Genomic DNA, 72,089 nt, shown 5'->3' with positions numbered 1-72,089 from the left:
AAGTGTAAAATTTTAATTCATATTTTAAGGGCGCATACAATAGTTTTGCACTGGGACATAGTCATATGTCCAATGCATGAGGATAACACTATGCCAAAAAAGATAACATTGCAAACTGTGTTCATTCCATTGGAACGAATGCATCCTTCACTCCTTGAAGATTTCTTACAAGTTGGAAGTCCTTGGGAGTTACAGTGATGTGCTTCGCATGTATTGCACAACGTTGAGCATCAGTCATCAAGCCAACTAAAAAGGCCTTTGCAGCACACTGTAGAGCATGAAGACATTCTTTTATGAAGCGATCAGGTCTATCTTGACCTTATACCAAAAACCACCTCCTGCTTTCTGTGCGGTAGAGGTCTTGCATAATCTCGCGAACAAGTCTCGAGAAGCTCGCCTTCGGAATGATGAGATCAAAAGAGTGGTGATACCTTCTAATTTCTCTCAAGGCCACTGTACCTGGCTTCCACTTGCGTTTCTTGTGGGGATGCTGAGGAGGACCCTTGTGAGGGCGACTTGAGGAAGGTGGATTAGGTTGAGAAGGGGGTGCATCTAAGCTAGTAGATGCTCCAAGGGGCTAAACACGATATGGGGCTCTAAGCGGAAGCTTATTTGCAACTGCCTTAGACCTAGCCATCTTTCCTACACAAGAGATGTGAGAACTCAATGAATAAGATAGAAAGTGAAACCCTCTTTTATATAACCCTAAACTGTGAGACTCATTCACATAGGTGCACACTCTCTCTTTCTCTCTTAAACTATGAATTGCATTCACACTGACTCACATTGGTCATCTTACTATCTTAGCTCTTTTCGAACCCATTTGCTGCCTTGTCGAAGCCTTGTTTCTAGCCACTTGGCATGGTTTTCTTTGGCACTTGAGGCTTCATAACACACTCTTTTAGTGACACGAAGTGATTCCATCATGTCTGCAGCCGATTCATCAGCACTTTCATTTCCTCTCTTTTGCGAGAGTTTAGCTTCATCCGCTACTATAATCCTATACCACCAACATAGCAATTGGATCATTGGATTGCTACCATTCACCCCTCCACCATGATCAGTTTTTCTTTGGTATACACCACGCACTATCCAATGTGAATTTTCCATCCCTTGTTTGGACCAAATTCCAATGCTTCCCTTTTCTGCAAAGTATGGCCCATGTGCCTCAAGGATATGCTAAAAGACACATATCACACATGAGTAAAACTATGCTCAATAGTTTATACAATTCATACAATTTTAAAATATTAACTTAGTATGCACCATGTAATGTGTGATAGAGCTTTTGCCCCATGCTTCCACCATGTTTTCGTAGAAGCTATGCACGGCATTGATAAATTCTTGCTTATATTCATTGTTAAACACCATCTTACGAAGTAAGGGAGCCAATTTGTTAAGACTTATCCAAACCTTAGCTTTGGCCAATCTTGTTTTTCCTCCATTACTGCGATCGGGAACTGCAAAATGTAACTTTTTCCACCCATCGTAGTCGTGCGACCTACGAACCATGACATTCCCTTCCTCATTGATGGGTACTGAGAGAAACTTCCTAGCCTTTGCTCCTCCAAAGCAAGGCTTTTTTGGCAAGTTACCAGAATTTCCTGATCTCTTCTCATCTTTTTCAATTGTCACTTGATGCTTGTGTAGCCCAATTTCTAATAGCACTCGCTCCACATTCCTACACGTTGCAATGGCTTCTTTTTCTAGTTGCATCCTATAAGCAAAGAAAATGTACTCATATATAAGTTTCTCCATGATTCTGACAAAAGTATGCAATGAACAAATGTGAATACGATCCAAGGGAATGTTGAAGATGGGCTTCCAAGTGGGATCTTCTCTATTGAGCGTCGGTCCAGCACTTGTCACCTTTCGCCAATTCTTCTTTCTGTCCTTTCCTTCCACCCTCTCTGTCAAGCAATATAGGCATGGATTCTTTGTATTTGCACCATTGGAGATTCCACACATGCATTTTAAAGTTTTCAAGTCTTCTGCAAGATGCCATTCAACCAAGTATTGACCATACCCTTCAACTGAGAGCATCTCACCATGTTCTTGACGATCGATGATGCTTGGAATGCTTGTGTGCATAAAGAATAGCTGCAACACCTCAAATGTTTCCTTAGGAACTTCAAATGCAGCGAGCCACCACACATGGCACTCACATTGAACACTAAAGTTCACTGGGTTGTTCTTGTCGAATTGTAAAGCTCTATTCATCAGAGTTACACTAACTCTTTCAAGCTTTACTCCTTTGACGACCTCACTTTCATCTAATTTTATAACAAACTACAATTTACCATTACATTTCTCAACAGACATATTGTAGTACATTACCATTGCTGACTACACCTTGTTCAAATCTAAATAGTAATTATTAAGTTTGGCGAACTTCACCTCATATGCATTTTTGGTCCCAACCTTTAGTATTTCCACACATTGAACATGCATGGGACCTCCTATCAACTCCAAAACCTTTGTATTAAGTTGCGGTCAGGCCTCTATTAACTTTGAAGGTTGAGGAAGAGGCATGATTCTATTTCTCTTCAGCACACGGCCAAACCCAGCCTTCACACCTTAGAATATCTTTGAGTAAGTCGTTGTGCTAATGCCGGCCCTGTCACAAATAGATTGTGCATCCACAGCTGAGAACTCATTTGACACATCTTTTAATGTGCACTCAATCACCTTTTCCTTCACAGCCTTAAACTTACAATTTCTCAAAGCGTTTTCCAGTGTACTTGCCTTTAGCGATCTACTAATACACGATCCAACCTCACCCTCACCTAGGTTCTCTTTCTAAGCTACCTTACATGATTTGATACGTTGCTTCCACTGGCCACTATTCACAATTCACTCATTGATTGGCTTCTTCTTTCATTTGTGCTCCTGTATTAGCTTGCTGTTGATCTTTCTCAAGTCTTCTAATTGTGCCTTTGCCTCCTCATATGAGATACCAATGTCATGGATAGTGTCCTGCATTGAAATAATTTGATTGTTTTGTTGAATTACAATGTCATTCAGTTGTACCACTTGTTCTATGAGCTGTTGTATATGAAGTTGATGTGTAGCGATCACATCATGGCAATTTTTTATGGTTGCCTGGCAAGTTGTAAATACTTTGAATGCCTGATCATTGAGCCGCCTAGTATAACCAAGTAACCCATTTTCACCCTCGCACACATACTTTGGAAAATTTGTGATTCTTAAGGAAGTTGGAGGTCTATTGTTTAAGGGGTCAATTGGGTAGATTTCCCCATCAACCCACAAATCCACATGTTTCAATCCCATTTGCCTGTAACTCTGCAAAACCTGATGGTTGACACTGGTATACTAGGTTCTTTTGAATAATGGAACATATTCAATCTCTGCCTCAATATGCAGCTCCTTTCCTGTATTCATTTTACTATTAATAGAAACGAGGAGCCTACTTGGTTGTCACAAGAGGTAGAGTGGAGATACACAGAGAGGCACACAAAGGTGCCAAGGGAAAGGAGGGTGTAAGTAATTCACTATGTTAATGAAGGTTGCATAAACAAAGAGAAGAGGTCACAATAGAGCCATGAGAGAGTATAGATATGGGGGGAAATAGTAGGGATGTCCAAGACTTTTCGTATTTTAGATCTTTCTATTTTGCCTCCAAAAACATGGTTTGTTTTTTGACCAAAAGCTAGGATATAAAAAATCCCCAAAATATCTTAAAAGAAACTTTCGAAATTTTATTTTTCTTGTTCTCAATTTAAAAAACAATTACCTTGTATCTACTAATCATTTTGCATTGAAAACAAAGCACCACACTCCCGTAACTAACTCCTTTTTTAATATAAAATTTGGTTGAAAAAGACTTCTTCAATGAGAAGAGAGAAGGAATCTGAGTATATCTTTGTAGATAATATAAAAAAGGCAAAATGAGATTGCAAAAGTGGAGAGAGAGGAGGATTATTTTACTATTCTTCTCTCCTCTTTTCCTTGTTTTAAGGAGAGAGGGGGGGCAAAACTTGGAAACCATGAAGTGGTTGTTGAGAGGATTGTAATGTGGTTTCTATACTACTTTCAATCCCAAATGGGGTTCAAAGTGCAATCTAATGGCTTCAAAAGTGCTTGTATAGAATTGAATGTCTCAATTGGATAGTTAGATACCTTAGGTTCATTAGTTTTCAACAAAACAAATGTCCAAGGCTTGTAAGTATGTTCACATAATCAAGTGTCCCAAGTTTCAAGATAGACAAATAGTGTGAATACAGGCCCTAACCCTAATTTTCTTTGCAACTCAAGCTATCTTCTCTCTAAAGTGTATTTTTTAAAAATAGCTTTGGCTTAGCCTTGCCTAGACCCATTGTGCCTATAGAATCCCACGATTACTAATATATCTTGTTGCACCAAACACGCATGTGCAAAGGCTGCTTATGCTTTTTTCAAGTGTTTTAATTTCAAGCTTCATAAGAAAATAATATAAATATCTAAAACATGATAGAAATAAACAATGCATTTTGAAATTTTGTTTTTTGTCTGTGAGAAATGGACCATTGACTAGTCATTTGCAATTGACCATAGTTCCCAATGTCATAGAAATATTTTTTCCCCAACATGTGTAAGAGTTAGTCAAGGAGGTGTATATATAAATAGAGTCATTATTAAAAAGTTCTTATCTACCATACATTTAAAAAGGTATTTGAGACATGTCATGTGGTAGCAAGACAATGTTTTTACGATAAAGTGTTTCTTAAAAGGAGAAAGTTGAAGTATAAAAGACCTCTCAACAAGCTATCTAAGTTATTAATATCATTAGTTTGATAGGATATCTAGGTTATTAATATCATTAGTTTGATTGCGTTGATTGTAGTTACACAATGCTCTCAATAGAGTAGTCCTTGTTATTCCTACACAAATGCATACCATGATTTAAGCATGTATCAAAGCTCTATCTGATGCTTACCATGATGTAGAGAGCTTGTTAGATATGCATGGAGAGGACTTATCAATTAGCTCATCAATAGTATATATGAATAAAGGTAATTTATCTATGTCACATGGTAGTGAGACAATGTTTTTAAGCTAGATTTTTTCTAAAATAAGAATAGTTGAATTATTAAAAGAACCTCACAAGCATCAAATTATCTAGGCTATTAACATTATTGGTTTGATCAGCTTGGTTGTAGTGATGTAGTGCTCTTGATAGAACACTCTTTGTTACATGCCATTAAGGATTTTTGCATGTTGTGTCATCAAAGCTCTCCGAATGCTTCCCAAACATTAAGCATCCATCCTCATCTTATTGTAAATGGCCCTTTTTAAGAAAAGTGGTGGGAGTTACATGTGACATCATGAGAGAGGGAGTTTTATTACCAATGTGAAGCATTAGCCTAGGTGTAGAGCGCCTGGTGATTTATGAGAGATTGAGAGTGTAAGTTTTTGCCCATATTGCTTTTGATACTACATTTTTTTATACATTTTCCTTGCACTCTTTTATTTTTGAAAGTAATCTGCATTTGCTTTTCTTTAACAAGTTTTCCATCACTTTTCTATGTATGTTTCTGATTAATCGCCAATCCTTCTTCCATTCCATCCCTTCTATTCACCCCCTCCTCTACACAGCAAGTTTTTGCCCCCCCCCCCCCCCCCTCCCAAAAAAATATATATATTTGTTTGAGTGTATCCAAGAGTGGTGCCTTCTTTGTATGCAAATGTAATATGAACTAGCATATAGAGTGTGGAGAGATGAGGATGATGATTTGGAAGGATAAGGATCCATGTTGGCAAGTCAAACTAGACCAAATACAATGTGCTTATTTGCCTATATGAAGAGGCACAAGCAATGCAATAGGAATGAGGCTTTTTCCTTAAAATGAATGAATCGCTCACCTTTCTTCCTTAATCTTTTCATGTGGTATCAAAGCCACTCAACTCTCTCTTTCCTGTCTCCCCCTCTTCATCCTTCTCTCTCTTTTCCTTTGGGTTTTTGGCATTTGTACTGGCAAGTCGATGGTTCAATTGAGAAATTGTTTCCTTTCATTCTTGTCCAACGTTTCATCGAAGTAGAATGCAACAAACATGAGCCATGCATCACTATGAACAACTATGAAAGATAGCAATTCCTTTTGCTGCAAGCTATTGTTTTGTGTGCCTTGGCTGATCTAGAGGGTAGTGGCATCCTTAAGACTTGGGCAAAATCGACGTCATTTGAGAAAGGCAAGTGAAGGAGAAAATTAACATGTTATTACATGTTGGTTTGATCAAGCTAGTGAATGAAATGGCATGGTTTTCTCCAAATGTTGTTGTCAAGAAGAATAATGGCAAGATCATGATTTGTGTGGACTACAAGAAGTTGGATGCAATAGTATAACTCTATAGATGGATTTTTTGGACCTTATTAGATTCTTATGGCATTAAGACATAGATAAAACAACTTTTATCATAGAATGGGGTGCTTTCTTTAGTACAATTGTGAATTTTGGATTGAAGAATGGTACTTTTGAATTATAGGAGAAAGTAAAAAAGCTTTTGACCCTTACTTGACTAGCTTCATGTGGATCTTAATTGATAATTTTGTTTATTTGGGAAGACTACAAAGCATTTGTGTCATTTCATGTTGCTCTTTGAGAGTGTAGGCAACTAGAATTCCTTTGAATCCATTTTAAATAGTGTCCCCCAAAATATGATTTCTTATAGGATTTCTCGTTAGAGGAAGAAATGGCAACTAATCCGTAATATTAGTGCTATTCAAAAGGTTCATCCACTAAAGAATATCTAGGAAGTAATGAGGTTTATTAGTTAAATAAAATGGAATGGAAAGTATTTGAGATACCTTTCTAATATTCGTATTCCTTTGATCACACTCACAAATAAAGACATGCATTTTTTCTAGTGGAAGAATTAGAAGAAAGCAATTAAGGTAAGCAAAAGTGGTGTTTAAGAATAGTGCATTCAATGTTCTGTATGAAACTTTCCTAAAACCCATTTTATCACCCAAGAACAATCACTTTAAAATCCCATCACACTTTATGATATGCTTTTTCAAGATCAAAGGTGGCCAAAAAATGTTTGGAATTGTAATTAAAAGCCAAACACCCTTTTATGTTTGTATGGATGCTTTTGATGTGGTTGGAGGTGCAATCTCAATGCAAGACAAAGTGAAGGGCTAGTTTAGGCCTATGTATTATGCTAGTACAAGAGTTAGCTCAATGGAAAAGAATTACTCGATTACTAAAAGGCATGCCTTGGGATTCATGAATGATTTTTGCAATGTAGAAGTTTTGTCAATATTTGTGGTCTTAATCAAATGTGATTTCATAAGGTTCTTTTCATTTGTGATTAATAAGACTAGAATTACTAGAAGTTTAGCTCAATGGCTCCTATTCCTATAAAAATATGCTTATATAGTGGATCATACTGTAGGGAAAGACCGTGACCTAGTGGATCCTATGGATCTAGAAACCTTCTCTAATAGAGGATAATGCTCTAGCAAAGGCCATGATCTAGTGGGTTTTCTATTTATATCGAAGGCAGATGATGATCTAGTGGATTTTGTATTCATATTGAAGGCAAATGATGATATAATGGGAATTCATGACCGACTACCAAATGCCACTTTATTCAAAAGTGAAAATTTTAAATCCTAATTCCTATCATGATCAATTGCTCCATTTTCCCAGTTTGGTGATGATGCTTGAATCCATGTCCTCAGATCACTACTACAAGTTGCATTTGGACAACAAGCCCTTTTAGGTTATCATGCAGCAGTTGTATAAGTAGTGACCCAAGCATACCACAAAGGTGTGTACTTGAAGAGGAGCAATGTGTTTTTCATAATGATGTGCACACAAATTTGTCAAGACGTCGTTTTTCTAGTGACATTATTGGAAAGAAAATTTTCCAAAGTTGTAGTTTCCAACAATCCTCAAAGATGCCCATTGGTATTCAAGACTTGCTTAGTTTGCTTGAAGGTGAGTCATTTGGAATCAAGGAGTAGATGCCCAATCCTCTTCTTTCACCATTGGAGCCTTTTCAAAAGTGAGGGATTGACTTTTTTGGTATGATCTAGCCTCCAACATGACAATATGGTACATGTATATTTTGGTTTATAGAGAGGATATTGTTGCGAAGTTTTTCTAAACTAGTGTCATGATAAGACATGATTGTCCTATTGAGTTGGTGAGTAATCAAGCCAAGAATTTCCTTAATTAGGTGATCATTGAGTTGACTAGTAGAGATATGATTCTTCATACGAAGTCTACTCGTTATATGATTTGCAAGAAACTAGGCAAGAAAATAGCTCTAATAAGATTTTAATGCAAATATTGGAAATATAATGGATGAGAAGGGAAAAGATTGGAATGCAGAGCTTAATTCAACATTGTAGGCATTTAAGATGGCTTAAGAGATCACTATGTACACAAAACCATTCAAATTTGTATACGGCCCAGTAGCTGAAGGCTAAAATGACAGTTGAGATGCAAGTATTTACTCAACATAAAACTAGCACCAAAGTTGAAGGAATGCTTAATACAAGGTTGATGCTTTGTTGGAAGTGAATAGCGAATTCTTCAAGGTTTGTGTGGAAGTTGAAGAAGCAATGACCAAACATTGATTTGAGTTACAATTTGGTTGATGTCTCAATCAGGCATTGAATATTATGCTTGCAAGAATGAGTCTAATTATTCAAATGCCTTATAAAGTCTTACAAGGCTTATTTATTTCTAAACCACTTGAAGTAGTAATGAAGAACTGAGACAACTAGCTAATGCAAGTTGGTGCATTGCAAACTAATATGCAAGAGTTGAAAGACAAATTGTAGGCATCATTATAGGATAAAATTTTTGTTGAGGAGTAGTTGGCAAACATGTTGGTGCAAAAGGAGCTAATGCAAAATGAGCTATCAATTGAGCAAGATTTGTGTAGGTATTCTAGTCCTTGAGCAAGGCAACTTGAATGCTGCTCATTCAAGAAATGCAATACCCAAGAAATTTGTCATTTAAGTTGATGCCAATTAAGTTATTGTCGTTACTTTGAACTGGAACATGGCGAGAATTTCACTGTAGAATCGATCTAGAATAATGTAGTTGATGCACGCAATGGTTTTAGTGAGGGAAATGGTTAAACAACATCAAGTACCATTTTGTCTTATAGAAATTCACATTCCTTGGTTGGAAATTTTGGACTTGCTACTAGGAGATAATGTTTTCAGTTTTGCCTATTTTTTGTAGCAAACACTTTATAATTTTGAATTCAACCTAATAGTCAAGACATAATTTGGTTCGACAAAGTGACCTTGAGCTCCACAATAATCAAATGCTTCTACTTGATTCCTAGTACTAATGGTTATAGTTTCTAAAATATGATGTCCTCAATGTACAATTTTTTATAGTTGGTGATTATATTAACACTCTTCACATTTTGCATTTTACTCAACATTAGCCATCAAGTTCACTAGGACTAAGTATAGGAACTAAATCTCAATATACTTATAAAAGAAAATCACATAATGTAGTAAGTTTTAGTGAGTCATTCTTTTTTCATTCAGTATATGAAGCATCACTAAACCATTAGACAAATTACCATATGTTGTAGCCTCCTATTGATTAATCACATGGAGTCCAAACATCATACCTTCTTACATGTAATATATAGTGTACAGTTTTATTTAAATTACATTTTAACTATCAAAATTAGCTTATTTCAAGGTCAATGGCCATTATTAAACAATGGGAAGGGAGAGCCATTATCATATTGAACTAATACAAGGATATGGCTACCAACAAATTGTCACAGTTTCATATCGAAAAGTGAGTCATGACCCAATAGTCATGCTTGCAAGCTTTCACCCTCGCAAAGCCAAATGTTTCTATTTAGTAATTACTTCCAAACATAATGTGTATTGGTATAGTAAATAAATCACAACTAGCCAATCTGTTTTCATGAGGCACCCTAAACCTAGGCATTATGCTAACCCGCTACAAGTCAATGTACCGTGCCATGCTAGTCATTATGTTTTGCAAACAAAGTATACTTTATGTTTCAAAGTGAATCCTAGTTTACTAGGTAAGCTACTTATGTACTTGTACTAAAGAAACCGTCGAGTATTACCTAATTAGCCTACAAATTCCCATCCTAGTGTGTTAGCCAAGTGTATAGTTCTACACATAATACATTCTAAGCATCTTGTGTTATATGCTTGAAAAGGAGGTCCATAATCTAATTAAATTATCAAGTTTCAAACTCCTCATTATAATCATTGGGCATAGAGCAATGTAAGTTTCATTCAAAATAGCCAATAATCATAAATATGTGAACAACGTATATTTAGCATGTCTATGTGCATGTTACAAGTAACATAGCTACAACAAATACCTACCATAAAATTTTTATTTCTTAAAACCCAAAAGAAGATGTTAATGTGCAGTCCGAAACGCAAAAAGTGTCATAAAGCAAGTGTACAATCATAATTCTACAAGGTGCAATAGATCCCCTTTCTTTTGTAGGATCTCCCAATCCAAAACTTTACGTTTAGCTAGGTCCCTATTATAGAATCCACAAACTAGAGACATGAAGGCCTAGACTGGATGAATATAGATCAGTAAACATTTTTGTCCTCAAATAGAAAATTAGGCTTGCTAACACAACTACAGTATCACATGTTCAAAATGTAGGTTTGCCCATTAATCATTCCAAGGGAGTACTTTGCTTTAATATTGATGCCACATGAAAACTCAACCTGTCCAAGTTTTTGAAGGAGAAATAAACCTTAACTAACTCAAGTAGGGCAAGCTTAAACAGGGTCATGTTAGCAACCCCCTTTATACACAAAGTAGAGGTGCATTCTAATTATCTAATTATTACATATTCATAAGTCATGATATGCATGTGCATATTGGTTTATACACAACGAATGCTTGCATTTTAATTTTTAATATTCCAAAATATAAGGCATGCCATGCAACTTTATTCAAAATAATAAAGATCCAAAGGCTACAATGATTCACGTTTGCTTTCACAAAGTATATACATGTATCCACATATGCATTAGACCTCCATGTGTTGATGTAGAGAAAGGCTTGCATTTTTACCCACAAATTTAGTCAATAGAAGGCATTAAAAAAGATAAGCAATGCCTATTCATTTAGACATAGAGTAGGCCTTATCAAAAATGCAAAAAAAAAAAAAAATCAATTCAAGTAAACCATGTTTAATTCACATAGAAATATTGTCAAAGAGTTTGATATGTAAGAACTATATGTCAATGGAACCAGGGCCATGTTTATGCAGACTACTAATGTGGATCTACGTGTAGAACTTGATGAAGAATTAGTAGCAAACTTGGAAGCCAACAAAAAGAAAAGGGAAAAGCATAATAGCTTCAAAATTGCAAGCATGATTTGCAAATCTTGAATCCTTGCATAGAATCGAGGGTGAAGCGCTGCAATTTTTTGCATAATTCCATGAGAGAAAGAGGGAAAGAGAATACAATCATGGGGCAATATTTCACAATAAAGGGAGTTTAGCAAGAAGGAAAAAAACCTTCTCTTATCATACTAATGCCCATAATGGAATTTTTTGATGGGTAAATGCAATTTGTGTGTGTGCACATATGTGTTTTACATTGAAATAAACTAGAAAGTTGTGAAGGTTTAATATGTGTGATTGTGTACATGGGTGTGTTTTATTTTCCTAATTATGTGGAGATGAATGTGTGTGCATGAGTACGTGTATTTGTGTGTCCATGTTAATAATTACTTTGAATAACATGTGTGTGCATGCGTGCATGCGTTCCTAAGGGTAGGGCCACAAGGTGGAGAGTAGGCCAACCAATTGGCCCTACTCCTTTCCAAGTAACACAATGACATCTTGGATGTTAAATCTTAGCTCTAGAAAAGTTCATTTACTTAAGAATCTAGTGATACACCCCTTGATATTATGACTACAAAAGGCATTCTTCTAAAATAAGTATATGAAAGGCAATAAATCTCGACAGGCAATTGATGCAAAGGAAGCATTATACAAATTGGTAGAAATTGAGAGACATACCTTTTGGGCCATTCTCTTAGGCCTATTACTAAAATCATGAATAACTTTATACTAGGACAAGGTAGTTTATCATTTTTCCATACTGTACTTGTATGAAGTCCCCCACAATGGAGGGCCACTTGAGTTGAATTTCTATATTTAAGCACGTGGTTCTAGGAGCATTATATGTGTTTTTTATAGATATAATGTAATGGATACAAACTCAAATGGGCATCTTTAGATAAATGCCTATCAACTTTTAAAAACTCAATAATAAATGGATTATTTATTAAACATAAATCATCCATATTTCTATAAGTTAGTTTGGAAGCTAAAAGCATATCTGACTTATTAAGTTTAATTATCTTTTAAATGTATCATATTTCAAAGAAGCAAAACTATAATCAAAGTGGAGAACATGGATAAGCCATCATGATACCTTTAATTTGTTGTTTCATGGTTTTTCCAACACTAATAAACTAGTACTTGAGGGCCGCCTTATTAAGGTTAATAAAAGTTTTCAAACCAATTTGGACATTCTTGCTTTTTTTTACTAGTTTAAAAGATTTTTTAGATTTCGAAAAAACAATGTAAACAAGCTTTTTTGCAAATTCTAATAACCCTATGATTGATTCTATAAGATGCTAACGTAGAGTATGCATCATTTATAACTTGATTATCTATATGGTTTCTCTTTCTCTATCACTAACTATTCTATCAACAATTGCATTGGCAAGTGTATAATTAAAGCTGGTGAGCACAAGACTAGAAGATTGATGATGTTCCCCTATGAACAATATATCTAAGAACTCTTTGGATGTTGTTCAACAAGTTGAGAAAGTTGCAGAGAAGGGGGCACAAAAGCCCTACATACATGATATGCCACTGCATCTTAACTTACACATACACATGCGTCGAGACCACAGAAATCCAAGCTTGCTGGTTTCGCGAGAGAACCATGCCTTGATGCAAAAAAAAAAAGTATACTTTCACATAAATAATGAACCTTATTTATAAATGTAAATTGAGTAAGCTCACAAATTGGTGATATCATGCTTCTTGGAGAGGTAAGCCAGGAAAGAATCATAATGTGTCGGTCTATAAATCGTACAAGAGGGGGGAGGCGATAATAATTATTATGGCCGATAACCTTTACAACCTCAACGTGGAGAAACCAGCATGGCAGATACCATTAGAAAACAGGGTGGCTACTACTACTATTACTACACTGCCACACTGCAGCACATTTCTCCCATGAGAAAGGGAGAGGATTATAAAGCTAAGGATTTGAGTCGCGCTAGTATACAGTCGATTTACAATTACTGGCTCCTCACCGTAGACAGCCCACAACCAGATGTTGAAATATAACCAAATTGACATGATGGTGTTATAGCCACAGGTAGCCTTGCAGAAGCATATTAGTCCTTCAGAAGAATGCCTCAGGAAACTGGAGTCACAAGAATCGCCACCTCTTATGTGCAGAAAATAAAACCTGAGTACCAGTCAAAAGACATCGGAGGTGAAATTTGAACTTGCTTCAAGTTCATCCCACTCTAACGCTTCCTTTGACTCTGCATCTGGATCCTTCCCAGTGAACTCCAAAGGCGCTTCTAATGGAGGTGGAGTCTGTTGAAGAGCAACACAGTATGGCATTTGGATTGTTCCTAATGAAGTAAAACTGTGAAAACATATAAGCTGGAGCTTTGGGGTAGGGTGCTGACCATTCCTCGAACAAGAGCCCAGTTGATTCCTCGGAAAAAAGGGTGCTGTTTGATTTCATATGCTCCTTTTGTTGAACCCAACCTGTTCGCAGGATCTCTATGTAACAACCCGTTGATCAATTGTCTTGCAGCCAAGCTTGCCTGCAGTCGTACATCTCAAATTTTCAAAAACAGATTGAAGTGGGCATTTTTACAGATGAGATCCTGCTGCTGTAAACCTTTGCTCTGACACGTAGATTAAAAAAATAAAGCACAACTCTCTTACAATGAAACAGAATCTCACAATTCCCAAACTAGAGTTAGAGAAATTAGTACTGGTAACCATATAGCAGCTCATAACCTGTCTATTACCCAGCAGTTTAACACAAAACCAGGCACATGAGAGCACTAATGGTCATACAGATATTCGTGTGTTGCACACGGATGGAGGAGCCCTTGAGGAAAGGCTTGGTCAGAACAACTTCCGCAGCAGTTAGCAGTGAGCTGACCGAGTTGATTGAGGCCACTCAGACATGTCAGTCACGGGCTCATTGGTTACACACAGGCTTGAAGCTACAGGCGCATTGGTTACACACAGACATCAAGTCTGCTAAAGCAGCAGCACGATGGCATCTACAACAGTAAGACTATTTGCCAGAACTTGGGGATCCAGCCAGCCTTAAGGGTCAGACAGTCAGCCTCAAGGATAGAACCAGCTGGAGATGTCCAGCCTTTGCAAATCACATGATGATGCGTCCCTGCCCAGAATGTGAATCACAAGCAAAAGATATAAATCACTTAAACTTTTAGCTTCTTTTTTGTTTCTCAACCTGCATTTGAGCGATAGATTTATAGAGTACATGGCAATTAAGATTTCCTTATCAGTGTATGCTTCTCTACCTGTAATATAAAACAAATGGTGATCAAGATTCCCTATATCATGTTTGATCAGTTCATGGTAAAGAAGCATATCACAAATGAGGTAAAGGAAAAGAATGCAATATCAGAACTTGTCAAATTAGCAGTTGAACAATTGAGGCCCTTGAGACCTCCAATTTGTGAGATACGTACTACACGTAAATATGGTGCATCTGCCCTAACCAGTCTTATATTAACAGCTAGTAAACTTTAGCACACAATAAAATAGAGGCAAGCAACTGAGTTCTTACTGGAATACTACTTGGGAAAATAAGGTCCTTGTGAAGAACATTTGCAAAAGTTTTTTGCCTGTTTTTGCCTCGAAATGGAGTTCGTCCATATATCATCTCATATAAAAGAATGCCTGCTTGATGAAGAAATGGTAGTCAGTTATGGTATCCTTAAACTGAACCCTGATGCCACATTGCTTTATGACACACAAACTGCATGACATCTTGACTATAGAATGCAGATGAGGGATGATTTAACTGATCAAATCACACATGCGCTTTCTCAAACAGCTGAAATCTGTTTTCTTTGCTACAAATTACCCTTTCTTCCCTCTCCTTTGGTTTGAGCACACCGCCCACCCCCCCCCCCCCCCCCCCCGGCTTCAGTTTGAGCTCCAGATCGAGAGAGATAATTGGGATGACTTGAGCTGAACTCTGCAAACTAAGAGATCTTGCATTGCTTACTCAAGATCAGGGCTGCATGGGGTTCACCTGGCACAACAGGCATCTGGGAGGTACACGTCGTGCAAGCTATCTGGATAGATTCTACGCTAACTAAAGCGCATGGTGGGTATGTGGAGGATTCAAATACAGAATGTTAACCCATGTCACTGCTTCTGATCATTTGCCAATCTTATGCATTCTTAGGATTACATCTACTAGCAGTACTAATCATGGCCCCTCCCTTTCTTATTTAACACATCCTTCCTCAAGGGTGCCCAGTTTGTTGATTCACTCAAGGCAGCTTACCAGAAGGCCCATGACCATACGTTCTTCCTCAATGCGCTAAAGCTCAAGCTTAGAAAAGAGATGATTCCATATGTGGAGAATGAGCAAGGCATCCGGCATGCCGATGATGTTGGGATTGCGTCAGTATTTACTAACCACTTGTCTGCCATTGTTGGCTTGAAGCCTGATGCGCCTGATGACTATGAGGTCAAGCTTTCAAACTTCTTTCAGAGAGTCGCTACATGATTGCCATCTGAAGTGGCTCTTCAGCTGGAATGCCCCTTTTCTATGGACGAGATCAAACAGCTTGTTGATGCCATGAAACATGGCAAGTGTCACTGCATTATCTCCTGAAGTATTTCAACCCATCTGGGAGGAGTGTGCCATGGATTTGGTAGACTGCCTGAATTGGGTTAAGGAAACTGGCACCCTTCCTGAGAGCTTCAATTGTGGTATGGTCAAATTGAGTCCAAAGATTGTCGATAGGAGTAGATCAAGCCATTGGAGGCCTCTCACCATGCTCTAATTCTCGTATAAGGTGTTAGGAAGGCACTACACTAGGTTTAAGCATGTTTTGGCCCGTGTAGTACACCCCTATCAGTTCAGCTTCATCCATGGTCTTACGATTCATTTTTTTCTCAAGTAGAATGTGGCTGATTATATTACTCAAAAAAAAACTGATTACAACAGAGTGCTCATGCTCAACAGAATAAACTGGAGCTGATGCAAAGTCACCACTACATCATGTATACAAGCCTCTCAAGGCAGTCTAGGGGGGATGGGGGCAAGAAGCCATGGAGGAGGGGTATATCGCCAAACGGGACTACCTGCCTGCATCACGAAAAATAGGCCCTGGCCGCCCCAAGTACGCATGAAGTGACCACGGAGCTCCTGACAAGCCCTGGACTCACCCTGCACCTGACCCCATCGGCCGCGGAGGGAGTGAATGATGGAGGTCCATAGCTCTGCTAAGGTCGTAGGTGCTGAGAGTCTCTCACCGCCGAAGGCCACCTGGCATCGCGCCTTCCAGATATGCCATCCAGTAAGACTCCCTATGATCTCCCATATCTCTGAGCGGTCTGATGTGGGCTCCAGTACCTGTCGGATAGGTAAAGCTTCCAGACCAACCCCTGTGCATGACCCTGCCTCGATCATGAAAATCGTGTCTTGCATCCCGGCCTCATACTGAAGGTGACGGCCCTGGCTAACTGCTTGCCAACAGAAAGCTCCCCATGAAATATACCCAAGGCTAGGGGCTATACGTCGAAGGATACGGCACGCTCCTCTCCACACGAGCTGCGCCTCCTCACAAGACCAAAGGCAATGCTTTGGGGTTTCTAGAAGCTGCTGTGTGCAACACTTACAACCTCCATAGTCTACCCTCCCAGATCCAAAGTCGCCACTCCTTGAGCTCCATCCAGAAAACATAGGGGTCCAGTCGCCAAGTCTTCCCCTGAAGACCCACCACACAAATCCTCCTCCATGAAAGGATAGCAATCTCCTCATCATGTTGCCCTCAATCAAGGGCCAGACGTCTCCCCTCGTGAACGGCAAAGAAGGTCCCCTGGGGGGCGCCACCCACTCTACCTGCCACCTGAAGAGGGATGCCTGCTAGAGAGAACCTAGCTCCCCATACCTCCCCGGCCTCTATCGATTCTCATATCGGGGGGGCAAGCCACTCCGGACGTATTGCTACGTCTATCTCTCTTCTCCTCAACTCCACTCCTCTCGTGCACCCTGATACTCACTGTAGCACCTCCTTGTCTACCATCCTATACACCTCCCGCCATGTCCTAATGGAACGAGCCGGGCCGGCCTCCCACCCAGCCCACTGGATGTGGGGGCACTCACCTATCTCTACCCCTTCCCTATCTTTGACCTGGAGGTTCCAAATCACCGGCTAACGGTCTATTTCCTCCTCGCAACCCGGGGGGCTCTGGATTAGGGCCTTACGAAGGCCCTGCCACACGCAAAGTAGGCTTTGCAGGAAAGGTGATCTGGGCGGGGTAATCTGGGCTGACATAAAGATCCATCTCAAGGACGGCCTCCACTCCCCGCCAAGCCTCGGTTTACAATCCTGAAGGCCCTCCTGCAGTAAGACCTTCCAGGTCTACCCACTTGGTGTGAGACCACAGACAACTAACTTGCCCAAAAGGGCCATACTCTAATATTCTGGGTCTATGATCCCAAGCCCTCCCTCTGATCGATGTCGTATGATGGTCGCCCACGCCACCGTGGCCCTGGAGTCTCTGGAGCCATCAGACCCCAACCAAAGGAAATTCCGCACCAGGCGGCGAAGCTGCCCTACGCACGATGAGGAGAAACACCAACACAAGGCGATGTACCAGGCCGTCGCTAGGAGGACCTGGTTAACCACCAGGGCTCAACCGGCTAGTAAGAGGCGAGCCGTGCTCCCGTCGGTCAGTTTCCTCCTAATAGAATCTAAAACAGGAAGAAACTGCTGGGCAAGAGTGATTTCAATTCCCACCTGGAACCCTAGGTATCGAACGGTTTGGCCTCTGCTCACCCATCTAAATCCCAAGTGGACTCCCCACTCCGTGCTGGAGTCCGGGTCTATGAGGAAACCAACCGACTTTCACCAGTTGATTTTCACACCCGCTGCAACACAGAACACCTCAAGAGCCAGCCTCATTATTTCTAGCATCACCTCATCGTCCTCTATGTAGAGTCCTATGTCATCTGCGTACTCTGAGTCTAACAACTTAGTCTCCTCTCTCACTGGAAGTCGGAGACCGCGTAGTCCGCTCACACATGACCTAAGGAAGTGGGACATCGCCTCTGCGAAGAGTAGGAACAGGTACGGGGCCAGGGGGTAGCCTTGTCGGACCGATCTCTCCAGCCGGACCTCCTCCCCTCGCCTTCAGCCTATGAAAACCCTGCTGGTGGCTCAGGACGGAGACCCCGCGAATCCAAGTGTGGGGAAATCCTAACTTCACCATGGTACCCTCTACGAAATCCCAGTCCACCCTGTCGTAGGCTTTCTCGAAGTCCAATAGTAGTACTGCCAGTCTTTGCCCACTGTGCTGAGCCCACTCTATCGCCTCAAAGAATGTAAATACATTGTCTAGGATGCTCCTATCCTGGACAAAGCTTGTCTGTGTGTCATGAATGATGTCTGGAAGCACATGGCGTAATGATCTACCAATCATCTTTGCCAGAGCCTTATAGGCCACTGACAATAAGGTGATCGGTCTCCACTCGGATAGCTCCAACCAGTCTCCCCCTTTGAGGAGAAGACTAATAAGGCCTGCCGAGAGCCTCCCTGGCATCTATCCTGAGGTGAATATCTTCTGGAAAGCCCTCAGTAGGGGATCCTTCACCACCTCCCAGTAGGTAGTGAAGAAGGCCTTAGAGAGGCCATCCTCCCCCAGGCGTTTTTGCCCATCCTGTGTATGGAAAGCCTCCTCTAGTTCCTTCTCTATGAAGGGGACTAGGACGGCGTGTCCTGTCTCCTCTATGACAAGGGACGGGATGTAATCCCATACCTGCTGTCTGCATCTCTGTCCTCTAATTGAAGCTGTCTCCTGCTACCAGAGACGTGTGTAATAGTCGGTGGCAATCTCCATCACCTCATCAGGGCTAGAACCGATCCTCCCATACTGGTCCCTAAGGCTGCATATCTGCTCTCCCGCGGTGCGGGGCTGATGCACCTAGAAGAACTCCCTGCACATTGTGTCTCCCTTCCGCGCCCAAAAGGCTGCTGAAGTGTGGAAAGAGAACTCGGAGCGCCTATCCTCTAGGCCAGCAATGGCTGCACGCGCGCGCACCTCCTGTGCGTGGAGGATGGGGTCCCCTGGTGCCTCCTGCAACAATCTCTGCGTAGCTGCCAGGTCCCGCCAGAGTGCTCTCTCCTCCTCCCAGCACTGCTGCCTAGCCTGTAGGGCTGCCTCTTGGCAAATTCTGCTTGACTCGGCTAGGACCTCTGCAACCTCCTCTGCTATCATGTCCCTCCTAACCCACTCTCTGGTCCAAATCTGCTCTATCTATCTCGACACCTCCTCCCTCCTATATATCGAGTCAGGGATCTGACAGGATCGTGTATCTAGGGCGGATACTGGGGGATCAAGTGCCAGGAGAACCGGGCAGTGATTGGATAGTGTGGTGCCTGCCAACTGCTCAATCTGGCCTCTGCAAGAACCTCCCCACTCTCCCACATAAAACCTGTCCAACCGCTCCAGCGAGGCTCCGCCTAGCTACCTGTAACCTCAAGAAAAGTCCAACGACCTCTCCCTCCTGTGGAAGGCACAGTCTTTCCAAGCATTCCCATGCTCTAACTGCAAGCAAAAAGACCTCCCATGCCTCCTACTCCTCCCCAACCATGCCCTGGTAGTTTCTTCCTTTGCCTTGCTGGTCCTCCAAAGCCTCCAGATTGTTGAAATCTCCTCCAACAAACCAAGAGTCCACCTCTGGGAGTCCATCTACAATCTCCACCCAGAACCTGTTGCGTGCCCTAACCTCCGTAGGGGCACAGACATTGAGGACTCCAATACACAAGTCCCCAATATCCAGTCTGATCCATAGAGCTCTTCCTGCCACTATCATCCTGTGGTCTCGTACACAGGTGGTGAGACTTGGGCCAATAGAGGTGCATACGCCTCCGCTCCTGCCGTGGGCACCTATGGCTTGCTCCCAATAAGTATGCGAGCTGCCCGGCAGTTCTTCCCAATCCGCTAAGCCTGGGCAAGGGTGAGCTTGTGCTCCTACAGTAGCTAGATGTCTATCTGTCCGGCAAGGGCAGGCTGCAGCTCCTGCCGGACAATCAACTTCCTCGAGCCACGCGCCCCACTGTAGTGGAGACTGTTCACATTCCAGGATGCAAGATGTAGGCTCATGGGGAAACCTGTGACTGACCGAAAAGACATTTGTTCGGTGTGGAAACTACAGATGAGGAAGAGAGACTGCGAAGCATGCAGGTGCATTTTGCCACCGGTCTGGATGGTGAGCTCCAGTCCCCCATGGTGGCCCTTAGCCGGACCATAGGGGTGATAGATGCTCCATGTAGTACTATCAATGCATCTATCAACCATGCTGAAAACCGCAACTCTGTACACTGGTAGAAGCGGGCTGCCTGTGCCGGGGGCCACTCGATCACGTCCCTCGGTGCTCCCCACTGTGGGGGGGCTCAAAAGATAATGCTCAAAGCGGGACGTCGGTGCCAACCCACCAGTTAATGTCCATCATGCAACCTGGCCACTGTTGTGCGAACAGTGCTAGTCCTTCATCTCCCATCCACTGGGAGATGTGATCTGCCACTCGACTCTTCAATTCCTCCTCAATCTGTATAGTCGTCCACTCCTCTAAGAAAGATAACTGAAAAAATAAAGCGTAGTTTGGTCCATCCGATGATGCTAGTAGGTGGACTTTGCCCCTCCTTGACTTACGAACCACAAAGATCCCCACCTCTAGAGGTAGTGGAAACTCTCCGCGCTCCGCAACTCGCAGGTAAGACCATGGGCCACTGCAAAAAAACTCTTGTGGCAGCAGCTGTGCCTGTCTCGGGAAAGTATGGCAGGTGGCAGGGACAAATGAGCTGGTGGCTGTGTGGACGGGGGGGGGGGGGGGGGGGGGGGGGGGACTGCTAGTGTGCAGAGGAGGTAGGCATGTGTGGCTCATCACCTCCTGTGAGAGAAGGGGGAGTGGGTCTGGGGGGGCTCACCTGACCTGGGTGCGGATCAGGGGGAGTGCTCGGTAGGGGGGGTATGGGGGGGATCAGTCCTGTCGGGTGGGGCAGATAGGGGGGGCTGTGGAGTACTCTGCCGAAAGGGGGGGGGTCGTCCGCCATCACCCTGCTGACGAGGCTGGGCCTGAGGGGCTGGCTGCGCCCCCCCTTGCCGTCTCCCGCTCTGTCGCCTCTGGACCCTTGTGAAACCGTCAACGTCCACCTGCGGATCTTTGGGCAGAGCCGCCTTGGCTCCAAACCGTGTACAACCTGCTGCCTGATGCCCAAAGTCGTGGCAGCGCAAGCCCTGCCCTAGTTGCCCAATCACAATGACCTGCTGCCTAAAGAAATGCCTGCCTGCCTCAATCTCTAGGAACTGTGGGATATTCTTAACCTCCTTCACTGCCATCTGCACCTTTGGGACCCCTACCGCTGTCACTACATCCGCGAAGGATGCGGGAAGGACAGTGCCGAAGAGCCTCCCAAAGTCTTCCACCAACTGATGGTACCCAATCACCAGGCCGGGGAAGAGGAGGGTGACCGGGTGCCGAAGAAACCTATTGTGGAGTGCAAACGCCTCCACAGTGAAGCCGCTCTACCAAGGGACCATGTATATGACCCCCTTCGTGGATGCATATGGTGAACTGGCGAGTAGCTCGCGCGTCTGCTGAGGCGGACCATGAAGATCCCTTGGCCCAACAGGACCACCTCCATAATCTGCGCCGTGTTGATGCTCAGCGTGGAGTGGAGCCAGTCCCGAAGCTGGGCCCTAGCTGGGGAATGTCCTACTACCTGACCATAAATTGTTGTTTCCATTAGCTCCAGCTCCTTAGCTCGGACGGCTAAGAGCTGCTCCTCAAAGAGGACTACGCGCAAGGTGTTCGACTGGGGGGCACTCGGTGAGTACGCCGGCGTCTGACCAAAGGTTTCCATTGCCCGTCCCTTCTAGGAGAACCTACCTATCGCACTACTGTGCTGCTGTTGAATGGGGAGTTGCTGCGGGGGGGGGGGGGGGGGGGTGGGGGGGGCGCGCAAGTAACTATTGACGGGCAATCAGTCAAATGGCGCATAGTCGGGGCAGGGGGACAGCAGGGCGACGTGACGGTTTGGTTTTTTTTTGGATTAGCACAAGGATTAGTTTCGGTCATACGATTCATGACCTCATCCTCAATCTCATATGTTCCATTGATTCTGTTTTAGCATCCCAATTTGATCATCTTGCCTAATCTTGATCTAGGAAAAACTTACGATCGTGTAAGCTGGCACTTCATAATTGCCACTCTGCGCTCCTTTGCGTTTGGTCCCGTCTTGTTGGTGCCTTACTTAGTAATGTCACTGCTTCTGTTTATACCAATGGGCTGCTATCTAACCCTTTTTTCTCAAGCGGTCCATCAGGTAGCGCTGCCCACTCGCTCCCCTAATCTTCGCACTTATCACTGATCCGCTGCTAAAGGTGGATCGTGAAACCCAAGAAGGGTGCTATAGAAGGGGTAAAACTCCCTAGAGATCATCATTTTGCCTCTCAAATGTTTGTAGACAACAACACAAGCATACTGAAGGCTGAGAAAGAATCACTGAATTCCCTTCTTAGCATGTATGGGGAATTTGCATTAATATCTCCTTCCCAAATCAGCGATCCTATTCGTGAGATGGGAAGGACCCCGAGTGGATTCTCAACTATGGCTTTAGGTTGGTCAAGTTTGAGCAGGCCTTACGATACCTTAGGTGCCATGTTGGTGTCACAATAGGCAGACTGGTTCATGACCAAGTGGCAAGGAGCACTGCTCACATTGGATGGTCTTTGCCAAATTAGGTGGGATACTCTACTGTGTCTAGGTCTCCTCAAACGAATCAAAGGCGCCTAAACGTGGATGATCCCAATTCATTTCTGGCTGTCTAATGCAGTTATTGTGGGCTCCACGTGGCCAAGTGTAAGATGGCAAGATGCTTTAACAAGTTGTTGCTCCATCAGAATATTCCAGTCTCAAGTTTCTCAAGTGCTAACAAATGCATGGGCTGATCTCTTGAAGAAAACTAGCTGGTCGCCGTAAAGCTAACTCATCTTTGCTCTCCAGTTTGGCTTTTACCCTCCATACACCGTTTGCTCCTGCTAAGGAAAATGCAAAACTCTCCAGAGACCTACACATGAAATGCATAAGAAACTGGCCTAATGTCTTGGACAGGGAAGCGTATGTTCGGAAGGACCCTGCCTGGATTAAGCAGCATTTCGACCTCTCTGATAAGGAGATGGAGTGGATTAAACACACACTGCAAAGCCTCAAACCCAACTGGCCTACCTCCTAGGAACTTGGTGACTGCCAGCCGGCCAATTTACGAGGAGGTGCTGATGGGAAAAAGCTGGTCCAATGCAACAGAAGACATGACGTAATTGGTCCATCTTCCAGGGTAATTATGCAAGTCTGGTCTAAGTGTAACAAGCAGTTTCCATTGGCTAGGATGGTATCTTGGAAAAGAAGGCTCCGCAGGGTTTGGAAGGCAAAACCTACCAACAAACTGAATTTTCATCTATGAAGAGTGGTGAGTCATAAACTCCCATCCCATAGCAGACTTGCCAAGGTTTTTAATATTGCCCTTCTTTGTGCGCGCTCTGCAAAACGAGGAAGCGCTGGTCCATCTGCTATGGGATGTGTCCAAGTTTGCCCAGTTTGGAATCTGGTCAAGAGCTGGTTGAAAGCTGCTAATCTTAGGGACAATTTAAGTATGAAGACAGCTTTGTTTGGTGATGTGGCAAACCCTGATGTTCAGACCTTGAAATTGATTCGTGTGGTCAGGGCCGTGACTCTCAAATTCATCTGGAAGATCAGAAATGAAGCTTCACTGGAGGGAAGGTAATGGTGATTCCTATGGATAGGAACAGAGAGCTCAAGGATACTCTTAGGACTCTAGCCAGGAAACTTGGAACAACTCAATGGATTTTCAAGCCTTTCTTTCGTAAGAAATTGGCTAAGGCCTGATCCACGGGTTCCTTTTTATTCCTGTGCTTGTAGAATCACGAGTTTCCTTTTAAAGGTTCGGCATTACTTTACCTTCGATAATATATGATCGACTCACGTTATTAAAAAAGTCTTATAATGGTAATAATGCATTCAAAAGTGGCAAATCATTCGAGAATCAATTGTGTACCTACAGCCCACCAATCAACAGCACTACTATGACCTGCTCCTGTGATGACCTCCTGATGCATCAAAATGACAATTGTTAAAAAATGCTGCATTGATATTTAAATCCATTAAAAAAATAAAAGAAGAATATGTGACATTGTATAGCCCGATAAATAAAAGACATGAGCTGGTAATTGAAGCTGTAAAGCCTTGCACAATTTACATGCTAAATGTCCCTGCACTACATGAAATGTACACAAACACGTGCCAAACAATTTCTAAACATACTTACTGGAGCAATATACTCCTCAGTTCCCACAAAAGAATTTGAGGTGTTGATAGGCTCTGCCATAAAATATGGAGGAGGTAGAGGTTTATTCTTTCTGCGCTTTCCTGGTGGTCTGGTGGGCCTAACAAACTGCACAAGCACGTCTACATTGTAAACTCTTGTTAAGATTATAGTAGCATTCCAAGACCATCCCCACAAAGCTAAACCAATCATACGGATCAATTGGAAGGAATGGCCTATGCTGCGCTGAAGCCTAATATTATACTACAAGACTTGGATCATTCCAGCATAAGCCTAATATTATGCTACAAGACTTGGATCATTCTTCCTGTCGTTTGCGCAAGTGTACAGGACAAGTCTGGACTTTTCCCCATAAACAGTCTCAAAAAGCTTTCCTAAATCTACCCTCAGTTTGTATCATATTTCTGAACTGACCATATAAGATAGTCAAACCTCATCATGCAAATCTCCCTAACCTCTATATTGACAAGTACTTTGCAAAAATTAAAAATTCTCATACCTGCGGCTTACATGAGGTAATAAATGAAAGATCAAAATCGGTAAGAACTACGTGGCCATCCTTCTGAAGTAGTACATTTTCAGGCTTGAGATCCCGGTATACAATACCTGATTCACCCAATAATAATTACTCAAATGATGACATCCTTACTCCTGGAAGAGTATGATGAGCTGCTCTACAATACCACCTCTAAGACAAACTTACAAGTTATGACTTACCCTGACAATGCAAATATTCTATAGCGAGCACAATCTCGGCAAGATAAAACCTAGAGAAATGATACAAAGTGCAAATATCAGAATGCAAAGAGTATCAAATTCTTGCTTGTATTTATTTGAACTGTAATAGTTCCTTGCTTCTGTGGTTACAAATAAGCCCATAAATTTCCTAATAAAAAATAAGCAGATACAATTCAGTACCTTGCTGTTTCTTCACTAAACACTTTCATTGGCTGCCTGTCCAAAAGCAAGAAAAGCTCCCCACCAGGACAGAAATCCGTGATCAGGCATACATGAGTCCTTGTCTGCAAAAAAACATGCATCAGAACCTGAATTGTAAACCTTGTATTACAAGAATGAAAGAACCAAATCTCAAGTATTCCAAAAAGACAGACCCATTCAAACTTTCAAGCACATTTAGTAGTCCGAGATGGAAAGAAATCATTTAACTTTCGGTGAAGAGAGATGAATTAGTAAAAGACTAAATGTGCAAGGGCCTTCTGGCCAGTAAAACTAACCACAGACCAAAAACCTAAGAAGACAAAAAGCTACTATTTTGGGAAGACGCACAGGAGGAGGGAAAGAGAGAATGCCAAGCCATGGAGAAGTGACCTCTCAAAGCATGATAACAACAGAAACAATCGATCCAACTTGCCACAGCAACAATCCCCATACATGACCAATATGACCATGGATGTCCGTAGCTGAATCAAATATAAATGCATTTCGTGTCCTCCAAATATGTCAAAGGCCAATCAAATGCAAAAAGTGCAAGACATTGGGACATTTTGTCTGCAAGTGGAAGTTGATGGCATTTTACCCAAGTTCCAAGAACAATTGGTGGTATGCTGATGTGTTACATCCATGCACACTCAAATGAAGGATATCTCAACTGAAGCTGTCCACCATTGTCTTCTACCAGCAGGCGCTTCTTAGCCATTCCTTGCAGATTCGGACCATTTCCAGCCATCCCACCCTACCATCATCAAGATGGCTGTTTTCTGCACCTCAGAGTTTGTGTTTATCACTGCACACTCCCTGAAACTCGGCATTTGGTCCAAAAGTGCAATCACCTACAACTGGCGACCTCCAAACTACTTGTATTTTGCATCATCTGCTGCCACCCAGCCTCAAACGTCATCTTGGAGCTGTGTTTTGCCTGCTCTCCTGTCAACTAGCCTGACTGACACTCCCCAGTGCTGTGTTTTGCTGATGGAGGCACTACTAGGGTTTGCACTGAGGAAACACAAAGTGTACGACCACAAAAAAAGCACAACAAGACAAACACAGACACAAAAAACAAAACTCAAACCCTAAACGCAAAACTCAAAACTCAAACACAAACAAAAGAAGGGATAGAAAGAACACAACTTTGAAGTGAATAAATGCTGCAAATGAATGTAGGAGTATACAGTGTGCCCAAGGGTAGAGCAGTTTGTCGAACGGTGACATCCACCGAGAACGGATCCCGTGTTGTGACCACTAGTTGGAGTGACAGAGTGAGAGAAACACCAAACATTGATCACCAAAGTGTGAGGAGACTGAGGTGACTGTAGAGGATGATGCATGATGACGTGGGTGAAGCAGCAAAACATAGCAGTAGAACGCCATAGTAAAATGACGCAGTAGAACGGCAATAAAATGCAGTAGTAAAATGCTGTAGTAGAATGCCGCAATAGAACGTTGTAGTAAAACACGGCAGTAAAACACAGTAGAGGAGCAAACGAGGTGATGATAACAATCGTGAAGGATGGACTATCACATGGTGGGAGACTAATGGCTGAGATCTACACACGAGTGGAAAACCTGCATGAAAGAGATCAAACTGAATGGGGGCAGCCTGTCCATTCATAGATGAGGATGGACCCTCTCAAATTAGGGTTTCATTGAACTCTCTCGAACCGCTCCCTATTTTAGGGTTTTCACTAAATTAAGCTTGTTTTGGGACTGTCCCTCTCTCAACCTAGAATGGCAACACCGAAGGAGGAAGAGGAGCCAAATGTCGGTCTTCATGTGGTGCCGAGAACCATGATGAGAAGAAATATCCCAACTGGAAGAGAGAGGTAGAAGTCACCACCAGGATAGCATCAAGAGAGAGACTGTACAATCCACCTCAAGAGGGAAAGCCTCCATGCTGGTAGAAGAGCAAAACTCCTAGGAAGATGAAACTATGAATGAAACGGTGTGCATCCCATGTCTCTAGCCCAAAAAGGACGAGACAAGCCTATATGTTAGCCCTACATTGAAAACAAAGTCTACAAAAGAGTAAAATCTGCAATCACAGAGGTCGGTGGTGAGATGCTCTGAAAAGAAAACAAAAATGAAATGAAAAATAAACTAAATGGGCAATTGCAATAATGCAAATGTGTATGTGTGTGTAAATACAATGGAAGACTTGAAAATGAAAGGCTAAGTGTGTGGCCATCATTGCATATAGCAAGGTGGGAAAGAAGGCTTAGAAGATGCAATGGAGTTCCTAGGAATGGATGCATAAAGTGAAATAGGATCAGTGCTAGCAAACCAATCAATCAACCCCTCAAAAGTAGAGTAGGATGGCCACTGAGGTTGTCCGTGAGTCACATGTCCAACAATCGTGGGGGTTAAAGGAGCAAATGGGGCAGCAACGAGAGGCATAGCCCCACTAGACTATATAGTTGTAGTACTCTAATGTGGTTTTCAAGGAGGAAGACCTTGGGCCTTGGTATGACACTCCTCGTCCACATGGCCCAATCTCTAGTAATGTGTGCAAAATCTATTTTTCTTAGGGATTTGATGCCAAAGGGATCATGTGTCTCTATTTCCATCGAAGGAAGTAGTGTCACCCTTGCTTTGGCTTGCCTTCGCATCTTGCAAGTTCTTGCCAATGTTGGTTTTCCCTCCCAAAGAAGAGGCAACCAACCCTCGCCCCTCTGAATAGATATGACTGGAGGACTTCTTGTGGACTTGATCATGTAGCCTCGCATAGCACAAGAATTGATACTCAAACTCGTACAAGGTCAGCAATCTAGGCAGTGAGATAATGCTGGATAAAATGGTAGTTGAGCAACTTTTTAAAGAAGAACATGACTGTCTGACTTCGAAAAGCCAGTATAGCAAACTCGGCTAGTAACTGCTGATATTCAGCCAACTTAACTTTTAGATCATCCCCTTCCTTAATGAAAATTTCTTGAAGCTCAAAGTGGATGTCTATATGCTGAGTACGATCTCTAGCCGCATAGCAATCAATAAGATGACTCCAACGTTCAAATGCAAGAGGGAAGTGTTGTAACTAAGAGTGAAACTCAGGAAGCAAACCCTATATCAGCTCGACGTTGGCTATGGCATTGCGAGCTCTCCATAGATGGACATAATCAAGGTGCGATAAATGAGGGTCAAGCATAGGCTCAATACCAACAACAAGGTCCCAAAGACCCTGAGACTCGAGCACTTGTTGCATATAGTTTGACCAAGTGATGAAATTCAACCCATTGAAATGAGTCTTGCCCGTGAAGGCATTCTTGGCCAATGCAACAGGAGTGGTAGCACTCGGATAAGGTGGATAGGGTGGGTATTGTAGTGGAAAGGAGTACACTTGGGAATGGGTCCCATAGTGCCCACCAGGCATTCAAGAAGTGTGCACGATGGATCCAAATGTGTGTATGGGATGATTAGGCATGGGCATTCTTGCACATGAGGACCCCATGGTGGAGGGATAGGGATATGTGGAGCAGAGTATGGAAATCCCTGCATAGGAGTGAACCACGGAAAGTGTGACCGTGCACCATAAGCAGAGGATGGAGATCCTTGCATCTGAGAGGTCATGGTGTGGGTATAGTTGGGGGCAATGAGGGGGATGCCTATCATAGCCATCCCAAGTGGAAAAGATGTGTCTACATGAGGAAAGGTAGAGGGAAATATATTAGAGGGTAGCATTCCCTATAATGAAGTTCTATAATGCAGAATGGCTTGCGAAAAAGGGTAGGTGATAGTGTTAAGAGGTGGAATGCCCCCTAACGAGGCACAGTGATGTGAATATGGAATAGAGAATGAGAATGTGCTAGAAGTGAAGATAGAAGGTCCAATTCCCAGTGTGATAGAGGTGGATGTGGAATGTAAGCCGACATTTTGAAATGAGTGTGATATGGCTTCAAGAGAAGAGGGTAGGATGGGAGGGAGAGAAGAAGTGTAATTGACTTGCTCAAATGAAACACAAGATGTAGCTATACCTGATTATGAATGTTTGCTTCTTGAACCCCCTCTATTGAGATTTACATACATTTGACCATCTCGATCCTGCACACCAATAGGCAAAACAGGAGAGGGTTTTGATTCGAACAACTTATGCCCGTGCCTGGCCGCCCATGGGATATAATCAGCATGGATTTCATTATGGAGCTCCCCGAATCCCATGGATACACCATCATCTTTGTAGTGGTGGACTATTTCTCTAAGCAAGCTCACTTCATCCCTTCCAAAACGCCATTGAATGCCAAAGAGATAGCCCGCCTCTTCTTTACGCGTGTTCAAGCTACATGGCCTATCCTTAGCCATAGTGTCAAATAGAGATGGAAGATTCATGAGTGACATGTGGAAGGAACTCTTCAAGACCCTGGAAACACAATTGCGATTCTCATCATCCTTCCACCCCGAAATAGATGGGCAAACAGAGTGAGTCAACCAAGGCATTGAAGATTTTAAGCCTTCCCAAACAAATGGCCCTCATCATAGGCCCAGTAGCGCCTCCACTCCTCAAATGTACTTGAGTCGAGGGTGGACTCGCATGGTAACCCAAAAACAATAAGCCCCAAGAGCCCCTACCAAATCTAGATGGGTAGACACTGACCAGCTTGCTAGAAAAAGCTATGTTAAGATCCCCAAGTCCTAGTGCGATAGACACTAGCCAGTCTGATAGTGTAGACTGTGTTAAGACGCCGCGAATGTCTCACCAAGTCCTAGACCGGCAGACAATGGCCAGCTTGTTAGCAAAAGTTGTGTTAAGACCCTGGATGAGTCATATAAACGCTACCCTTAGATTGCTGAGGACAACAATCCAGTAAGCAGGGGTGAGTGTAACGGCTTTGTAACTATACCATGGCATTATCACCGAAAACACCTATATAGAGAGTAGTAGTGACTCTGAGCCCTGCTTGGTTTCCACTCTACGTGTGATTCCCTATACCCAATGGTGAACCCTCTTATGTGCCACATCACGAGGGTGTAGTCCTGGGATGTACCTATGTTGTACCAATTCTTTGATTGAATAATACAAGAGTATACCTTGCTCTCACATATCGTGTTACCTTTCTGTGCCGTGTTGATTGAGTAATGAGTGCAGATGCATCACACTTAGGTCCACAACAGGGCTAGAAAGAAAGGCCAACCCACGTTTGCCCAAGGCGTCCCACAACAGGGCTGGAAAGAAAGGCCTAGGTTTGCCCAAGGTGTCCCACCCCAAAGCAACGAGTGCAGGTGCATCACACTCAGGCCCACAACAAGGCTAGAAAGAAAGGCCAACCCAAGTTTACCCAAGGCGTCCCACCCCAAAGCAACCAGAGCATCAAACAAAAGGTACACGATGGCTGCCCAGTGGCCTATCAAGACTATAGAGGTAATGGTTATCTTAGCAAGGGAGTCCAAGAAGTCAACCCAAAGACGACACAATAATGGGCAAAGGGTGCTATCAGCTGCCCAGTGGCCTACCAAGTCTAGCAAAGGCAAATGGAACCACAATGAACTTTTTTTTTTTTAAATTATAAAAGCGCACGGGCGCGCGTGTGTGTGTGTGTGTGTGTTGGGGTAAAGATGTTTTGAGAGATGGGTTGTAGTCGATTAAGTAATTATACCATATGGGAGAATGAGAAGGAATGGTTAGATCCAACCCATTACCAAACAAACAAGCTATCCAACCACTTGAGGGTGTCAATGACGAGGGAAGGGAGATGAAGGAATGATGATGTGGTGTACAAACCGCTAGCAGAAACAGCTTAGGATCCATCTAGTGGTGCTTTGCACAATGAGTATGCTACATGCTATGAGATGCTCATGCAACAAGTGCCACCTGGACAATGTCCCTCTTGGGGAAATTGTTCACTTCTCCAAGCATCGTTTCCAAAGATGATGAAAATCACGCAATGCAAAAGGAGGAGGTACAATAGGGGGGAAAAGACCAATGTCAAAGGCAACTGCCGAGAAATGTAGAATGCCAAGAAGGGTAGCAATTCCCTGGAGGACCAATTGAAATCTTTCATGAAACCACGAGGATACTGGAGTAATGCATTGTAGTGCTACCTATGTAAAACAATCCGAATCCATGGCATTCAACAATTCTACCTGCTTCAATGTGACTCCCACCCCAAAGCTGATCCCAATTACTCTCATGTAAGACATGCCAAATTTCATGTTGTTTGCTATGAGAGCAAACATTCCAAGTGGCAATCTTTATATACTAGCAGAACAAATATCAGTTTCAAGGCTGATCCTGCCTCAATTGAACTTTTTCTGCCAACACCTCAAACACTCCATCATCTAGAATATCAGCTGGCGCTGCAAAGGCATTCCACCCATGACACTCAAACTTGGATGAAGATGGCTTACCTCATTTTTAGAAGCTAAGTGTGGGTATCAGCAATCCCAAGGAGTAATCACCTTACCCTGTTTGTCAAATGCATGACGTGCAAGGGAATCCTAGGGCTGCTCAGCATGCGATCACAAATTTGTAGGGAGCTTAGAACCAAAAATAACCATACTGGATGCATTTGGCACTGAACACTTATGCTTTTGACACACATACACACAAAAGAAGTCCTTGGAGCTTGCGAATGAGCCAAGTAGCTGCTCAACAACCTTCTTGCCTCTTTTATTCTGAACATCAATCCATCCTAATTCCTCTGAAACCGAAGATAGTGCAAACAGCTTACCCTTAGCCGAATATCTTTGAACTGGCTGGTGCATCAACCATCATGCTAGTATCTGTACTATGGTCAGTCCTTACATTTCTTTTTCCTGAGCACTCAGCCATGAACTGACCAAGCTTGCCACAAGAGAAATAGTGGCTAGCAAAGGTGTCTCGTTCAAGTCTAAACCTCAACAAATGCATACCAATGCAGTTCTTATGCAACCAATTGGGCCTTTTTCTTACAATATCCCATAGCATGCACAACCGATTTCCACTTGCTGCCCTCGTACTTTGAGAAACCAAAATAGGGCCAATAGCTGCCATTGCATCCTTTCACAAAGGCAGTTTTCAACCTCAATCCATACCAGAACACATATGCAACATTCTTATTTAAGTGAAAATTGAAAATCAGCCATGGATCTCCATGTCACCACATGCACCAGCTGTCTATCAACCTGCCCAAATGATCATCCTGGTTCTTTAGCTGAAACATCCACATAGGATCCAGCCTATACATGAAGACACAACAGAAGGTCTCTCTCTCTCTCTCTCTCTCTCTCTCTCTCTCTCTCTCTCTCTCTCTCCCCTTAGATCAAGATCCATATTGTCAGTGCTTCTATCTCTCTCAGCACACACAACAATAAAAGAAGCAGCAATTGAGACAATAGATGCTACCTGAAAAGAGGCATACAAGGACGGAAGAAATGGGTGATCAAGCATTGCAAGAATTTCTCTTTCTGCACATGCACGATGAACCTGGAAATACAATCCCATTAGATGTTAAAAATGCTCATCTTTCCATATATTGTGCAGTATAACTGTACTTGCATAATGATACAAGTAGTAGAAGTCTAACCTTGTTTCTGTTGAGCATGACACTTTTATCCATTGCCTTCATTGCAAAAAGTTCTCCTGAACCACGTAGCTCCACCAAGTGCACACTACAAAGTTTGCAAGCATGAAATTTTGACATTTTAAAGGCTGCTATTATATCAGAAAAAGTTTCATCCTAGATTGACACTGCTTGCCTTGAAAGGAAATGACTACCTGCCAGTATCCCCAAAACCAAGAGGCTTGATGGGACAAAAATGTTTTAGCCCAATCTTCTCTCCTTTTTCACGAATCTTAAACAATACTCTTACATATTAGAAGAGAAAAGGAATTAAATCAAACAACAAGATGTAAGCAGTACATATTCACTCATCAATCGCTCGAATACTGGCCTAGCATTTTCTAATCCAATCAATAGTGATTAGGAGGAACTCCAATTTCCCGAACTACATCCAAGATACCTTTTGAATAGCCTTCCACAGATCACTTTGTTTCTTGTGAGGTTTAGGCAGAACAGTTTTCGAGTGGTTAGCCCACAGGTCATCAGGTGTCTGAAATGTGACAGCAAAAAGAATATGTAAAACTAGAAAGCATTAGCACGTTAGTTTCTAGTGCTGACTTTCTTGCAGTGTCACGGGAACCATTTGTTGCAAAAGATACATGACAGAACACATCAATAAATCATTGTTGTCAAATTAACTGCCATTCCAAAGAAACTAAAAGAATTCACTAAGCTGTTATGGAATCACACATTATGTAGAGTATCAGCTGCTATTTTTCTAGCAAAGAAAGCATATAAACGGCTGCTTTAATTAGAAACCTGTATTGTTATATCACGCACACATTAGCCCAGGTACAAAGATGATTAATCATGTGAAATTTCAATTTAAGTCATGCATTGTTTGAAGTATCAAAAGCTCCAGAAGAAAACAATTGTACACCTCTTCCAACACTGTCTTGCAATAGCCATAATGAGCAACGAGCACTGGACAACAAGGTGGGACGTAGAACTTTAGTAGGAACTGATTAACACAGATTCAGCATAAATATTGGAACACTCTTGAGGGTTCTTACACAGGGCAGCAAACATGTGAACGGAGACAACAATAACTCCATTTGCATACTAACAGTGGTTGGCACAATTTTCTCAAGAAGCATATATAGAGTACTTAATGGGTCCTTCACGTGAGTCTGAAAACATAAACTTTCAAAAATCATCAACTGGAAAAAAGGAAGAATCAGTATTATGATGTATCATGATGATTGGCACCAAATATGAAATATGGTACAATTGTACTAAATCTTTGGTCAAGTTATCTAACCCTAAAGAAACTACATCTTCATCCCTTCATCCTAAATACAACAAACAGCATTCTTAGCTAGGTGAGCACAAATATCTACTAAGCAATGCAAGATAGAAAAACACCAGCCTTGTTTAATTTGTAAGGCATGTGTACTTTTTTAAGCCTTGATTTGTATTCAGAGATCAATCATGTGCAATCAACTTAAAGTGTTAGATGTTATCTCAATGTAATGTCTCACCACCGCTAGCTTTCATATTCTACGATTAAAATGTGATGTTTAGGACAGTATAAGCAGATCCAGCAATCTAAACATGGCAGAATCATGTAATGAGGACCCAAGCAAAGTGTGACTTATGGCAACCTTCAGCTTATTATTACGTACCAAGTTTGCATCTGGAAGCTCCCGGACTGCCTCATCAACATTTAAGGCCGTCGCTCGTACCTGCAATATCCAATGAGAGTTGTCAAGGCATGCAAATGATTATGCAGCCTGAAATTACACCGGGAGAAAGAAATAGAAAACCAGCTATAACGTACAATTTTGGCACCCTCTTTCTCTGTCTTCTCAGAGAGTCTCTTTTGAATAGGTTCAAGCTGTTCACTACCATCCAATTGAACTCCGATAAAATATTGCAGCTCTCCCTGAAATCAACAAGAAGCAACAACCAAATGAGTTGAAGAAAATGGAGAAATAGACCAAAAAAGCTAAACAGACTGAGTAGTACTTTTTGATCACGCATTGGCTGTAGGTGGAATAGATTCCAAAATCGTTTTCCTGCACATTGAATTCGCCATCAAGCTTCAATAAAATTGGCAGTTACAAACAGCTAAGTGCTTTGATACGAAAGAATACACTACACATAGAAAAGAAAGATATCCAATGGCCTAATACAGAATTACACTTTCTAAATAAACAAAAAACTTTCCATGCCTGACATCACGATGAACTATCACCACTACAAGAAGCTAACAAAGAAGCTCAAGCGCATTTAAATAAGTGTGATAAGCAGAGGTACATATTGGAGATGTCTAAGAGCTGGAACGGCTCATTGAAAATTGAGCAGGCCATGTGAGCCTCAGTCACAAGCTTAGCAGCACGTGCTTGTGCTGTCCTGCAGCTGCTGTCTTGCCATGGCTGCGGCATGTGTCCAGTGCCTGCTGGAACATATCTGTTGCAATTGCACAGCATATCTGCTTCGTAAAACATAAAGAGCTGCATGAAATGAGGTTATCCTAGTTTATAAGGAAGATACAGAATCATAACAGGCAGCACAAATGAACACAGTAGACACAAACATAAATGCAGCAGGTCAATTGTGCATGAGCTGCAAATTGCAAGCTCACAAATCCATGTTTGTACTGCCCCTCAGCTCACCCCCCTTTGGCCCACTTGTCCTGTTCTCTGCGTTTCCAAGGATTATTTGTACTTTTCCAATGCTTTAAAAATCTTGCCTACCTGAGGTTTCATTTAGACCAGGAAGTGGAAATTATAAGCAGGCTCTCAGTCAGTAGAGTCATTCATGTGTATGTTACATGTGTGTCTCATTCAGATTGTGTACAGCTGATTAGGTGCAGCCCTCTTCCATTCGCACTCTCTCTTTCACGTGTTTTCATGATGCATGTGTTCAAGGCACTAGGAAGGTAACCCAAGCATTTATGTTTCTTGGCCCTCCCATCCTCGTGTGCAAGATAGCCTCCCAAATGCAACAGCCTCTACTATTTCAGGTTGCATACAGCTGTGTTTTAGTAGTTACTAGCCTTCTCAGTCGAGATACAATGTGTGCAAATATCATCTACTTCAGATCAGTCCCAAAAATGCATTTTACTCTTCCAATGATCTCAAAAACCTAAGTTCAGTGCCTAACTTCTCTAATTTATGCTTTCTCCTGCTACATTTTGGTTCCAAGACAGAAGCTAGCCAGTTTATCTTCAATTCCCCCCCTCACTTCAGAACCACCTTGCAGCATTTCATTTCCATGACAGCAGACAGCCAATTTCCTCACTCCCTCTTCCTTAAACCAAGCTGGAAAACTTGTGCTTTCAGTTTAGTACAGGCTGCCAACAGCAGACATGTATGACTTCTTGTTTCCACTAAAGATTTGCTAGTTGTAGAAGTCAACTAACTAGTTAACTGCACAAGGCCTAGCCCTTTTCCAGGTTCACTGATCTTCTCTCAAAAGGCCTCTCTAGAGGGTTGCATAGTAGTCCCAATAGATACACCCCAAAAAATCTTAAAAACCGCTTGACTCCACATAGAGTGATCAAGTCACCAAGGAGGTTCCCATGCCACTCGTACAGCCGGCTCTCCAAACAGGCCTCACAATGAGGCTACATGCAAAATTCCCAAGTCATGTTCCCAAAGGCATTTTTTTCCCCGATCAGGAACTTAGACCATGACACTTCTGAGAAATTCTTTTCTACAGTTGATCATCAGCAGACATACTTTCAACTTCAGCTGCTAATGAAGGGTTCCATGGTTCGCCAAGAGAGCTCAAGTAAGCCTCAACTTCAAACTTCAATAGGAGAGTGCAGCAGAGCAGACCCCAGACTCCCTAGTTATTCAGTGCCAGTAGGGACTCCTGGTTCAGATCATGGGGTGTTGTGCAAATTGTGCTTCTTACTTCAACCACACCAATGATATTGCCACCTTCAATACGTCACTAAGCACAATTTTAGAACTGTAACATGACATTTTGTTATCTCGTTTTGAATGCCATTTCAATAGATACTTCCTGTGGAAAGGATCATAAGGAAAACTTGAAGCACATTTTCCAGCTGTTGGCAACCAACAAGGTCTCCATCAATCAGAAGATGTCTGATATTTTCATGGATAACATCTCTTACGTTGGCCACATTCTCTTTTCCATAAAAATCTGGATTTCACCAAGGTAATTCCTATCTTCAAGTGCTCACACGTCACAATCAGGCAGAACTGCCATTCATTCTAGTGTTTGACCATGGTCCACATTCCACTGTGATTTTGTGGAGCACTAGGCCCGATGACAATCCCCCCAAAGTATTTGACACATTCGCAATTGCAAGTTCCTTTCCGCTGTGATCCAGTTCAGCAAGTGGCTTTCTAGAAGCTCCAAACTACTATGGCTTGAATCAAGTATTGCGGATCTCAAGGTTCAATGTCATGTGAGCGCCAAAAGTCCACTCCAACTGAGAGAAACATTGTACTTGCCAACAAGAGTTGCTTGCAATGGTACACACACTCAACAAGTCAGAAGCATTTTTCTCAGGGCCCATTGAAGAGACCAACCATCAAGCATGCTTTTAGGCTTTCACCCAATCCAACATGAACATTTTTCCTGGATAAAGCAAGTGGTAGCACTCTCTCAATATTGTTATGGCAGTGAGTATGCCCTTGTCGGTAGAGAGAATCAGGTAGGGGAATACTATTTTTGTTGATAGCTTATATTATAGGGATTGCAAACAATTTGGACAGTCTGTAACAACCACTGTTATACTGAAGACTGGATAAAAACATGGATCTTGCCTACAAAGCTTTATAAAGACAGTTTCTGTTAGCTGCCATACGCTCAAACAGATATTACAAACACCACAACTTGAACTTGAGCTGTCCTTAGTACCTGATTTGGTATAATTTAGCAGTTGAACTGTGATTTCCCTTTGTTCCCTTATTGCGTCTCTTATTCTGGCCACTGTAGAATAGTCAGTATCAGGCCCCTGAAGAAATCTGCAGAGCGATCAGAAGTCATTAGAGAGTACATGGCTTTAAAATTGCAGACTTCTCATAAGATCTTTTTTTGGAGAGCCTTTCTATTTTCCACCAAATAATATAATCTTCTCTTCAGGAGTACAACCAACTTGTATAAAACCAAAAGACTGTGCAAGAAGCCAAAGCAAGGCATATATGTACAAGTAACTTAGTGCAGCTTCCATTCAAGCAAATTAGTATTAGCAGCCTGTGGCATTCATATCCAGATCATTGACAAGGACCAGAATCAATTAATTCACAGAACAAGACTCTGTATGCACGGTTAGCACTCTCTCCAGCTGGTGTGCAGATTTGAAAATCTCTGGTTGATAGCAAGCTGCAATTATTGCACATCATCCATTTATAAAACAATAATTATTTGCTCACAAATCCAGAGCAGCAGCTTGTATTTGATGATTAAGGCTAGACGTGACTGCATTCCAGTAAACAAAGATAGAAAACGCGTGCTATAAAGATATTTCTTCTCTCAAATTGGAGGTGTACAAGTACAGTACTTGCTAGGTTATCACAAGGTATTTGTCTCATTCATGAAGCCTTCCAAGTTTTGGAATGTTTACAGTTGAAAGCCTCATCTAGCACATGGTACGTTGTTTTGCAAAGCTCATAGAAGAACCAGACATAGAGGACAAACCTGCAATTCCTTCCAAGGATCTCTTCCCTAGTGTACTCAGTTAGCTCTAAAAAACTGTCAGATGCAAAAATCTGCCAACACCAACCAAGTACATAAGGTGAAGATAGAAGAGGAAGAAGTACAAGTTTAGCAAATCTACAAATGACAGTTAAGGTATCGAAAATCACAAAAAGTTCAATCACTACAAGCCTTGTATCCTCTGACATACAATGGGATTGTCAGGTAGCCTTGGATCAGTTATCACAAAGTTTTTCTCGATCCGTTCCAGTGTGGTTGCCAAATCAATACCCCTACGAATTTCCTGCAATCGCTCCTTATCATCGAGCTCATCCAAACTGTCAGACCCTTCTTCATCCCTGGTCATTAGAATCTCTGGTTCAATAAACTCGACTGGCTCCGGTTGACTGGCCTTTCCACCAAACTTGTCTAACCTAAAGAAACACAGAAAACAATACCAGGTGAATATCACACAATCGTGTAATAATCATCATACATTATTTAGAAGACCACATCTAATGCCATTATCAACCATATCGGGATTACCCAATCAATGACCGAAATCCAGACGATCGATGCCTTTTAGGCACACCTTCAGGAGTTTGCTCTGTTCTTATCATTGTTTGAGATCCACGACTATCAGCTGGTTTAGAAAGAGGCTCATTAGGGGCATTCACAACCCCTCCTGCATAGTTTACTGATGCAGGGGGCAGGTGAGGGGATGTCAAGCTTGAATGATGGGGGTGTTTAACAGCCTGCACCAGCTCCGTCACCTGCATCACAGCTCTGTCCTTTTGCCTGGCTGCAGATATAAGAACCAAAATAATACATTAACTTTTTTTTTGTGGAAGGTCTCTCATCAATTGCAGCAGTATAAATATCCACTTTGAAAAATGAAAACAATAACAGGGTTCAGTTGTATCAACAGAACAGCCAAAAACGTTACCATCATATTTGATAAGTGACTCTGGAAGCCCATTTGGCCTCAAAGCCTTGTCTTTATAGCCCTCGGTGTGTTTGCTCACCTCTACTTGCATTCTGTCAAGTTCAGTTTAAATGTATAAATGCAGCACTACAAGATTACAGGTCCAACAAAAGTCTATATAAGTAAGATGACTGACCCTATAAACTTGAGAACATTTCCCTGCTCATCCTTAATAGGAGCTATAGTGAGAAGATTCCAGAAGGCAGTTCCATCTTTTTTGTAGTTTAAAAGGCGGCCACAATAATTTTTTCCTTCTGCTAGTGCTTCTCGAATCTTTGCTACATCTTCAGGGTCTGTATCTGCTCCTTGCAAGAACCGGCTACAACCATCCATTCCAACAAAACAGATGACTAAGAATAAGAAAGAAAACATCTTACATATCCTCTCAAAGCCAAGGGTGGGCAAGACCGTTTGAACATAAACACATATATACATAAACAAACAAATGTATATCGCATTAGTATTAGTCAACTTTAACAGCAATAGACATGACATTCTGCTTTGAAGCTTTCACATTCTACACACTGCTTGTCATCATCTAGTTAGTGTTCCACTGTCCTCCCTGGTTCACGGACAAGTCTTAAATAGTGATTTTTAACAAGATGTGTTTTCTGCTTGAACATTCGCATCATCATTGCAGATCTTACTGAATTTCTGTGTCTTTGTGCATGTGCATAGTGAACTCCTTGGCCGTGGCTCGTTTTAAGTGGCATCCTGATCAAATCTTTTAAAAGCCCCTTATGAAAATTGTGCACATCTGTTGTTAGCACGAGATTGTGTTTGTAATCTTACAACTTGCTCCTACCAGTTCAACACAAGTACAAAAGGTTGAACATTAAATAGAAGTGGGCCTGTAGCCAAATATTCTTGTACTTTAAAGAGTATAACCCTGAGGAGCATTTGGACACAGACTTACAAATATGACAATAAGATCGGTCCAAACTTAACAGCTCTCAAACTTCAATTATTACATGAGCACCAAGAATGGTGACTCTCTTTAACCACTACTTGGCACCTTAAGTGAGATTGTATTAACCAGTATGTTCTGTCCAGCTGCCTTTTCCAGGGACACAACTATTTATTGAATAAATGAATTTCAGCTCTTAGTTGGGTATTAAATTAACCAGCCACAACATTGCACTTGACAACAAACAGGCCTCCACAGCATACTATCTGCAATATGTGCCTTACATATCAATGATTGCTCCACCTACCTATTTCATTATTACTTCCCCTCAACGGCCACCAGGCCTCATTTAACACACGCCATGAACCCACAGTGAGGAGACCATTTCACAATGAGATTCTTTCCTGTGTAAATGACTAACACATCTACAGATTTGTTTACGACCCCTGACAAATATGCTAGCACTGCCTGCAACCTTGTCATATTGACTGGCTACAAAAAGATAACACCAACCATGTATGACTGAAACAACTCAAAGGACTTACTTGCCCATTACTGGCCCCAACATTTCAAATTACTAGCTACAATGAAAAGATAAGGCATCCAAGTATGTTTGGGAGTCTCGAATCATTAGCCCGACATTGTCTTGGTTTTGCAGATGAGTAACAGCTTTCATATCCTGTCAGCTAATTGATTTTCTTTCTAGAGGATGTTTGCATTGGTCTTTATTGTTCTCCCTTTTTGACATCCTCTGCATTCAAAATTATCCAATCACCCCCATGTGATCAACACTGTGCTCTGAAAGATGTTTATTCTCCCAAAGCCTTTGTGGCACAGCATATACCTACTACTGAGCAGATAATGTATCATCTCCTTGACAATTTCCATGATGGTGCCAAAAGAAGGAAATTTTGATTCTAGTATCACGTGTCTGGACCAGACATACTCCAGTCTCCAGAGCCTGAGTTCAGAGGTTTTACAAAGAAGTTCCTTGCTTTCTTTTGAAAACACAGAAATTTATTGATAACTCTATTGAGCTGTGAGTCTTTTTCCATCGTATCTTTGTTTGAAATGACAAAGTAAACAAGCAAAGGAAAACTGATAAGGAACTGACCAGTTTCTCCCAATCACTTCCTTTGAACTGTATCCTGTCATTTTGAAAAACCCTGCACTCGCATACAAAATTGGATAATCAGGTCGAGTTGCATCTGAAACAACAAATGTCTGCTGGAAGGTTTCAAGGGCATCCTTCAAGTCCTTGGACACCCTGGGGATGTACATAGCTACGCCAGAGTCTTCTGACGATCTCATAGATGTGTCTGAAACCCTCTGTTGACTGCTAGATCTCCTCTCATCCCCAAACTTGCTAGGACCAACACTGGGTCCTCCACCTGCACCAACATTGCTTTTCACTACCAATCCCCATTCTGCTGCCCTCTCAGCCATGCTAGCCTCTGACATCACTTTTCGGCCTCCACCCGCAGTTTTACCATTTTTCTGAGTGATCCCTTCACCAGCCTTATATGTGGGCGCATCCTCCAACCCCTCAGGCCAGTCAGCTTCAATTTCCTTGACGCCCTCTCCCTCCAAAGGGAACTCTTTCACCTCAAGCTCTGTGACAGGGCACAAGGCCACACCAGGTGAGGAGGCGGTACCTACATCTAGGGGGCTCTGCGTGCTCGGTCCATAGCTGAGGGACTTGTTCCACATGTCAACCTGCTGCTTAACTTTGCTTGCTTTGGGATTCGGAATGGACTCGTCCGCAGGGTCAGTGAGGCCTCGTGCCAAATTGGATGGCAAGGTGGGGGTGAACCCAGAGGGATTGAAAACCTCCAGGGAACCACGGGAATCGCGAGGGAGGGTAGGGAGGCCTGCGGCGGATGGGTCATAGGGAGGTCTGCGCATAGTATATCCTCCTCCTGCACCATTACCACCGCCAGAGCGGGCTTCCATGGTGGCGAGAGAAGCAGGGCAAGCTGCGGGTGGAGGGAGGGCAGAAGCTACACAAAAGGAGTCAATTGGAAGGTGATATAAGTGACATGTCGATTGCCTGCATCTACGAATGAGGATGGCAGGCGGCGGAATTTGAGTTAAAGCACAAATGCGTAATCAACTGTCTAGCTGTGAGTCTACCATAGCTAAAGCTCGCCAGGGCCATTAAACATCATCATCGGTTATCAGCATCATCATCATCATCATCACCCTATGAATGAATGAATTTTGGGGGGGGGGGGGGGGGGGGAGGGCCTTGTGCGAGCGAACGAGCTCATGGAGTAGATAGATGGAAGAGGGAAGAGTGTTACTGTAGACGATCGAATGACGATAATTAATTTTTTCCCTCTGAAAAAGCCACATCCAAAGAAAACATTTCTCTAATTCGAGTGAGATTTTCGACCAATCCTAGCGCTCCGTAATAGATTTACCCTTTTTGAAAAGGAGATGACGTGGAGCTGGGGATGTCGCGGGATTCGTCCAAGTGGAGGGTAGCCCACGTGCCTATCTTTTTGGCTCCTGCTTGGCGAGCGGGGCGAAGGGGGTTCATGTCAACACGTCCTTTACAAGTCTCGTGGCTTAGCGACATTGCGCACAACACCCATTGGAGGGACCCCCGCCAGCGCCCTCCTCCTCCCCTCCACAAAATGCCAATCCCTGGGACCCGTACCCCATTTAATGTGTCTTTTATTTTTGGAGGGTTTTTCCCCTACCATCGGAAAATGTCTTGAATACTTATATATATTTTAGTACCTTCCTTTCCGCTTTGAATTGCTGTATGATCATGTTGTACGAGTTTACGATCATGCCTTTTACTATAATCTCTGACTAGCGTTCCGCACGCGCATAGAATCCTAGGCTACCTCGAAGCGGCAAGCGAAGTTGCCGTGCTACAATCCATTTCTCATCTTTCTCTCTCCTCTTTTTCCTCTCTCTCTCTCAAATTTCCTGTCTAATTTTCTCTCTCTCTCTTTCTTTGCCTTCTATTTTTTTTTTTTCTCTCCTGGTTCTCTCTCTCTTTCCTTTTTTTCTCCCCGCCTGTTTTTTTTCTCTCTCTCTCCTTTTATTCTCCCCCCCTCTCTCCTCTCTTTTCCTTCTCTCTCCCTCTCCTCTTTTTTCCTTCTTTTTTTTCTTCTCTCTCTCTCTCTTCATTCTCTTTTTAACTTTTTTCTTTTCTCTCTCTCTCTCCTTTTCTTCTCTTTGCACTTTTTTTCTCTTTCTCTCTCTCTTTCTCCTCTATTTTTTATTCTCTCTCTTTTTAAATATTATCTTTTCTCTCTCTATAATTATCTCTACATGGTCTCTCTCTCTTTTTCTTCTTCTTTCACTTTCTTCCTCCCCCCCTCAGTCTCTCTTAAAGTATGTAAATTTTATATTTTCCTTATATATCATTCTCTCTTTATATTTATATTCTCTCTCTTCTCCTCTCTCTCTCTCTCTCTCCGTCCCCTTTTCTTCTTCTTCCCTTTCTCGTAATTTTCCTTTTTTTCTTCTCTCCCTCTCCCTCTCTCTCTTCCCCCTCTCTCCTCTCTCCCTTCCTCTCTCTCTTAAAAATTTATTCTTCTCTTTTCTCTTTTCTCCATCTCTCTTCCTCTTTTCCTCTCTTTCTCTTTTCTCTCTCTTAAAAAATTATTCTTCTCTTTTCTCTTTTCTCTTTTTCCCCATCACTCTTCCTCTTTTCCTCTCTCTTATTATTATTATTATTATTATTATTATTATTCTCTCTCTCTCTCTCTCTCTCTCTCTCTCTCTCTCTCTCTCTCTTCTTTTTTTATTCTCTCTTTAACTTTTTTTTCTCTTTCTTTTAAATGTTATATTTCCTCTCTCTATAATTCTCTCTGTGTTCAAATTCTCTCTTCTTATTTTCTCTCTCTCATTTTCTTCTCTATGTCTCTGTCCCCCCTCTCTCCTCTCTTTTCCTTTTTTCTTTTCCTCTCTCTCTCTCTCTCTTAAAATTTATATTTCATCTCTCTATAATTCTCTTTCTCTCTGTTCCCTCCCTCTCTTCTTTCTTTTTTGCTCTTTGTGTATGTGTGTGTGTGTGTGTGTGTGTGTGTGTGTGTGTGTGTGTGTGTGTCTCTCTCTCTCTCTCTCTCTCTCTCTCTCTCTCCTTATTTTAATTTAAAAAAAGTTTTTTTTCTTTTTCTTTTCTCTTTCTTTTAAATTTTATCTTTCCTTTCTCTATAATTCTCTCTCTGTGTTCAAATTCTTTCTCTTCTTCTTCGTATTTTCTCTCTCTCATTTTCTTCTCTGTTTCTCTCTCCCCCTCTCTCCTCTCTTTTCCTTTTTTCTTTTCCTCTCTCTCTCTTTCTCTCAAATTTTATATTTTCTCTCTCTATAATTCTCTTTCTCTTTCTTCCCTCTCTCTCTCTCTCTCTCTCTCTCTCTCATCTTCTTTCTTTTTTGCTCTTTGTATATATATATATATATATATATATATATATATATATATATATATATATATCTTTATTTTAATTAAACAAAAAGTTTGCATTAAAAAGTTTAATCTGAGAGAGAGAGAGAGAGAGAGAGAGAGAGAGAGAAGAGAGCCTAGGCCCTACGCATGAGAGAGAGGGGGGAGGGGGAGAAGAAAAATGTTTAATTAAAAAATGACTATTCTCTTTCCTCTTTCTCCCCCTTCTCTCTGTGTCTTCTTCTTTTTATCCTTCTTCTTCTTCTTCTTCTTCTTCTTCTCAAAGTGTGTGAAAAACTATGTTCGAAAAACTTTAAATTAAAAAAAGCTTTTAAAATGTTTAATTAAAAAAGTTTAATCTAAGAGAAAGAGAGAGAGAACCTAGGCCCTACACATGAGAGAGAGGGAGGGGAGGGGGTTTTAATTTAAAAAAGAGAGGTAAGAGGGGAAGGCTTTAATGAAAAAAGGGAAGGGGAAGAGAAAATGAGATATTACACGTGAGAAAGAGAGGAGGGGAGGGGGTTTTGATTAAAGAAATGAGGTTTGGAAAATGGGGTAGATTCGGGAAGCCCTTTGGAGGTTCGGGGCTTTCCAAACCTATAGCTAAAATAATATAGTAATAAGATAAATAAGAGTTCATATGTGTTAATTTGCTACCTTAAGGTACAATGATTACGATTTGGAGAATATTATTCATGAGATATTTATAGTAAAAGGCATTATTGGAGTGGTTTTTACTCAAGAATTTCATGGTATCAAAAGATGAAGAAACTCTATTGCTATTTTGGGAATGAGGACTAGAATAGTTATCTTTAAGATTGTCTTCAGGAATTGCAAGCAAAGCATGCACTTAACCTCGTTAAGGGCTATGCCACACACAAGTTTATTGATCATAGAGTCACCAATTAATACTATGTGTCTGTGATGCCATGAACCTGGATGACATCAAAGGCCACTATCAATGCGATTTTGGAGAATGAGTCCAATCAATCAAGTACCTCCAAAAATGGAGGTCCTCCATCGACTTCTACATGGTACATTTTCATTAGCTATTGGTGCGCTAATTTCGAATTCTCTTGCTTTACATTTACTTCTCTCACATCGACTTCTCTCTCCTTGCCGCACTTGGGCTCCATTAAGTTTCATGAACCTATGTATGGTTGCAACATGTGAACTTGCCAAAGTAAACACGCAATTCCACTTACTTGAGTGTGCCCTAGCTCTACTAGGCGTTATCGAGGTTGTTTGTGCTCAAGAATTTCATGGTATCAAAACATAAAGAAAATATATTGCTATTCTGGGAATGAAGCATTATTGGAGTCGTTTTTGCTCAAGAATTTCATGGTATCAAAAAATAAAGAAAATATATTGTTATTATGGGAATGAGGACTAAAATAGTTAGCTTTAAGGTTGTCTTTAGGAATTGCTGGCAAAGCATGCACTTAACCTCGCTTAAATGCCAACAGGGTTGTAGCTCAAGTGGTTTGAGCATGTGGGTGTCTACACCTTGGGTAGACCCTTGCAGCATCTTTAGAATTTCAAGCCTTTTAACAAAAAAAAGAACCTGAGTAATATTTTATATTGCCTATTGTAGCATAAAATTATTGTGCACACTGGGGTACAAAGGTATGGGGCTAATAAAGTTTATGTAATCCTCACCCCTAGGTAAAATCACATTTTCCATCCATCTAATTGGCAAAAGGCACCAAACAAATACTTGATTTGTTCAATTTGCACTTGTTTACTATGTTTCTTTTGCTCATTTTCAAGTAAGTTTTTTTAAAACAACATCATTTGTAACAAATTTTCTTATGAGAAATCAAACTTAAACACCATATCTATAAAGATTGATCATATTGAAAGTTGACGGCACTACATTGGCCTTGGAATCCTCTGATGGGCACTTAAATGCATGCCCTTTTTTGTGAACACTCATAGTTGGGTGGCAAGTACATACAACATGGTGGAAGGGGTTTTCATAGGCAATATAATAGTAGCCTATGGCTCTATATATAACCATCTTTACGACATACAATTTTCAAAATGAAATCCACATAATTACTTCACATGTTGGTGAATTTTCAAATACTGGATTCAAGAATGATTATTAAGATTTTGTTCCAATTATACCAAAGAATCTAAGGTTTATTTCCTAAATTGAACTTTTCCTTAACACTAAGCCATTGTTATTTGAAAAGCTCCTAGAATATCTTTGCTCGGTGAACTTGTGTTTTTTATATTTTCTTACTCTTACTACCAACCACTAACAAAAAAGAGTATATTTAAGTACTTTAACCTAGCAAGAATGTTTATTTCCAAACTATTTGACATTAGAACAACTTCACCTAGCCTTCCATTTTCCAAAGAGTGATGATTTTTTCATGATCGTGATCTAGAAGCATCGCATTCCCATGTTAGAAAAATCACAAATGAATTATATGAGTGGTTACCAGATTTTGGTAGTCATATATGTGAGCACACACTCAAGACCATCAAGACACTTTTTCCCCTCACTAGGAGGTATTTCCCCTCCGAAGCACCCATCATCCAAAATGTAGGAACTTTTGTGTGCTTATTGCTTTTTTTGCAAGTCTTATTGAAGGACAAAGGCTAATCGGTATGATTGGTAAAATCGAGTAGATTGTCACATTGACATGATCGTGAGGACCGAAGAAGTGAAGATCATGATTGTGAAGACCAATGGTACATATGCTAGGATAGAGACGATCATCAAGAAGAATGTCACAATCAAGAAGATCAAGAGGATCATTGTGAAGACTGAATAGATCTAAGATCTGAAGCAGATCAAAGATTGGAGTGTGCTTTAGACTATGATCATGCCTCCATCCCCACCCCACTCCCTTTATGTTTCTACCTTGGAAGTCACTGAGGAACATCCCCTAACTATTCTAGGCCCATTTGTTTAGGTGTTTATGCTTTCTTCTCTTCTCGAGAAAGTACATTTGGATGGCTCTAGCTACTCCCTTTGGTCATGGAAATTGGAGTGTATACTTGATACATTTGAGTTATGGGGCTTGTCCCATAATGAATCCCCGTATATTGTTCTACATTGGATCTTGCAGCACTTTTGGACTACTTGAACTCTCAAGCCCATTCCTTTCTCTTCATGAGCTACACTTTGCAATTGAGTTATGGACTCATTGGCATCCCTTTACCATATTCGTAACTTTGCCAATCACATGACCCTAAAGATGAGGTTATGCCAACTATATGTAGCTAACTCCGCAACTATGAAGGGCCACATCAACAAGATGAAGGAGATGTGGGATGAGTTAGCATTCTTACCAAGAAGGTTTCATTTAAAGACATGGTTGTGACAAACTTGTCACACCTTTCATCTTTGAAATACAATATCTTCTAGGGGAAGACAAATTCCCTATGCTATTGGTTGGGCTTACTTTTTGGAGTTAAGATCGAAGGCTTATTCCCTATGTTATTGGTTGGGCCTACTTTTTCAAGTTAAGATCACAGGCTTATTCCCTATGCTATTGGTTGGGCCTACTTTTTGGAGTTAAGATCAAAGGCTTATTCCCTAGTGAGTGGAAGATTTTCACAGAGAACTAGACAACCTTTAGGGTTCAAGAAGTTTGAGCTAATCTTGGAGAAGATTTTACCTCGAATGAATTTGATACATTTTATAGGTTGCATGGGATCATGTTGGAGTTCTATCATACCTATCCACCATTTGAGAATAGTGTCATGGAGTGATGGATTCAATCATGTTGGAGATGACTCAATCTATGGTAGGGTACCAAGAGTTATCCCACACCCTTTGGGTTGAAGCTATATCCATTGAAATTCGTATGCACAACATGTCATCGATTGTTGCATTATAGGATATGACTCCCTATCAGGCTTTCTTTAGACAAAAGCCTTTTGTTGCTTTGAATGCAATGCCTATGTCCATGTTGATAAGAAAAATATGGGAAAACTTGATGCAAAGTCCAAGGGGTGTGTGCTCGTTGGCTATACTCACATATCCAAATGTTACAAACTTTATGATCCCAATAGTGGTGGCACAGAGAGAGGGAGGGAGGGAGGGAGGGAGGGAGCTATAGCATTGATTGTGAAAGGTGACGTGGTGACATTGGGATGTTGTCTTCAATAAGGACCTTGCCTGCTTTCAAACACTTCCCTTGATGGTCTTTAAGTAAGTGGGTCTTCTTTCACTCTTCTCTCTCCCCCACCCCAACACCACTCCTTTCTTCTGAGCTACCTCTTAGCATCTTCTTCAATACCCCCACCTCCCCTTCGCTCACCTCCCCCTCCTCCTATGGCTTCCATTCCTACCCCTTAGTCTTTTTGAGGGACATCCAACCACTAGATTGAGAGCCTCTTTCCCATGATAGGGTGAGCCGATTTCAAATATAGGTGCACAACATTTATTAGAGTCTTCTTAGCCTTCCTCATAGGATGAGCAACCCTATGTGATCCCTCGATGGTTTCAATAGTTCATCCAAGATTTTGGAGTTACCTCTTTTCTAAAGATGCCAAAGGGCCCTTGCCATTCAACCAAATTATAGCAAAGTGGATGTTTCACTATGCCCTCACGACCCAAATCTTGGAGGGCAAAGACTACCACTCTTTAAGGGGCTCTTGTACAAGAGATATGGCATCATGCTATTAGGATGAGCTTGAATCTATCAAGTGAAATGAGGGGAGTTGGTTCTAGGGCAACTAAGGTAGAAAGTTGTTGGTGTGAAACGGGTCTATATACCAAATACTTGTCTACTATATCACCTTCAACAAGCATAAGGTACGCTTGTTATCAAGGTTTCGCTTCAAAGGCTAGTTTGGATTACTCAAAGACCTCTGCTTAGACTACCCGAATGTCTACCATTGAAACTATTCTTGCTCTTATAACCCATTATCACTAGCTTGTTTATTAATTGGGAGATAATTGGACATCAAGTTCACATTCCTTAACAAATCCTTAAGAGGAGATCTATGTGGGTTATAATGGGTTGACAACAAAAGTGCTCCTACTCTCATAAAAAGCCTAGTGTTTCATGCTTGCATGAAGCACATTGAGGTTCAATACAACTATGTTTGAGAGTGAATTTTGGAGTCCTAGTTGGAGGGTGTTTATTGTCATATTGCAAGCACTTCCATGGACATCTTGATGTTTTTGTCTCAAGCTTCAATGCTTCATCATATCCATATCATTAGCCTTTAGCCACTCCCACGATTTGAGAGGGGATTTTAGCATTTTCTTGTATTTATGCATGTCGTCTCTTACTTGTGAGCTCCATCAAATTCTAATGGAGATATCAACTCTAATAGCTTTAATGCATTTGCATTTCAATTACTAATATTTTCCTCAGTTTGTGGTTATGTTGTTAACCCTTTGAAGCATGCAATGAGTGGAAGCATCCACTAAATGTGCGCTATACCTTTTTTGGGATCATATGTCATGTAATTACCCTTTTGATAAAAGACATCGACCATTGAAAATGAGCATAGGCTCACTCCCATTCAAATTCACACATTATTGTTTAGGAAATACCCAAGTGAGTCCATATGAACACTAAGGTGCATGCAAATTTCGTGGTCATGAGCCACAAAAGTGGGCTAGGTGCCCAAAAAATGTAAAAACCCTAAAATGGGTGTATAAAAAGGATGAGAACCAATGAAAAAACCATTCATGTGTGTGGCAACTTTTCTCTTATCTTCTTTTGTGGTTCATGTGAGTGTGAAGGAGAGGAAAAGAGGATGGGAGTGTGAGATAATGAGGGACAAGGAGAGAAGCTTTTTCCCTTCTGGCCTTATCTTCTTCTTCTCATTCCATATTAGAGAGAGAGAGAGAGAGAGAGAGAGAGAGAGAGAGAGAGAGAGAGAGAGAGAGAGAGAGAGAGAGAGAGAGTGTGTGTGTGTGTGTGTGTGTGTGTGTGTAAGGTTGGGAGTATGAGGGGGTGAGGGATGTGTGTGTGAAGCCATCTTTCTCTCTTCTTCCTTTCTACTTATCTACAACTCATCACGCATAGCAACCATGGAAGCAAGGTAGCGAGCAAGGAGCATTGTGTATGGGTCATGGAGTGACACATGGCCATCCCACGGCCATCCATTTGCAACTACAACATGGTAATTGAAGGTAAGTGTGCTTGATACACCATAGGTTAGACCATATGAGGGACACAATAGACCATATGAGGGGCATTGTGTTGCACACATGAGGGGGCCTAAACCTTGAAGGTTCGGTTAGCTATTGAGAGGAGAAGAGTTTCGATTCCATGGGGGAATAGGGGCTAAGCTTCCACTTTTCCTTTATTCATTTATTTAATTCCATTGTTTCATTGTTGTGCCTCGTTCCCTACACCTCCTCATTCTCATTCTCCTCCACCCTTGGCACCCTCTATCTCCATCCTTGCACTCCCCCGCTTGCACCCACCGGGACCCTCTCTACCTGTGCCCTCTCCACCCTTTTTGATGGTGCCTTCTTCACCCATGGCACCCTTCCTCTCTTTGCCCTCTGCCTCCATCCTTGCGGCTTGTCTCACCTCGTGTGCACCCTCTCCATCACCCCCCTTGTGCCCTACAGCCTATGCCTCACCACCACCGCCTGCCTACACCACCTCCACCCCCATGCTCTCTCTCCACCTTCTCTACCCATTTGCTCTCCATCTCCACTGCTTGCATACGCTCCCTCTCCACCTTCTTTGTCTATGCAATCCTCCCACCATCTCTTCCTATTACCACCAAAAGCCATGTTTTCTCTCTCCTCCATCTTCTCTCCACCTATTTTCCCTACCTAGCCCACCATCGATTGCCGCATCTGTGTCACCATGGAGGAGAAAGATTCTCTTATGTATAAGAAAGAACCAACAAGAGGAAGAGCAAAAAAGCCACCACAAGGAAGGAGGAACCACCAGTGGTAGAGAGGTAGAGGAAAAGTAGCAATCACTTACAAGAGGAGTTGTTGACAAGATTCATTGCTGTCAACACTGCCACCGCCACTGCCACAAGACAAAGTTGCCATTGAAAGAGGACTCATTGCCACTCCATTGTCGATAAGAGGAGGAGTTGCCACGCTACCAAGAAAATGAGAAAGGTAGATTTCACACCATCCATGATCTAATATTTTTTAAATGAAGTGCTTGCACCATGCATAAATCTTAAAGTGGATAGCATTGTGTGGGGCATTGATTGAAGTTGGTTGCAACAAAAACCGGTTGTGAAAGGAGTCTGTTGTGTTCAATTGTCCTTCTAGGGTTGGTTGTTCGCATTAAAATATTGAAAAGATTCCCTTGTAACCATCTTGCCAGTTTTCAGTCCACTTACCCCACTCAAAACTTGTCAACAAGTGAAAACTCATCGATGGGGGTAGAAACTCATTGACAAGTAGAAAACCTATCAACATAGGGAAACTTGTCAACACTAAACCAAACCCATCAATGCAAAACTCATCAACACCAACTTAAACTCATCAACATGCAAAACTCATCAATGTGATACAAATTCATCAATGATATGGAAAAGTTTTAGTTTGGTGTTTATAAGTTTTGTGCCAACATTGAACCCATCAACATTGAAACAAAACTTTTAAACACCAAACTAAAACTTTTCAATATCAAACTTGTCGAAAGTGAAACAAAACTTATAAACACCAAACTAAAAGTTTTCAATATCAAACTTGTCGAAAGTGACAAATTTGTTAATGGATACAAACTCATCAATGTTCCAAACTCACTAATGACATAAAGGAAACCTATCAACAGTTCGAGACTCATTGATGGTCAATGTTAGAAACATGTCAATTATTAGAAACTCATCAACAGAACAAAACTTGTTGAAATTTGTCAATGCAAAATCCATCAACATCAAACACAACTCGTCATAGAAACTTGCCAACACACACAACTTGTCAATGCTCAAAATTTCTCAATGGGAGGGAAACTTGTCAACATAACATTCACAAACTCATCATCAATAAAGACAAAACCACGTCAACATTGAGACCAAGCTCGTCAAACCCACCAACTAAGAGAAACTTATCAGCAACAAGGGAACCCTTGAATAGTTGGAAAATCATCAATGGCTAGAAACCTGTAAATAGGTAGAAATCTACCACCAAGAAGAAACTCATTAATGTTAGAAACTTGTCGACAAACTCATCAACAATGACAAAGTTGTCAACAAGGACTTGCCCACATTAAAAGCCTGTCAACATGAAAAACTATCAACGTGACAATCCATTAATGTAGAATATAAAAATTTAAATTTAACGGGAAAAAAGGAAGAGAATTCTTTAGCTAATTTATCAAGGTAGTAAAGTGAAAATTGTCAAGTTGTAAAAACCTTTTGTTTGGGAACTTACATTCCCTTAAAGACTATAACTATTGTGTGGTTTAAGAAGCTTTGCAACATTGGCTACCTACATAAACAACACACATTTTTGGAGAAAAGCAAAAAGCCTGTTTGAACACTAGCACTCACCAAATAATTATTTTGCAATTGTCATGTGCCAAAAATACGAAAACTCAGTTGTGCGTAAGGCACAAGTAGTTGAAATAATGTTGAGATGAGTGTAGCATAGGAAATGCTTGCTGCATTTAAGCAACATTAGATTGAGCTAGCAAAGCTGATAGATGCCCTAAAGTAATGGTGGCCTTATCAGCCAAGCATTCAGTGCATGCACAGGGGTGACCACCTCCCATATGAATGCTCCAAACCTCCACGTGGTTGTGTGAGCTGTAGGTGTATGGGGCATGATGCAACTTATTGTCAAGATCCAAGATGCCTACCCTATGCATAGTTGTACAATAACAACCCATACCAATAAGAAAATAGTGCACCATACTACCCTAGGCCGCAACAACTATCCTTGACAAGCCCCCCATGGGCAAAAGCCAATAACTCAAATAGCAAAGATTAACCCATCATAAATACCTCAACGTCTAGCCCCAATAGTCACATCCTCCAAGCGACACTCTTGCACACTACATTGAGGAGTTGATCAAGGACAAGGAAAATTCAAATCCCTATGTGACTTATGACAAGCAGGGTAACATAGTCCTCATGGACTACTGGCCCATTCCGATCATGATATTAGGGTGAGGAAGAGGTAGAGCACTAACCTAATACAAGGATCCCATCAAATGCTAAGATTGTGAGTAGCCAAGTCACGTGTCCTCAAGACATCCCCAAAAAGTAGCACCTTCCAACAATGGTTAAGTAGACCAACGATGCCCCGAATGTGGAATAACCATATGTACTTTGAGTGTCCTAGGAGAAGGCCAACACAAGTAAAGCCATCGTCCTATATGTGCCTCCCATGTTCTTTGACTACATATGATTCACAATGAGGACACTATCCCCATACTTGTTAATGCCATTATGAGGGCTAAGGCAAAAAAATGGTGTCAGTATCCCATGCCCACCTGCCACCAATGGATCTGTGATGGGGAAAAAGAATGCCAAGAAGAGAAGGAATAGAGAAGCAGAAAAACTCTTGTTGCAAACCAAAGGAATTACAACATAATTGACAAATAAAGTTGTGTCCAGTGTTGAGAACACAACCATTGTCCTCACATCAACAAGTTGGAAGCCTCTGAAATCAAGAAATATCCCAATGCCAAGAATGACAACTACATATGATTAAGAAGGCCAAGAAGTGGGTGCAAGAAGCTCAACAAGATGAGCAAGCACCAAACCCTGGTTTAAACATCAGTGGTGTAGGGTTGTTGAGCACTGCACTAGTATCTAACCCAAGACAAGGGATTGAGGCAAAAAGGCTAGCCTTTGATCCCACAAGAAGCCAGAGGGAGCCAGAGCATCACAAGCCTTGAATAGTCTAGGAATCTACCAAACTAATGGTTTCATTGCAAAAATGTGGAGTCTGGCCTTGTTGCCACCCTACTCTCAACTCATGTGATAATAGCACTTGGGCTATTGATGCATAGTATCTCTAACCTTTGGAAAGCCTTTAAAGGTTGGATAAAGGGCAAGGTGGAACCACAAGAACCACCAATCCATAAGACTCATGGAAACAATGCATATGTTGAAGCATTTGACTCTTCTCCAAGAGCTCTTGGGGTCAATAGCTTTTGGGAACCGTTGAGTGTCACATTGTTCTTCCCATGGAGGCTCTAGGTGACTTGTTGAGATGAGGGATCATAGACACTAGTGCCAAACTCAGTATAGCAAGCCAATCAGTGCAATAAGTTTGGGGAAATCTACCTATCAAAAACATGCTTTTCAATTTAACATTGGCTGACTGTTACAAGGTTAGAGTGCTCAACATATTTGAAATATTAGCTCATTAAAATCATGAGTAGAAACTTCATAGTAAACTTCGTAGTAATGAAGGGAGTAAACTATGACTTACTTCTAGGTCTCCTTTGGATATGGAACACCTAATCATTGTGAGAATTGGGGTAATGGACTGGTATGCTTAGGCAACTGGCAAGACATCGTGAGGATAGAAATGAAAAGCTAAAAAACGATGCCCCCGCTGACCTTGATGCCATGTTGAACATACTTAAAGGAGATGCAAGATGTATTGCCACCATGAAGCCCCTAAACAAATACATGCCATGCCTGAACAATGAGTAAGATTAGATGGACATCCTGAGCACAATCGACTTATCATTCACAAAAGAAGAGGAGTACATGAAAGAAAACGAGACACTAAGTCAAGCTGATGAGGACAAGCCTTTTGCCCATCTAATCCATCCTAGTGACTCCAAACTTACAACGCCTGTCCTCATGATAATCCCAAGAAATTTTTGACCTAATATTGTGAGACCTAATATTCCCACCAATCATTGCAAGTTTAGAAAGATTCTCACTCAATGGTACTGGTGTTTAAAGGACAACCTCGATGTAAATTTTTTGGTCTTCAAAGTGTTGCTTCAACAACATGAGTGGAAGTGGACAAGGTTACACCAGGTGTTGTTTGATTCTCATGCAATTTGGTCACATTCTTGATGAAGGAAAGAGAATCAAAAGAACAAGATGATGGTGGTGAGTCTAAAGAAAGTTTCATAGATGGTGGAACTAAAGGCAATGAGGATAACAAATCTAGAGAATATGATTTAGATGGCAATACAATCAAACAAATCTTGGTAGATCCCAAACCCAAAAAGGTGGACATGCTAATTGTGGATGGAGGAGCTATCAAAGCTAAAATGGCTTGAATATTTGGAAGTGCTCAATCATGAACAAATAGGAATTTAGCTTCCAAACATTATCCAAGCTAAGCAATCGAGGAAGTGCATGACAATGATGAGAACTCAATTAGTGAATTAGAATGAAAAGTTCAGAGTTAGACAATAACATAAACTTTGACCCAAAGATTCCATAGCCCACTCTAGCTAAGCGATCCAATATAAAATTACCAGGGCATTCGAGGTAGAGGAGGTTGAAGAAAAACCAAAAGAATGTAAATTTTGATGAGAAGAATTAGAAGAAGCCAAAAGATCTCCCAAAGGGGTTTATTTGCTTCAAAAAGGGGGACTGTGTGGTCATTCTACTAGGAACAAAACATGAAGGAAAATCCAACGAATTAATCGAAGGACTAACAAGAGTTAAGGAGATGAATCTTGTTGATGAAGGAAAACCTACAAAACGAGGATACATTATCAATGACTTTGCGAAAGAGGATGAGGCAAAACTACTTTCACTTCTCAAAGAATTTTGAGATATGTTTGCTTGGAATTACAATGACCTATAGGGAGTGCCACCACGTGTGCTTACACACACCATCCCAACGGATTTGAGCATTAAACCAACAAAGCAAAGACCATATCCAATAAACTTGAGATATGCACATCTTATACAACAAGAGTTTGACAAGCTTCTCAAGGTGGGATTCATTTATAAAATCAATCATTTAGATTGCGTATCTCCCATTGTGGTAGTACTCAAGAAGAATGCCAAAATCTATATGTGTATAAACTACAAGAAAGTAAATACAACCATTAAGAGGGAGTGCATGTGAGAAGTGAGCTTTTCTAGGCAACCTCCATTTCTTGTTCCGCATAGTCCACTTATTCCTCCTCTTCTCTTAGGTATATATCAAGTACCACTACTACCCCCCCACTTCCACCACCATCTCCACCACTACCACCACCACCACCTCTATTGCCACCTCCACTGTCGTTGTCACTACCACCTCCACCACTATCATCCCCACCCATGTTAGTTACCTCAAGTACATGTCTCTCTTTCTCTATCTCTCTCTCTATATGTCCCCCATCTCCCACCAATTATTCTCTCTCTATTTTTCCTCCTCTCCTTCTCTCTCTCTCTCTCTCTCTCTCTCTCTCTATCTATCTATCTATCTATCTATCTCTCCTAGTCCCATGTAGCAATCTCTCTCTCTCTCTCTCTCTCTCTCTCTCTCTCTATCTATCTATCTATCTATCTATCTCTCCTAGTCCCATGTAGCAATCTCTCTCTCTCTCTCTCTCTCTCTCTCTCTCTCTCTCTCTCTCTCTCTCAATTAGCAACTTCTCACTTTCTCCCTCTCTTACACTCATACACACTCTGGCTTACTCTCTCTCTTACACTCTCATACTCTCTCGCTTACTCTCTCTCTCTCTCTCTCTCTCCCCTTATGTTGCTCACAAAGACACACACACACACACACACACACACACACACACACACACACTCTCTCTCTCTCTCTCTCTCTCTCTCTCTCTCTCTCTCTCTCTCTCTCTCTCTCTCTTTCCTCCCCCCTCTCTCTCTCTCTCAAATAGCAACTCCTCTCTTTCTCCCCCTCTTACACACACACACACACACTCTCTCTCAATTAGCAACTTCTCGCTTTCTCCCTCTCTTACACACACACACACACACTCTCTCTCTCTCTCTCTCTCTCTCTCTCTCTCTCTCCCCTTGTGTCACTCATAAAGACGTACACATACACACACTCTCCCTCTCTCCTTTCCTCCTCTCGCTCTCTTTGTCTCTGTCTCTGTCTCTGTCTCCCTTTCGATCTCAAATAGCAATTTCTCTCTTTCTCCTCCTCTTACACACACACACACACACACACACACTCTCTCTCTCTCTCTCAATTTTGCAAGGGTCATCCATCCATTTTGCACAACCCTCTTAATTTTGCAAGGGTCAAGGGTTTGCATGAGGTCCATTGTCTTAGACACTTTTAGTTTTTAATATCATGACAAAAAGAATATGACATTGTTTCTCCCACATGCATATATATATTCATGTATCTCTCGTGTTTATGTGCATGATTTGCCATTACACCTTGATATATCACTTTCATTGTTGCACACATAAGCGAAACTATATCACACATATTTTTGCTACTTTCAATTGAGCATTTTTGTGTGGACTTACTACAAGAGGATACGATATCAAACATTTTGTTACACTTACTGCAATAATGTACACTATCTATTGTTTTTCACAATGTTCGAATAGTTAATATCAGGACAACAATATTATCTCATTTTTGCTCAATCCACTGCGCACATATACATTCACATGCGTGCATGTATCTACACTCCACCCTTCCCTAGATATTTTGTATATGCTTTATTTATATATCTTATAGTATTGCAATTTAGCAAATGCATGTACACAATCTCCTTCACTTGCACATTCCTCTCTCTTTCTCCTCTTCTCTCTCATCCTCATTTCATTGCGCTTGTAAATCAACACAATCAAATAATTTTGAAAATACATGTTCATCATGCACATCAAATATTAATTAAGTTTCATTGCTGGAGGGTGGAATTGATGATTCGTACAACAAACTTTAGGACTGAACCATGGAAGCATGCTTGCTTGATCAAGTAGGGAAGCATGTGCTCCAGGAGGATTGTCCATGGGATTTTCCTCAAATGGGGGTGGGCATATAAAGGCATTGGATGGGTTCCTCTGCATCTTCTCCATGCTATCATCCACAAATAGTATCATTGTTGGGCTGAAATGCGGGGCCAATCAATGTCATCAAAACATTTCAAGAAAAGGGGCTTTGTGTAACTGCTTTTAGAAGAAGTGGCTGTGGGAGTTGCTTTGCATTTTCCTTGTCCATATTGAAATACAAAGGTCGATGTGTGCTTTGATGACTTCACACATTCACTTCTAACTAGTTAGAGTTGCTCACTTAAGTTGTCTTCGTTCATGGAGCTCCAAATGGCAATATCAAACAATGTGGACATTTCCTTTAAAAACCTTGTGAGCCTTGGTCGCAAAGTCACCCAATACTTGTCCACTTCTAGGAGCTTCATCGATAATGATCCCTTTTGCTTTGAGCACCTATGTAGAAGCACCCCATTCACATCAAACACAATTAATTTTCGGGTTGTGGAAGCTAGTTGTACATGTGTGTATGGAAAGGTGAGCACCCATGTATTGGCATGACGAAAAGGAGCGCTACATATCAGTCAATATATTGTACAAGTTTATGTAAACATGTTACCTTTGCTCTTAAATATCTTCCATCTTTGACAAAGTGATACATACATGAAATTTGTCTATTGGAATAATTTAGCACTATCGACGTAAGGCCACCACATCCTGCATTGCAATCTAAAATGGCATCACTTTCTTTTGTGTATATTTGCAAGAACGGACTTCAAAAGCCCTGCCATGTTGCATGCCACCTACAACATGTGGTATTCATGTAAGGGATTAGGAATCTACTAGATATCTATAAAACATCTTTGCAGTAATTTAACAATATTAAATCTCATACTAACCTCTCAACAGAAGCAGGGATCCTGATGTATCTTGTACCCACTCATTCATAGTAATATCGTCTTTTGTAAACTCCAAAGGAATATATCCATTGCAAGCAACATTCGAATGAATGTATTATGGGAGCCTTTTCTCAACCACCAAGACCCACGGACCGCTTATTGTTTCAAGCGTTCCAAGTCGAACACTAATAGCTACCTCTCACATAGCTGATGCGCCATCCATATTTACGGGCATAGTGAGCTTACCTCCGTGCCGATCAAGTTACCTCCTCTCCCACGCACTCCGGTAGCTCCACGATCCAAGTGCAAGCTTCAAGCAAGCTCCATCCTCAAGCTCCAAGCTCCAAGCTCCATTGCTGCAAGCAAGACAAGAGAAGGGAAGAGAAGAGAAGAAGAGAGGAGAAGAGAATAAGAGAGGAGAAGATGGAGAGCTTCTCCTCCTCAGTCCCTCACCCTCACACACTCACTCCCTCACACTCTCACACTCCCTCTCTCAAGCACAAGCTGAAGCAAGCAAGAAGAAGAAGAAGAAGAAGAAGAAGAAGAAGAAGAAGAAGAAGAAGAAGAAGAGAGCCACTTTTGGCCACACACAAGAATGAGCTTCTCATTCACCTTTCAACTTTATATACAAAACCCTAAATCCCTTTTGGGCGGTCATCCCCTTATCCCTTTTTTTACATGGCCGGCCGTGGCCTAGGCCCTTTTTCCCATTGTCATTCTATCTTCCTAGCTTCCTTTCCATCGCCCGTCTACATTTACAAATTGCAGGGGTGAGATTCGGCGCTCCTTAAATTAATTCATGATGCGCTTGCGCTCTTTTACAAAAGTATTGACTTACGCTTTTCCTTGTGCGCCTTTTTCCCTTATTTAGGAGTTTTTTGCGCTTCTTGTGTTTCTAGATTTTTCTTAGTGCGCCTTCGTCTTCCATTTCACTTTGCCTTGGCCTTTGTATTCTGCTTTAGCTTTTCTAGATTTTCCACCTTGTTTGTCTGACTGTTAACATTACCCAGTCCCATGGCACTCACCGTCATAGGTAGCAGGCTTTGGCCTGCATTGAAGACGTGGGTGAAGGGACATCGGTGGTTGCCGTGGAGGAGTGTTTGTGTTGATATGGAGGAAGGTCGTTGGGGGCACGTTGGTGGCCTAGGTGGCTGGTGGTAGGGTTGTTTTTTGTTGGGGATTGCATTGATGGCCGGCACAAGTGTTGGTTTATTGGGGATTCTGCACATGATGATTCTTGGCGGGCTTGCAGGATGATAAAGGATAAGAATTCAAAGTTGGGTGTCGATGAAGAGCGAACAACACTTTCATTGGAGTCTTCAATATCTGCAATTGAAAACCTCTCATGGTGGTCTCTCCCTAGGGGTAGTGCTAGTTTTCTCTATCGTGCAGAAGACATAGTTCAATTAGTTTGGGAGACAGGTCGAACTCTAAGCAAGCTGAGAGTATTGTCTTGCACTTGAGGACCCAAATTGTGTATATATTTTGGTGCAGATATTATATGAGTTCTCATGTATACTTAGATATTACGTAGTTAGAAGACCGCGGGCTGGTTCCTTGTAACAATGTGTGGATGAAGCAAAGTTTTCCATGTTGAGAAGAAGTACACGTGAAAGTGTATGAGACATCCTTTGCGTTGTGACTGCACGACGTAGCATAATTGAACACAAGGACACCGCACTTTCGGTAGCTGGGAGCTATTGGACTTGGGTTTTGAGGACGGTGTACTTTTCATGGCCATTCGTGCGGTGCTTACCACAATTGATTGCAATGGTATTAAGGCAGAGTGCAAGAGGGAATCGTGCGAATGGGTCACGGTGACAGGTCTAACCATAGGCGAGACAAACTCCCTAGGTATGTCTTACCCTTGATGTGCCCTGAACAATTGTGGGTGATGCTAAAGGGCTAGGGGACTACGGACGGAGCCAGCCGACCAAGTCACTGGACGTACCTAATTTGAGGACCCCTAGATGCTGTGCTGTGATCGCGGGTGCTTCGTATCTTTTCATTCTTTTCTTTTCTTTTTTCCTTTTCTGTTTTCTTTTTCGTTTCTTTTTCTTGTGCTTTTTTCTTTCTTTCTTTCTTTCTCTTCTCTTTTCTCCTTTTTTTTTTTGGACTTGTCTAAGTACAACCATTGCAATATGTTGAGGCTATCAACCTTTCAATGGGTTGGGAAATGTCAAGCTTCGAAGGCTCAGGAAATGGATATTACAATGATGATTGTGTCCTAGCCTCGTTGTTAGAGAAGCAGTTGTTGAGATGGGGAGATACACTTGAGATATTGCAACCCTCTTTGGAACGTGCGATATTGGTACAACTGGGGTAACAGCTGTCGTGAGTGCTCGGTGTTGAGTGCAACCCAAAAAGAGGAAGTGGTTAAGATCATGCTTGGGCCATGCGACATGGGCACTCGCAAGGGTGATTTTTTCTTTTGGCAGCGTGGCTTTGTTGCAGCTCTTTGTGAGATTGGTGGTCTTGCAGTGACTTGGGCATTAAACATGTTTGCACGAAGACCTATGTCGTCCTGCATCCACTTGTCACTTCATGAGAGTATATGCAAGTTGCATGCCTCAAGTACAACGAATAGATGCAATCATATCAAGTTATTACTTTATCAAATCCTATGATACTAATTGTGATGTATATTCCGGTGCTTGTTAAAGACGTGGCAAATATTAATAATAGGTAAGGAAAGTGTATACAGGTGGGGAGCCTGCCCCTTTAACCATTTAAAGACAAAAAGTTATGGTAGGATGGCCTTTGCTAAGCTGCTTATATATCATAGGGGCTACTCTATTTGCACGAGGCGGGGCGAGTTTGAGTGGTCAGGTGATTGAGGTTGTGCCAGTGAGGGGCTCCTGTGAGGCTGGGCAGGGAAGATGTCGGCTAGGACTCGGATGGTGTAGTCCCTAGCCGTAACTGTTTTCAGAATGCTTTTAAACAATGCGTCAAATTCCTGCTTGTCTCGAGCTGCCCTCTCCTCTTTCGAGCACCTGGTACCTGAGCGTTTGGTGGGAGCCTGCACAGCTGGTGTTGCCACACCCTATGTGCTTCCTTGAGCCCTCGTCCTCTTGGCTTGGGGGGTTTTTGGCCTGCGTCCTGGGCAGTGTCATTTAGGGACTCTTTTCAATGCGTTTCTCTTTAGAGTAGGCACGTAGCATTTTGGTGGGGGCACTAGTGCCTTATGCTCTTTTCGATGGTGGAGAGCTTCCTTGCATGCCAGCTGCACTATGTGGTCCATGGCTACTACCATAGGGGGCCTTGCAAAATGCCAACCAAGAATTAGGCCTTGAGGCAGGATAAAACTATTCACATGGAAGGGATTATACAATGGGTTATCAAACGCATATGACGAGGAGGGGAGAGGTGAGGCATGCAGTGTTTGTTGTAGAGGGATGGCCCCCATGATGATGTTTGTTTTGCCTCCAGCCATTAGCAGATCTTGTCTTATGCTAAGTTGCGTGGACTGGTTGTCATGGAGTGGGGCAGGGCTCATCCTCGAAAGGATAGACCGGAAAGGGGAAAGGTGCATAGAAAGGGATGGTACCCCGTCTACACCATCAGAGATGTTGGTCAGGGTTTCCTATGGTGGTAATGAGGGTTGCATGCCCTCCATCTGGAGGCGGGAATGGTTACATGACTTCTAAATGTGTAGTGAGAGGAGGACATGAGGAGCTCAGCTTGTCAAACCCAACTCTTCTCCCTGCACTTGGCTATCATTGCTTGTGTGTGTTGATATTATCTACACAGGGTCACAAAATTCATTGTTTATTTATGTACATATTTATGAATCCAAGTCACTTCGTGAGGATAAAAACTAATTGTAAAACTCATGATTGTACTGGAGTGTGGCACACACATTAGGTACCCGCGGCAACCTTCTTAATAACATCAGGTATTTTGCAACGTCAAGTACCATGGTACCTTGTCCGAGTCTACTTGCAATATGTAGCTCCTCCTCAGTGAGAACCTTATCAGCCAGAGAGTTCTCTTGGCTAGTTCCGGCTAAGTCCATACCCCGAATGGCAGTTCGTACTCAAAAGGAAGTCGGCGCCACATAAATTTGGTCTCTTTGAGACCGCCATTTGGCCAACCGTTCCTCTAAGACTGTCGGGCTCCTAGTTTGGCCATTGCAACGCGGTTTTCAAACCAATGTTTTTCAAATTAACTTTGACTTTCTGATTGTCACTTTAGTTGCTCTATTTCTAAGAGATTTTGTTGGCAGAGCATATCATTGAATGTTACGGTTAAGCGTAGTTCATCGGCTTTCTCGTCAGAGGTGAGTCGCATGCGTTCATGCAGGAGCCTGTTGAAAGGGAGAGAAGGACCGAAGCTTGGACTCGAGAGCTATGGCAGGAGAGCAAGAGCAAGAAAGAGAGAGATAAGAAATGGGAACTCCAATAGTCACAATGTGTGATTGGGCCTTCCTTTATTCAAAGTGTCACTAAAAGAATAAAGAATAAAGTGACGACGACGGGCGCCCGCCACTTGCAATGTGCAGTGGTGGTGACTGTCAGTGTAGTAATACATGGGCGGCTAGGCAGATGCGCCTTTACCCCCAACAACCTCCCACTTAAAGGCGAATTTGCCCCAGTGAGGAGTGAAAAGAAAAAGAAAAAAGACAGTACAACATGTACACATGTACAATAGGATGAGGAAAGACGTCATCTCATCCCACGCCCATCAACCTCCCGAGGAAGGCAAAGCGCTCTGTAGAGAGGCTTTTCGTGAGTAGATCTGCAGGATTCTGGTCAGTCGAGATCTTGACAAGATCAACAGACTTGTCCTTAACGACCCCACATATGAAGTGATACCTCACCTCAATGTGTTTCGTCTTCACATGGAAGACCGGATTCTTGGCTGGATTCTTGGCTAACTGAATAGCACTCATAGAATCCGAATGCAGTGTAGGAATAGCATCAATACCAAGGTCAGCAACTAAACAACCCAACCAAATGGCCTCCTTGCAAGCCTCAGTGGTTGCAACATACTTGGCCTCTGTAGTAGAAAGGACCGTGCATTTCTGCACCCTGGACAACCAAGAAACAACACCTCCAGCATAGGTGAATACATAGCCGGAAGTGGACTTCCTACTATATGCATGTCCTGCATAATCAGAGTCAGTGTACCCCATGACGCCTGTATCTTGGCTTCCATAGCATATGCACATATCTGCAGTGCCCTTCAGGTACCTCATGATATCCTTCATGGCATCCCAATGCTTTTTGCCAGGTGTAGCCATATACCGTGCCACAATACCAACTGCAAAGGTAATATCTGGACGAGTGGCTATCATGGCATACATAAGACTGCCCACTGCGGATGCATAGGGAATCTTGGCCATCTCGGCCTTCTGCTCTTCTGTCTACGGACAATCATCCTGAGATACCTTCACATAAGAAGGCAATGGACAGCCAATAGGCTTTACGTCGTACATGCGGAAGCGCTCAAGGACTTTATGAATGTACTCCCTCTGTGACAAGTAGAGGAGTCCCTAATGCCTGTCGCCTGTAATGTGCATACCAAGTATGTGAGTGGCATGTTCCAAATATTTCATCTCAAAGCTCTTCTTGAGCTGAGCCTTAAGAGTATCTAGCTCATCATGAGCTTTCCTTGCTATCAACATATCATCCACCATAACTGCTCAAAAGCACGTGAGACATACTCACTCCCATTATCTGTCCTTAGGCATTTTAGCCTATACCCAGACTGGGTCTCAACCAATGCAAGCCATCTCTGAAACACAGCCAAGACATCGGATTTCAGCTTAATGGGATAAGCCCAAACTTTCCGTGAAAAATCATCTATGAACGTAACAAAATACTTTGCACCACCCATAGACTGACAAGGCATGGGCCCATAGACATTCGAATGTACCAATGCCAAGGGCTCACTCATGCGTGGCCTACCAGACTTCTTATGCATAGACTTAGACTGCCAGCCATAAAGACAATGCTCACATGAATCAAAACATGCATAATTAAGGGGCGGTAAGTACTGCAAACCAGAAAGCATTTTTATTCCCTTCAAAGACATATGGCCCAAATGGGCATGCAAAGAGATATATGTGGGATAGAACCCATAGACAAAACATGATCAAGGGAAGAAGCTGATACAATCAAGGGGTAGAGCCTGCCAGCCTTGGCACCTCTTGCAATCACAAGTCTGCCACGAGTGATCTTCCATGCAGAGTCTCCAAAAGATACATGATAACCTGCATCATCAAGCTGTTCAGCTGACATGAGACTGCGTGTCAAAGTAGGTACATGACGTACATCTTGCATAGCAAAATTGCTGCCAGAAGGAAACTGTAGCTTAACATCACCAATGCCCACAATATCAAGAGAGCTGTCATCACCCAAGCGCACAGTACCCGAAACAGTACAGTATGAATGAAATCACTCTCAGCAAGGTGTCACATGAAAGGATGTACCTGAGTCCAAGAGCCAACACTGTGCATACATAGAGTGTATCTCTGTCATCTACGAAGCACTAGAAGAAGCTGCAAGGATATAATCATCATCATCAACATCCTCAGGTTGCATAACATTGATCTCTTCAATTTTAACACTGGACTTTGCAGGCACTATGCTGCGATCAGAAGACTTATCTTGCACTTTGTCTTTCCCTTTCTCTTTGCGCCTTTCATTGCGCAATTCATGGCATTGTGGCCTAATATGGCCATTTTTCCCACAATGGTTACAAGTAACATCTGCATTCCTGCCACGGGATTTGCTACGTGACTTCCCACGAGACTTGGACCGAGATTTTTGAGAATCTCGTCCACGGCCACTGCCACTACCATGCTTTCCATATCCATCATTCCTGCCTCTAACTGTCATAGCACGCGACACACGAAAGGCATCCAAATTCTTACGGTTAACCCCTTCTGCAGAAGAGCACTCTCAACATCAGATAATTTCAAGGTAGCAGTAGAGGCACATAATGCAGTGCGGAATACATCCCATGACTCATTAAGAGTACCAAGCAAGAAAAGAGGAGTGACATCCTCTGCAAAAGTGATGTCCTGCGAAGTCAAGTTCTTGAGTATAGTATGGAACTAGCTCAAGTGAGTAGACATAGTCACATTCTCCTTCATGGGCAGATCCATAAGCTGCTTCAGCCAGTACATCTGACTCGCTGGACTTTTCTTATCATAGAGATTCTTGATTTTATCCCACAATTGCCATGCACTTTGTTCTTCCTTAAATACATTGTAGTGAACCTGTTTTGTGAGAGACAATACAATGGTGGACTTGCATAACTCATCAAGCTCAAGCCATTCCTCATCTGGCATAGTTACAAGCGGATGCCCGCTTAACCTCAAAGGTTTGATCTGTGATTTTTGCACCAACACCTGCCAAATCTGGCTCTTCCAATAAGAGTAATTCGTATAATCAAGCTTAGTAATGTTGAAAATAGCATGATCAATGGACGAACTCGCCATAATGCAGGCTAGAAAACTGTAGACAGTTCAAAACTGCTTGTTGTTTATTGCAGAAAATAATAAAAAAATCACCAAAATCGAGGGAAAATGACGAAGAAAGTGAAACCAAAGCTACTGCCCACCAAGTACTAGTGAAAGTATATCATTTCAGAGTGTTTCAGCATGAAAAATCCATGTCAGTCCATACATATATGCTTGCTGTAATAAATTTCAGATTTCAGTAAAAGAGAGCTAACATTGCCAAAATTGGATCCCAAGGTAATCGGATATTGCTAAGACCAAAGTCGGCATCATGGGGACATGGCATAAGCATATGACGGTCGATAAGCATGAATCCAACACCCAAGTATGTCATACAAACATTTGCCAGTGAGTAGGCACACCCCCCAGTCAACGGGGCAAAGTGTTCCTGCCACTACCAAAACTTGACACAAGTAGGTGTCAGTTCACAAAGATACATATCCAAAACTGAGACTTAGCTCATAAGCATACAGTGAACCAAGACATATGATGTATCATCCCAAAAGGTAAGAAGTCCCAAAGTCTCAAGTGTCTGTAAACTGCTCAATAGCATGTAACGGCTCAATGCATAAAAGTACCACCTGCTCAATGTCTGATAAGCATTCAAGAATGCTCCCATTGGCACAAAAGCCGTATGTACGAGCTCAAGAGCTCAAGCCAAGGCAAGACACAGTGCCATTGACATAAGTCCAAGACAATACATCAAAAGTACATCCCGAACATGTAGGCGGTAGAGCATCCGTATGTAGGATCCATAAGCATGTAAGACATCAAGTACATCCCAATCCAAACTCTGACAAGCCAAGTAACATCCAAGACTACTCCAGATAATCCAAAATGCATCCAAGGTGGAGCTTCAATGAGCACTCAAGCTTAACGTATGCATAGGGTAATCAACCGTGACATGAGCATCAAGCCGTAGGCAATGGGTATGCATAAACCCAAGAAGCATCACTGTCAAAGCATATACCAATGTCAATAAGTGCGGGCTGAAACAAGCTCAAGGTTCCAAAAGTATTCGAATTCAATGACAAGCTCAAAGTCATCCCTCGATGATCAATACATCATAGCACAACCCAAGACATACATCTGGAACCAATAGGCATATATCAAAGCATGAAAGATAGCTTCAGTCCAAGAGTATTCAGCATGCATTTATTGTTATAAACTGTGTATTTCCAGCCCCAAAATCATAGCATTACATGTAGCTTCAATCCCCCAATCAATCGGGATGCAATAAGCATCAAACCGGTTATGTAGTCATGCCCAAACAAGCATAGGCATACAAATACATGTTGTCTCAGACCTAAAATCTATTGCAGAAGATTCTGTCATTAGAATTTGGCAAATTCGATATCAGCATCGCGTCCGGAGCGTGCCAAAACCCCAACTTAGACTCTTACCTTGCCTGAATCGGGTTTCAAATGCCCGAGATATGACAAAAAGAGTGATTTTTGGGCCAGATTTTGAAACAGGCGCAAAAAAAACGTGAGCTGGCTGGGGGGTCTGCTGTCCTACGTGTCAACAATAGGGCCCAAAGGGGGCACAAATGAGGGCCAAAGAAGGCCTACACCAAGCCTCAGCAAGCCTTGATAGGTTGGAAGCAAGATCCAGGTGAAGGAAGCTCCAAGAGGCGTGAGCTATGGCTGCCCACAACTTGTTTACAGCCTGTGAGACCTGAGAACTGAAGTAAACCCTGAAGAAAATGATAAAATACCTCTGATGTAATGCCCTGAAGGTGCCCAACAATACCGGAAAGGTACTTAGAAAGCCGGGGAATGACGGGAGCTCAAAGGAGTCAGATATGGCTGCCAGGAAGGAGACCCAATGCAAGTAGGGAGTCGATGGGATGCTGAGAATGCCATGAATCAAGCTCAAGAGTCGAAAGCCGAGCTTTGATACGAGTTGAAAGGGAGAGAAGGACCGAAGCTTGGACTCGAGAGCTATGGCGGGAGAGCAGGAGCAAGAAAGAGAGAGACAAGAAATGGGAACTCCAACAGTCACAATGTGTGACCGGGCCTTCCTTTATTCAAACTGTCACTAAAAGAATAAAGAATAAAGTGACGGTGACGGGGGGCGCCCGCCACCTGCAGTGTGCAGTGGCAGTGACTGTTAGTGTAGTAATACACGAGCGGCTAGGCAGAGGCGCCTTTACCCCCAACACCTGTCATAGTGCTTGTCAAGATGTTCTTGCTCTTCCCAAGATAGGGGAAATGGCAAGTATTCTTCAATCTGCTCCTTGGGGCATGCACCCATGTCCGCAAGGACATAGACACATGTGAACACTTTGAGCTTAGCATCCAACTCAGTTAAGCATTCTGTGACACTTCTATATTCAACGAGGGCTTGCTCGGTTGCTATCTCATGCAAGGTTCTAGGAGTTTTCCTTGGCTTTAGCATAGTTGGGGGCTCAGGCCTAGATGAGCAAGATTGGTCAACTCTAGGATTGCTTATGCTCTTGGGGTTTCCATGTTTCCCCTGAGGCTTTGTTATTGCATCATGGTTCTCCTTAGATGTGACTGGTATAAATTTGTCACCCTATTGTGACAGTGTTGTATCCACTCTTGATTGGTCAATGCGAGTTCTGTTGTCGGTGGATTGAGCGTTGTAAGCAACCGTTGATGGTAACGACTGCTTTGATTTTTCAGAACACATGGATGTGTCTGAGGTTTCACCGCTATTAGGAGAGACATCAATGGGTTCATTGGTGGATGGACTCGATGCTTTATTCCTCTGCTCTCCAGTGCTCTTGGTCTCAATGTTCTTGGGGTCCACAACCACTTGTAACTGCTGTTGTTTTCGTTGTTTTCTCCTCTTTTTCTTGGTCAGTGAAGGTGCATAACTTAATGACTCAGGACCTTGAACTAGGTTAGCCGTTGATGTGCTTGGTTGGGCCTCAGCTTTCCCCTTCTTTGGTGTATCCTCATGGGACGTAGCTGCATCCTGCTGGACAGCCTTGGTAGGTTGATTGGTCAGATGAGCCATCTCCTTGGCCACATCTTTGAGAGGTTTCTCCTCAAGCCTAGGCTTTAGGTGCTTTGGAAGTGCTGGAGTTGTCAAAGATGCTAGTTACGACACCTCCCCTTAGGTGAACTGCTAAGGACACGTTCTGCAAGGATCGTTGTCACAGTCAAGGGCTGTGATTGTTGTGATCCCTGATTGGAAGTGGTAGTGGCTAGTCCAGTGGGCTGGATAATCTTGGTGGATTGTGATGTCAAGTCCCTAGGGCGATCGGAAGTGGCCATGTCTTTTGTTTCCCTTTAAGCATTCACCTGTGTAGATCGAGCATGAGTTGATCTAGTCACATTAGGGTGCACAGGCATATCCTTGGGCCGAGAGCTACAGATGGTGTCATGTCCTACCTCTTGGACATTTGGAAGCTTAGATGGAGATAGAGATTGGGATTGAGCAGCTGCACTTGATGATTGCTGTTGTGCTTCCTGTGTCCATTCAGGGAAAGAGGGTGTAGGAGACTTGGGACTCTTAAGTAGCTCTGACACTGGCTGGAAGATTTGCTCATGGCTGTTAGATGATTTTACCATTTGCTTTATTGAGCATTTAACCTTGCCATGAGCAATGTTGTGCATATGATGCATGCTATCCTCTTGGGGAATCAAAGGCTCCTTGGGCACTAGTGGCTTTTGCGTATCCTCAATGATTACATTTGATATCTGTTTGTCAAGCACGCTAGGCTGAGGATCTACCCTTCAATTGGTCCCGTTTGGTTTCTTGATTTCGACTGTGAGGGGCTCGGTCACTCCACTATTGTTGACTCGAGACTTGGTTTTTCGTTTAGATCTCCTCCTACGTTTCTTTGCTCTTGATACGATCTGGCCTTTAGCCGACAAAGGATGTTTAGTAGGGGGTTTTGACACCCGAATCCATCGGTTACCTGCGTAATACTCTTGAGCACGTAGCAACACTTTGGATATCCATCATGGCATTGTGCTGACCCTCCATCGATGCCTTCGTCTATAAGGCTTGGGCTTCTTTTGGGATCTTCTATGATATTTGTAAGTCCAAAACCCGTCCTTGGCATTGTCTCTTGACCTTCTTATTTCAAGCATGGCCTTACTCACTGGTTCTTGTTGTTTGACATGTGCTTGTATCAACTCTTCCAACAAGTCCTTGCTCTCGTTAGTAGGCTTGACTATTATGTCAGCACATTCCTTGCCTTTCCCTTGAGGCTCGATGAGGTCACCCTTGCTAAAGGTTGTGACTATCCTCACACCCAGTAGTGTCAGGTGTATTCTTTGTGCTACCGACTTGGTCACCTTTTTGAAGGGTCTTCCTAGGAGGGTTTTCTTCCCGCAATTAGCACTATTTGGAGGAACATGAAATAGGATAGACAAGCTTTCAGTTTCAATTGTCGCAAGGATTTTGCACTTCCTTATGGGTGCTTGTGGGTGTCCCTCGTAAGGGCTAAGAGTTGCATTAGTCGGTGTGAGCTCTAGTTGGCCTAGTAGGGTCCATGCTTCATAGGTCAAGATATTAAAATTTGATCCTTTATCAATCAGAGCATCAACAGTGTGCTCTCTTTCCGCGGTGAGTTTGACCCTAAGATAAGCAGGTGGTACTATATCTTCATCTTCCCGATCTTGGCTTGTAAATTTAAGCCTTTTGACAAATGCCCTTGAGTCCCCAACTGCACGACCAGATGTGGATTCTCCACTGATGTCTTGGATCGTCTGTGCAGTGCTATTCAAGGAGCATCTATCGTCAGGACTGTCATATCTAGTCATCCTCCGTGTTGTAGCTTGATGTTGTCGCTTTTCGCTTTGACCAGATGCAGTCTGAATGCAACATGTACATCTTTTTGCAGTGTGGCATTTTTGCCCTTGTT

The 72,089-nt window shown here is 42.2% G+C and overlaps 1 protein-coding gene across 3 annotated transcripts; it reads right to left on the bottom strand.

Moving 5' to 3' along the window:
- Positions 1 to 12,989: 12,989 nt before the first annotated feature.
- Positions 12,990 to 42,913, bottom strand: LOC148013536 (phototropin-2-like). 3 transcript variants are annotated; one of them, XM_087667569.1, is made up of 22 exons: positions 41,795 to 42,913; positions 39,910 to 40,092; positions 39,735 to 39,826; positions 39,335 to 39,590; positions 39,000 to 39,222; positions 38,792 to 38,862; positions 38,012 to 38,118; positions 35,141 to 35,190; positions 34,953 to 35,057; positions 34,798 to 34,857; positions 33,573 to 33,662; positions 33,328 to 33,404; positions 33,137 to 33,221; positions 32,956 to 33,036; positions 25,608 to 25,711; positions 25,407 to 25,456; positions 25,189 to 25,295; positions 24,672 to 24,797; positions 24,402 to 24,453; positions 14,870 to 14,982; positions 13,722 to 13,862; positions 12,990 to 13,626 (listed from the first exon to the last, which is right to left on the bottom strand). In XM_087667569.1, the coding sequence occupies exons 1-22, from the start codon at positions 42,631 to 42,633 to the stop codon at positions 13,504 to 13,506; spliced, it is 3,135 nt and encodes a 1,044-aa protein (XP_087523695.1). In that variant the 5' UTR covers positions 42,634 to 42,913; the 3' UTR covers positions 12,990 to 13,503. The 3 variants fall into 3 exon arrangements, 2 of the variants coding, with proteins under 2 accessions (XP_087523695.1, XP_087523696.1); XM_087667570.1 differs by having other exon boundaries at positions 33,328 to 33,353; XR_015688799.1 differs by lacking the exons at positions 12,990 to 13,626; positions 13,722 to 13,862; positions 14,870 to 14,982 and having other exon boundaries at positions 24,431 to 24,453; positions 25,200 to 25,295.
- Between the last annotated feature and the right edge of the window lie 29,176 nt (positions 42,914 to 72,089).

The sequence above is a fragment of the Lygodium microphyllum genome, chromosome 26, assembly GCF_053477565.2.
Source record: "Lygodium microphyllum isolate KBCC chromosome 26, Lygodium_microphyllum_v1.1.10, whole genome shotgun sequence".
Taxonomy (NCBI): domain Eukaryota; kingdom Viridiplantae; phylum Streptophyta; class Polypodiopsida; order Schizaeales; family Lygodiaceae; genus Lygodium; species Lygodium microphyllum.
This window is presented reverse-complemented; position numbering and strand designations above follow the sequence as displayed.

Coding starts and splice junctions, on each gene's coding strand:
- LOC148013536 (XM_087667569.1), bottom strand. CDS start 42,633: ATGGAAGCCCGCTCTGGCGGTGGTAATGGTGCAGGAGGAGGATATACT. Junction 39,591..39,734: donor GTCACTTATCAAATATGATG/GTAACGTTTTTG, acceptor TTATATCTGCAG/CCAGGCAAAAGGACAGAGCT. Junction 38,863..38,999: donor GGCTACCTGACAATCCCATT/GTATGTCAGAGG, acceptor TGGTGTTGGCAG/ATTTTTGCATCTGACAGTTT.